Below are 72,089 nucleotides of genomic sequence, written 5' to 3' on the forward strand. Positions count from 1 at the left end.
TCCAAATATTTACTAGCGACTTAACATCCAAAGCGAGGGCGGTTTTATCAAACCAAAATATTCATACCATTATTGAGAGACATACCTGTAGATTAATATCATGGTGATGCCTTGATATTTATAATCCGGGGCCAGTATCAACCCGGAGTCATGAAATATCATCATTTTGATTGCTCAAGGCGAAATATCCCGGCGACTTAGAGTCTTCTATCAGGGTAGGTTATCAAACCCAAAGATGCTCAATGATGAGTCATATAATCAAGGCTACATGGCCAGTGAAATCGGTTCATACTGCCAGTTTAACATACCATATGCAGCAGATAATTAAGGGCAATAACCCAAAAAAACCACAGAGCCTAAACTCCAAGTGCCTAATCATATCATACTAGCGACTTATTGTTCAAAGCTAGACTGGGTTATTAAACTCCGGATATGCTCAAATATGAGCCATAATGATAAAGGCTACATGACCTAAATCTTTTCCAAACCATATGTTAATATGACATAAATATATGAGTCCAAAAAATGCTCAGACAAAAGATAACGAATCAAATCGAGAAAAACCAAGGCTTTCATAGGCCGCCAAGCCTAAATCTCAAGTGCTTTCATGGGTCACCAAGCCACTGAGTTAACCTTTTACACTTTGTAAGCCGGGCCTCACATGACAAATCGCCGTTTTAACTTTGACAAGTTCAGGGTCTGTATAAGATTGATTGTCAAAAGTACGGCGAGTCATTCCAGGATTACCTGGGCGGAGTGGCAGACTCTACAAAGCAGGATAACCCGAAAAGTTTTGGTGAATACACCTGGCATTCCACGCCAAAAGGTTATGTTTGAACAGGATAACCCGGAAGCTTTGGTGAATACACCTGGTGTTCCAAACCTGTCAAGAGGGTAGTAACGCTATGTTCTCTTTAGTGAATACACCTATGTTTGAACAGGAAGCCCCCAAGTGACCTTTACAGCCCAGCTTTTAAGCCGGATCAAAAGGTTGTCATAGCTATGCTCAGTGAGAAGGAAGCCCCCATGTATTTTGTAACAAGGCGTGTAAGCCAGATCAAGAGGATAGTCACAGCTTTGCTCAATGAGCAGGAAGCCCCCAAGTGATCAATAATATGATAAGCCAATAAAGCATGATACCCATGTCTGAACCGCGCATCATGGCAGCAAGTTCTCTCTGGCAACCTTTAATTTTTCCTGAGAACTCAAACTTGCGAGAGATAAATTCTTCTTGAATCGGGATTTTAAACCAGATAATGAGAGATTCAGAGCTTTGTGGGAGACATATTTCCCTTGAGCCGGATTTTGTACCGAAATCCTTCTTTTTTAAGCCGGAAACTTTCTGATGGCCTTTAAATTTTCACCAATAGGGCAGGAGCCTCCGGGGCTGGGTTATTTTTTCCCTCCAATGACCCGGAGTTCTTGAAATCACTGAGACCGGCCAATTCTGCCGAGTCATGCCATTGTAGCCCTCAAGTCTCAAGACGACTCGAGGAGTTGACTAGAGATTCTTCATATTTGACCATAACATAAGATGTATATCATTGGCGTTGATAACACAATGTGAATCCACAGAAGGTTGAGGTGACTGCGGTGGGTTATAAATGATCCCGTATGAGCTGTGTCAGCAACTTGGCCAATGGTTCATCCCAACTGGCTGTTTGAAGTTAACCAAACTATAGTGGCGGCGACTTGTGCGCCTGCCCATTGAGCCATCCAGTGCAGACGGCGGCTGACAATATATGATAATTTGCCTTCAAATTGTTGGAAGAAAACCCAGGCTACCCGAGCAGTGACTTGCTTGCACTCAATAAACAACTCATGCAGACAAGTGCGGCCTGATGCATTGATGTAGACTAGACCATGATAGACAGACGGTAAAGACGACCACAACATCAGAGGCAGTACGGACAGATGAGTCGGCCGCGGCGTTGTAAAATGGTGCGGATGGACGAATCAGCCGCATCATGTTGATGTAAATTGGGCCGCAGAAGCGGCGACTTCACATATATTCGTCAAGCATCATGGCATTGTCGGATACTGGGGCGCGATAGTGCTGGCGCGAACTATACATATCCATGACAACCTGATACCGCTTTTGCAGTAAACAATTATCCTGCATAAAAAAATATCACAAGCCCAGAGTAATTGCCTTTTAAAGAAATTAACATGTGCAATAAAATATGCTGGACGGATATCACCTGATTCGCGCGGACGATAAATGATCTATTTAACACGGCAATAGAAAAAACGGCAGCTCGGCCGGGCTAGCAGGTTGACAAAATTCATCTCCGCGGAGTGACGTTTCTTTCGACGGTCAACTGACCGACCTTGTTTGTAGTAGTCGATTGTATCGTCCTTGAATCGTCAGCTGGTTTACTTAGCAGCAGAGGATATATTGATGATTCCTTGGTTTTTCTCAAGACAAAGTAGTGCATGTTTTCTCAAAACGAAGTAATGCACGAGCTCCACCCCAGGTGACAGTTGGTTGGACTTTGGAGAGCTCGTACATACTAGTACCAATGTTTAATCCATTGTCTTATCCTGCTTTGGCGAAGTTGTACTTTGCTTTCTGTACTGTAATGTAATCTCTTGCATGGGATGTTTGAAAAACCAATTCGAGGAGGTTGAAGGCAAGGCCAGGGTGACCCGGAAGGCGGCTCATGGCATTGAAACGGAGGCAGCCCCGGATAGATGACAGCGGAAGCGGCCGAGGTAGCTCAGAGGCGCAGGGCCGCAGCAACGACGAGCCACGACAGAGGTAAAACGGTGGCCCAGCGATTTTACGGTTTTAATCCATGGAAGATGGCTGGTTGTTAACCTAGTGGAGGCTCAAGCACGCGATAAGGGAGGCCAGTGGCGAGCTGAGCCGCGACGGCCGAGGTGGCAGAGGTCGAAGCCGGCCGGAGCGGCGGCGGAAATTTCGGCGACTAGGTGATGCAGGCGCGGCCCAATTGCTGGACGAAGGCCGGTTTGCAGGTGCTCGGAGGCAGGTCGAATGGTGATTTGATGTAGTGGCTCAACGGCAGAACATGGCGGGCGACTTGTGGAGACCGGAGGAGGAGGCGGCTCGAGGTTTGGCCGCGGCGGTGAAGCGAGCACGGCGAGGCAAGCTACGACAACGGGCGGCTCAAGGTGGAGCGACGGCCGGGGCGGCTCAGAGGTGCAGACCGCAACAGAGGCGGATTCCTGGTGGCGGCTCAGACACGGCCTAAGTGGGACGCAGCTGGCTGATCGAGAGCGAAGACCGAGGCGGAGACCAAGTCCGCGGCCTGATCCCCTTCCCGTCGTGGCCGCCCCCGGAGTTGTAGATCGACTTGGCCATCACGAGTACTAATTGAAGTAGTACAATTGCTACTGTTGGCTCATATGAACAGAGGTGTCTTCTAATTGCTTTGCAGGCTTCGCGTGAGGATCCCTTGCACGCGCGTGTGCATCGCATAATCCGAAAAGGAAAACTGCAGCAGAAAGTTGATCTCGGTCTCGGCGGCAGTAGCGGAGCGGACCGCAACCCTAAAAATCTCCCGATCCCAATCTTGTACCTGACGGCTCCAAACCCTAGTCATGATACTGGTTTTAACACAGTGAATATGCCGGCTCAACCCAAGGTTGTCTGATCCCGAGTTACGTGGCGTGATCGTTTCACGCCGGCTCTTCCTTGTTCATCTATCCGCGAGCTTCTCGATCCTTAAAAAATTCCCTTTAAGAACTCAACACCACCGTGCGAAGGCCTCATTGTGGGCGCCAACTGTCGTGGAATTGTCACGACAGATGTCCTAGTGTGAGGACTTGTCGTGAGGCCAATGCAATTAGGTAGTAGCTTGAACGGGGTTGATCGGAATCTAGAGACACGAGGTGGGCGAACACACAAGATATGGGTTTAGACAGCTTCAGGCCCCGGGAAACATCATCCGGTAATAACCCTACATGCTGTTTGTGGCTAGGTCTCATAATGCTCATGAGGGAGCCGCCGCATAAACCGGCTCTCCTCTAGTTGTGTCTAGCCTTCAAGATTATTCAGCCTGTCCCTCTTGGGGCGCCCTGCCCCTCCTTATATAAGTTGAAGGGGCGGGTTACATGACTAGTCCTTGTAGGATTAGGATTACTCTATTACAAGTGGAGTCCTAGTCTTGCTTCCTTTGTAAGGGAATACTCCTTACACTTTCCTCTTAAGCCGGCCCACCATAACATGAGCCGGCCTTCTGGGCCTTGGGCCTAGTCCTCTATCTGACCCGCCGTCGGGGCCATCCGTGAGTCGCCAGGCTCGTGAGTCGTCAGACTTGTGAGCCGCCAGACTCGTAAGTCGCCAATCCTCCGGCGGGTTACCAATGAAACGCCAAGTCCCAGACGGGTCATACCGCGGGGTATATCCCCGACATGTTCCGTCTCGGAACCACGAGCCTTCTTGAGGGAAGCTCCGGTTTGCAAGAAGCTTACACCAAATCTTGTCCCAATTCGGCCAAAAAAATTACCGCATCATGTTGGTGCCATGTCATGACACCATGCCAAGTTTCATGATTTTGTGGCGTGTTTTAGATTTACAGGAATTAAAAAACCAAGTTTCTCAATCTTTCCGGCGGAGGCACGACACCTAGATGTTTGAATTTCATTCCCATTTCTTGCATGGGACCTAGAAATTCACCCAAGGACACACATGAGATTTTTGAACCAACTTTGGTGCACTGGAGCATGTGCTTGTAGTTCAAATTTGAATTATGCGCATTAAATGTGCAGAAACTCAGTTAATGTATAAAAAAGGCCAAACGAACCCGGAATAATTCCAAATTTTAGCACGATACTTCTACTTGGTCTAATCTGCCTGTGTAAAAAAATTAAGGCAGGAGAAGGCAGTGTACGTATCTCATTTCGCACACGGAGGTGACACGTTCCCTCTCGGAACCACGAGCCTTCTTGAGGGAAGCTCTCGTTTGCAAGAAGCTTACACCAAAGCTTGTCCCAATTCGGCCAAAAAAATTACCGCAGCATGTTGGTGCCATGTCATGACACCATGCCAAGTTTCATGATTTTCAGGCATGTTTTGGATTTACAGGAATTAAAAAACCAAGTTTCTCAATCTTTCCGGCCGAACCACGACGCCCAGATGTTTGAATTTCATTCCCATTTCTTGCATGGGACCTATAAATTCATCCAATGAGCAACATGTGATTTTTCAACAAACTTTGGTGCATTGGAGCATGTGATTGTTGTTCAAATTTGAATTATGCACATTAAATGCCCAGAAACTCAATTAATGCATAAAAATGCCAAACGAACCCGGAATAATTCCAAATTTAAACACGACACTCATGTACTAGTTCCATGTTCACTATACGTAAATGTTCTAGCATTTCAAACACCATCCTTTCCCTCCGTAACACTATTTTGTCTTTCAAAACATAATGAAAAATATAGGTATACCACAAACAGTTTACTAGAAAGAATCATGTGGGATGCGATATAAAATATCTTGGCGCACCGTCTTGTCTGGCTTACGCAGGAAGCTTCGTCGTCTATAGTCCACCACCCCCGCTTGCACCACACTTGCGTGCCAGTTTCTCGCGGCACCAAGTGAATCTTTTTGCCACCGGGGAAATATCTATCTCCCCGTGTAACATCCCAAGATTCTAAATTTTGGAATGTTATAATAAATAGATAGATTTGATTGTTTGTTAGATTGTTGTGTGATTGATTGACTGAAAGTGAGTGAATTCGAAATCTTTTGAAAGTTAAATGAGAGGGAATAAAAGGACTTTTCCAAACTTTCATTTTTCTTTTATGATCTCCATGAATTCAAATTCTTTTCATCACAAAACCCTCGAGAGAAGATGACATGACTTCTTCCATTTATTTAAATGAAAAGGGGTGTTGAAAATATTTGAATATCATTTGAAAATATTTCCAATTCAAAAACTTCAAGCAACTCAATGATTTTCATGAGAGAAGATAAAATGACTTCTTCAAAACATATGAAATATGAGTTGGAAGTTTAAAAGGATCTAATTTAAAGTCCTTTTGGAAATTATTTTCAATTTGGAGTATTTGGGTTTTATTCAAATTATTTTTCTCCGAAATAAAAATATATGGAAAATAGGGTAACATGATTCCCTACAAAAGAAAATTGGAGAAAAATAAATTTGAAATCATTTTGGTATTTTTAAAATGATTTTTATTGGATTTTATTCAGGCAGTAGCACTGTTCGATTTATTTAAATTTGTGTGGATTTTATTTGACTTTACAAAAATGTTCATGTTGTAGAAAATCTTTTTCTGAAAATTTCGATATATTATATGCCTATATAATATTTTATTTTATTTTCATTTTCTTTTCTTTTCCCTCTGTTAAAAAAAAAGAAACCGCCGAACTGGGCCGGCCCAGCCAACCGGGCCAAGCCAGCCCAGCCAGCGCGCTCGCGCCCGTCTCCGAGCTCGGGACGAAGTCCCGAGCATGGCCGACTCCACCGCCGAGTCCTGGTCGGGCACGCCTGCCCTTGCCCCTCCTCCACGCCTGGCACCCCCCTTAAATAGCGTTGCCTCGGGCCCCGCCTCTCTCTCCTCGCCGCCCGCAGCCGCTGCCGCACTTTGCATCTCGCCGGAGCTGTGCCGCCGCCTCGCCGCTGCACCACCACCGCTCGCCTGCGCCGCCGCCCGCGCCCGAAGCCGAGCCGCCGCGCCGGAGCCACCTCGCCACGCCCCGCCCGATTCGCCGTGCCACGCCGGAGCTCGCCGTCGCCACTGCCCTGCCTCGTCGGAATTTCCCCGCCGGCGCCGAACCGCTGCTGAACCGGTATAACCCGTCGGTCCAATCCAGTTTTTCTTTCAAGTTCGTTTAAAAAAAAACCTAGACTAGATCTGTTTTTTTGGTTTTATTAAACAGCGAACGTCCACTGTTTAGATCCTATAAACGAACGTTCATTATTTAGTTTTTCTTTTTTTTTCTGTTTATTTTTTGCCAGGGACCTATCAGTGATGATTTTATTTACAGTTTAGTCCATGTTCTTCAAACGGACGCCCACGCCTTCGTTATGATCCCCTCTATCCAGTAAATCCAACTCAAACATGTTTTTGAAAGTTAAAAAATTTGAATTAGACCACATTTGAATTCAAATTTCGTTTGATCGTAACTTGAGTTTCGTAGCTCCGATTTAGTTGATTCTTTTTGCAAATCGAAGCTCTTGACCTAAACTTTCTGATAAGGCCCAATTTCACATAATTTTGGTACTGTTAGAAATTGTTTTGTGTTGCAAGAGTTATTTGCTTTGTTTTGATGTTCTTCGAAGTGTCTTCTTCGTTCTTCTCGATCTTTTGAGTGATTGCTTATGTGTGGTTACTATTGTTTGCTCATGATAGATTGAACGGAGTGTGACGAGTAGAAATATCAAGAGTTATGAGTGTGAATCATCTTCATCAACATTGCAGGCAAGTAACACTTTAATCATATCCCTTTCATACCCAGTTTTTATGCATTAGTTTCAACCCTCAAACATTGCATGGTTAGGATCTAATTAAATTGTGGGTATTGGGAAGTAGATGAGGTAGTACCTATTACCTGTTTTATTATCAAACCCTTGGGAGTTACTTCTACGTTTGCTTATATCGCTATGCTATGCTCGTAGACGTGGATTGGGTTTGAGTGAATTTCCATGACAGATGTGAGATTGTTAATTAATGGTTGAACTTAAGGTGGCTACTAAAACACACATCTGGGTGGATTGAGGTACCTGGGTATTCCAGGATTGCCTGTTTTTCTTTTGGACCGCCACCCAGGCTCAAAGGGATCATGAGATTATTCATGCTAGAAACTTCCGTGTGCAGCTGCAAGCTATTATGGGCTCTAGAAAAGTTGATTAAGTTGTGTGAACTCTTACAGTGGTAGACTAGCAGATGTAGGGGATGTAGGTGGTACGGTCTATCACATCGTAAGGTGCAAACGCTTCTGAAAGACTATGTCTCGGTCATCTGTTTCTCAAACATCATGTAGTGCGAGAATCCAGCGGAGGCGATCGAGTCTTGTGGGAAAAGTGCACAAACCTCTGCAGAGTGTACAAACTAATGATGATTAGCCGTGTCCCCGGTTATGGACAATTTTGAGTCTCTGGTCTTTGGATATTCATATTGATCTCATCATGTTACTTTAATTGATATTGGTGGGTTAATGATGATTACTTAATTGGGATTGAGATGCTTTCAACCATCTCAATGTTTCACAACCACCATGATAGTTAAATAAAATTTATTCCTTTGCAGTATGGAAAAATTGGCTTTTCGCAAAAACATTATAACCATAGAGCTTTTCCACCAGCCATATATGCATGTAGTGATAGCCCTTGTTCATCATTTCTCTATGGTGTTAATTTGCCAGCATATTCCATGTGCTGACCCGTTTTCGGGCTGCAACGTTTCATGTTGCAGGATTCTTTCGACGAGTAAGTGATACGTTAGGGTTACGATTTCTACACTCAACTTTTCCGTTGGTGTTGATGGGAATCCACAACCTTGTTACTTCCGCTATTTGGATTGAGGTAATAGTATTTACGTTACTTTATACATGTGATTTACCTCTGTTATAAATCCTCGAGTACTGTGTGTGTCAGCATACCGATCCAGGGATGACACTTAAGCACAGAGACTTGATCCATTCGGGTCGGGTCGCTACAAGATGGTATCAGAGCACATGTTGACTGTAGGACTTGACCCTAGAAACTGGCAAGCCCATAGGAAAGATTTTTCCTCAACTTTCTTTTCAAAAAGATCTTTTACCTCTCCTCTCTTCTGAGCTTATTCAAATATTCCCTTTTAGTGAGACCATACTCCTTTTCCCTTTTGACCACTCAAAGATTCGATTGATGCGACCATTCCAAGAAGTACAAGATACCGGACAACTAAGACCATTCGGAATGAAGAGGATTTTACCGTGCATTATACTAATCGAAACTACATCGGTTGAAGACTCCGAAGACTAGGAGAATTTGAAGACTCTGAAGAATTTCTGGATTGGTATGGCCTAAGAAGGTTACCCTTATGGAACTTGGCAGACTATGGAAGTTGTGAATACCCGAGATCAAGGTGTATCGGAGAAAGACCGGAACATGGAGCATTAGAACTCAAAGTTTTGTCAAGAAAACCCTAAGACAGGAGATATCAGTTATGGAATGAAAGCTCATGGCAGTAACATGGGCATAAACACGGCTATCCATGATGTTATCGTCCGCTTATGCTATTGTCACCGTGCCGAGTTAAGCATGCATATGCATGGAAGGATTGGATGGTAGATGAAGTTTTAACTTTAGACCGGTGTATCACCAGGATCTGGAGTATTACATCAAGAAGTTTTTGACAAAGAAGTGTTTCGTGAAGAACTCAGAACCCAGAAACTGAAAGTAGCCAAGCTGGGAAAGCAAAACCTCGAGATAACGGAGACTCGTCAGGAACTGAAGGACAGTAGGATCATGGTTCATGTCAAGGATGTTGAGACCCAGAAGTTGGAACACAATTATTAAAGGACGCCACGAGAGACTTCGCGTCAACAGAGATGATCTGGCAAAAGAACTTGAGAAAGACAAGCATGATCGGAAGAAGCCATTAGATACATGAACAAGACTTCAAGAGTTTGGCGACTTTGAAGATTTTTGACTTCTAGAAGACCCAACCCCTGTTATATGCCTACGTTAGATGCGACGTTTGTGAGCTGTCATTTGTTTGATATTTTTCTGACAGCCACGATAAAATTTTTCTTTTCAAAACCATTGTTTGCATTGTGTGTATCCCTCTCTACCTCACTTATCTCACCCCAAACCCATGAACCCAATAGAGGATGAATGGAGATGAGCTTGTATTTTCTGGACCGATGAGTCAGTTGGAAACGGACCGATGGATTCAGAACATGGAGGATCACATGAAGAATAACCCTATAGTCGGAAAGGATATGACCCGGCATGCTCTTCAATGTTTTGAAAGAGGTGCTGCTACTTGGTGGAGGATGTACCAAACCATCAATGGATGGCAAGAAGTAACCACTTGGAAAGAATTTAAGTGGACTCTACAAAGATCTCGTCTTGTGACCCAGAAATTGAAGCCTTATGGGAAGAATATGAAGAAAACGTGTGCATGCGAACTTTGTGGAGAGATAGGACACAACCATAAAGAAAACAAGGACGAATACCCTCATAAGCGGAGGATTACCAAAGGAGTTAGCAGAGGATCTCAGGGAACTTCGGTTGGAGATTGTTCCCAAAGGTTTTGTTGCAGCAATGGAAGTTCAGTCTACATTGTTGGGAAAGATCCGTGAAGCTCAGAAGGATGACAAAGAGATTGCCGAGATAAAAGTGAGAATGTGCAAAGGAAAGGCCAAAGATTTTCGTAAGGATGAGCACGACAGCTTATGGTTTGAGGACAATGTACCTATACCCAATAATGCAGAGATCAGGAAGTTAATACTTCAGGAGGCTCATGACTCACCATACTCGATTCGCCCTGGAAACACCAAGATGTATTTGGAGTTGAAGGAGCATTTCTGGTGGACTGGTATGAAGAAGGATATTATGGAGTATGTAGTCGTAGGTGATGTATGCCAGAGAGTAAAGGCAGAGTATCAAAAGCCAGCCGGATTACTACAGCCTATGCCGATACCCAAATGGAAGTAGGATAAGCTTGGCATGGATTTCATTACCGGATTTCCCAGAACCCGATCGGGATATGATTCTATCTGGGTAGAAATTGATTCGCTTGACCAAAGTGGCTCACTTTATCCCAGTGAAAACCACCTATACAAGTGCGAAATTGGCCAAGATATATATGACCAGGATCGTATGTCTGCATGGAGTTCCGAGGACCATCGTATCAGATAGAGGAACACAGTTTACCTCAAAGTTTTGGAATCAGCTGCACCAGACTTTGGGTACTAGGCTAGAGTTCATTACAGCCTTTCATCCGCAGACAGATGGATAGACCGAGAGAGTCAATCAGATTCTGGAGGACATGTTGAGAGCGTGTGCGCTAGATTATGGATCTAGTAGGGATGATAATCTACCTTATGCGGAGTTCTCATACAACAACAGTTACCAAGCCAGTTTGAAGATGGCCCCTTTTGAAGCTTTGTATGGGAGAAGGAGCTAGACACCGTTGATGCAGGATGAAGTTGGAGACCGTCAGTTGTTTGGACCAAATGTGATCAAGGAGTCAGAAGAGAATGTTAAGTTGATTCAAGATAGACTGAAGGTAGCTCAGTCCAGGCAGAAGAGTTATGCAGACTAAAAAAACGCAAGGAGGTAGTCTATGAAATTGGAGACAGAGCATGTCTTCGTGTGTCCCCTCTGCGAGGAGTTAAACTATTTGGAGTTAAGGGAAAGTTAGCCCCGAGATTTGTAGGACCATACCGAGTTTTGGAGCGTATGGGAGAAGTGGCCAACAAGTTGGAGTCACCCGAAGGACTGTCAGGAGTTCATGATGTGTTTCATGTTTCCTAGTTGAAGAAGTGCCATGCAGAGATGGCCACTATTCCCCTGTAAGGACGCTTGACCCTAGAAAGGATAAAGATGTTCCATGAAGTGGAGTATGGACTTCATAAGTATAAGTTTTTTTTATCTCGGTATGTGGGATATCCCACAAGGATGAAGAGATGAATTACTATTGGATATAAAGGAGGTATGATGTTGGAAATATGGATCAATGGAAATTCCATGATGAGTCTGACTAATCATGTCCTAGTTTGGTGCCAATAGAAAAGGAAGATAGTACAATTGGATGGATTTAAGAATACTAGGAGGTTGGAAGTTGGAATTTGCTCGATGATAAGTTCAAGGACTACAAGTGATGAGATGGGCCATAACCCACAGGCCCCAGGACCTGCCAAGAAGCAAGCACATTCTTGCTGAAGGAAAAACCCCGGAAGAAGTTACGGTTTTATCAGCAGACGATCTTATAGGAGTTACGCAATACCTGAGGGTTGGGAAGGAACGATAGATGTTTGTTTGGCTTGCAGAATCCATGGATTTATCCGAACTTGGTTCGTCGACAAGAGAAATTCTGCAATGCTTGCGAGGATGACCGAGTGTTAGAATGCGAGATTCGCTAAACCATATACAAGGTAATGATTTGGGTGCGGATGGATTGATCACCATACCGACTTACTCTTATTGTTCGCTTTGCTATATGGGATGGTAAATCTGAGTGACCTACCTATAGTAGAGAGACGATGGTATTAAACCTTGCTTGAAACTTAGAATGGTATAAGAATGTTTCCCTTGTACACGGCAGTTGATGCCAATCGTAGTTTATACGGTGAGGATCAACCAGACCCATTTCCTGCAGGAGAAACCATAAATCGTTGACCACCATGAGATATCGATAGTTGTTTAGTTTTGGCGCCAGACCCGTCAGATATGAAGACCCAATCATGGAATAACCTTACCAAGATGGAATGGACACAGGAATTGAGGAAAAGGTTATGCCACCACCGGAAGAGCCGAGAGAAGGAATTTTCCGAGCATCTGAGGAGACTGACACTGTCAAGAATAAGGATGGAGTATATGAGTTTTGATGGAACCGTAACCATGCTTCTAAGGGTGGTAGCACCCCAGACCCCTGAGATGATCGATGGATTTTGAGAAGACCCCAAACCTAACTTATTTCTTTCAAGCCTCTCCGAATCTCGAGGACGAGATTCATTTTAAGGGTGGTAAGTTTGTAACATCCCAGAATTCTAAATTTTGGAATGTTATAATAAATAGATAGATTTGATTGTTTGTTGGATTGTTGTGTGATTGATTGACTGAAAGTGAGTGAATTCAAAATCGTTTGAAAGTTAAATGAGAGGGAATAAAAGGACTTTCCCAAACTTTCATTTTGCTTTTATGATCTCCATGAATTCAAATTCTTTTCATCACAAAGAAACCGCCGAACTGGGCCGCCGAACTGGGCCGGCCCCGCCAACCGGGCCAAGCCAGCCCAGCCCAGCGCGCTTGCGCCCGTCTCCGAGCTCGGGACGAAGTCCCGAGCGTGGCCGACTCCGCCGCCGCCGCCGAGTCCCGGTCGGGCACGCCTCCCCTTGCCCCTCCTCCACGCCTGGCACCTCCCCCCCTTAAATAGCGCTGCCTCGGGCCCCGCCTCTCTCTCCTCGCCACCCGCAGCCGCCGCCTCACTTTGCATCACGCCGGAGCTGCGCCGCCGCCTCGCCGCTGCACCACCACCGCTCGCCTGCGCCGCCGCCCGCGCCTTGCCCCGCGCCCGAAGCCGAGCCGCCGCGCCGGAGCCACCTCGCCACGCCCCGCCCGATTCGCCGCGCCATGCCGGAGCTCGCCGTCGCCACTGCCCCGCCTCGCCGGAATTTCCCCGCCGGCGCCGAACCGCTGCTGAACCGGTATAACCTGCCGGTCCAATCCGGTTTTTCTTTCAAGTTCTTTTAAAAAAAAAACCTAGACTAGATCTGTTTTTTTAGGTTTTATTAAACAGCGAACGTCCACTGTTTAGATCCTATAAACGAACGTTCATTATTTAGCTTTTCTTTTTTTCTGTTCATTTTTTGCCAGGGACCTATCTGTGATGATTTTATTTACAGTTTAGTCCCTGTTCTTTAAACGGTCACAACTTTTTGCTCGTTTGTTCAAATCCAACGAAACCAACGCCCACGTCTTCGTTATGATCCCCTCTATCCAGTAAATCCAACTCAAACATGTTTTTGAAAGTTTAAAAATTTGAATTAGACCAGATTTGAATTCAAACTTCGTTTGATCGTAACTTGAGTTTCGTAGCTCCGATTTAGTTGATTCTTTTTGCAAATCGAAGCTCTTGACCTAAACTCTCTGATAAGGCCCAATTTCACATAATTTTGGTACTGTTAGAAATTGTTTTGTGTTGCAAGAGTTATTTGCTTTGTTTTGATGTTCTCTGAAGTGTCTTCTTCGTTCTTCTCGATCTTTTGAGTGATTGCTTATGTGTGGTTACTATTGTTTGCTCACGATAGATTGAACGGAGTGTGACGAGTAGAACTATCAAGAGTTATGAGTGTGAATCATCTTCATCAACATTGCAGGCAAGTAACACTTTGATCATATCCCTTTCATACCCAGTTTTTATGCATTAGTTTCAACCCTCAAACATTGCATGGTTAGGAGCTAATTAAATTGTGGGTATTGGGAAGTACATGAGGTAGTACCTATTACCTTTTTTATTATCAAACCCTTGGGAGTTACTTCTACATTTGCTTATATCGCTATGCTATGCTCGTAGACGTGGACTGGGTTTGAGTGAATTTCCATGACAGATGTGAGATTGTTAATTAATGGTTCAACTTAAGGTGGCTACTAAAAAACACATCTGGGTGGATTGAGGTACCTGGGTATTCCAGGATTGCCTGTTTTTCTTTTGGACCGCCACCCAGGCTCAAAGGGATCATGAGATTATTCATGCTAGAAACTTCCGTGTGCAGCCGCAAGCTATTATGGGCTCTAGCATAGTTGATTAAGTTGTGTGAACTCTTACAGTGGTAGACTAGCAGATGTAGGGGATGTAGGTGGTACGGTCTATCACATCGTAAGGTGCAAACGCTTCTGAAAGACTATGTCTCGGTCATCCGTTGCTCAAACATCATGTAGTGCGAGAATCCAGCGGAGGCGATCGAGTCTTGTGGGAAAAGTGCACAAACCTCTGCAGAGTGTACAAACTAATCATGATTAGTCGTGTCCCCGGTTATGGACAATTTTGAATCTCTGGTCTTTGGATATTCATATTGATCTCATCATGTTACTTTAATTGATATTGTTGGGTTAATGATGATTACTTAATTGGGATTGAGATGCTGTCAACCATCTCAATGTTTCACAACCACCATGATAGTTAAATAAAATTTATTCCTTTGCAGTAGGGAAAAATTGGCTTTTCGCAAAAACATTATAACCATAGAGCTTTTCCACCAGCCATATATGCATGTAGTGATAGCCCTTGTTCATCATTTCTCTATGGTGTTAATTTGCCAGCATATTCCATGTGCTGACCCGTTTTCGGGCTGCAACGTTTCATGTTGCAGGATTCTTTCGACGAGTAAGTGATACGTTAGGGTTACGATTTCTACACTCAACTTTGTCGTTGGTGTTGATGGGAATCCACAACCTTGTTACTTCCGCTATTTGGATTGAGGTAATAGTATTTACGTCACTTTATACATGTGATTTACCTCTGTTATAAATCCTCGAGTATTGTGTGTGTCAGCATACCGATCCAGGGATGACACTTAAGCAAAGAGACTTGATCCATTCGGGTCGGGTCACTACACCCCGCCCCCTCCCTCCTACCAAAAGCCACATTTCCACTGTTGCTCCTTTCTTCCCAAGTTCAAACCTTCACTGCTGCTTACTGGCAGCTCAGCCTCCTCGCCGGCGACCCTTCTTCCTGCAGTGCCGCCTCCTCGCCGGCTACCCTTCTTCTTGGAGCGCCGCCTCCTCGCCAGCGACCCTTCTTCTTGCAGCGCCGCCTCCTCGCCGGTGACCCTTCTTCTTGCTGCGCGGCCTCCTCGCCGACCCTTCTTCTTACTGCGTGGCCTCGTCGATATGGTCAGGTAATCCACACCCCACCCACACCGTCCTCCTCCTTTCCCGTCCCACATGCCCCGACCGACGACGCGACACCTTCCACCGAAATCACTGCCTCTCCTCCAATTAAGCGCCGCCCACAGCCATTTTGCACGCAGTATAACGTGGAGCTCTGTAGCATACGGCCGCACGCGTGCACGAGGTCGCTTTGGCTGCCATGCGTGTCGACTGCCAGATCTTGGAGGAGCACTTCGTCTTCGAGGCCACCGTCGACACCGCCACGCGGTTGTCTACTTTAAAATACAGTTTGTGCTGTTTTCTCGAGGCCACCGCCAGTGCCTTCTAGTGATTTGTCCTCTGTAATGTTAATATGCAATCTGATGTTTAGTTAACAGTTTGGTCCTCTGAAATGTAATGTTCAGTTAACACTTTGGTCCAACAATTGCTACATTTCGTAGTACTGTTCTCAAGCATTCTTTGTTTTGTTAACCGTCTTATCTTCTAGCACATGTTTCTATTCTGCAATGTCGTGCTCAGTTAAGTATTTTGGTTCATTTGGTCTGCAGTCCATTTAACTGTTTGGTTAAGTTCTGCAATTTGATTTTCATTTGTTGTGGGTACAATTTTGTATTGTTATGCATGTGACACCAATCGAATTTGGCTGTACTCAATACATATTCTACTGACAGTATGGCAACTCTCAGTTAACCTGACCACGATCTTCCTTATGTGTGTTGCAGGGAAACAATGGGAGACACTGCGGTTTACCATCGAGGTTTGTTCAAGGAGGGTCCTTTGGCTAATAGGACATTATTGTGCAGTTGCAGGAATCATTCTAATATTTAGGTTTCTTACAATTTGGTCTTGCACATGTAGGTCCTGCTGTCAGAGGCTTAGACCCACTGTTCGACCCATTTTTCATATGGGGAAATGAGATGTCCATGAATATCAGTCAAGTCAAGACTCAGAAAGATTGTTAGGATGAAAAAACCTGCGACGAATAACAACAAGATCTTTGTTTGCACAATGAAGAAGACATCAGTCAACTATAGGATGGTACCAACTCTTTTACCTTGTTTTTACCCCTTGCGCCATTTCAAAATTTACAACAGCGATTTATGCATAGCTTTGTTTTTAGTACTTTTCAAAGCAGTTCACCGATGATTACCTCTCAAACCACCTGCATGGCCAAGAGGCGAGGAAGGTATTCATTCAACACCCACGGTACAATATTGAAGTCTTGCTGAAGAGGACGAAGGTTGGGCGGGCAATTATCCATAGCCACTGGCCTAAAGTTGCAAGGACATTCAACATCACCGAAGGCTCAATATTTGCCTTCCGCTTTTGCAGTTTCCCAGATGAGATTCATCTGTCTATTTACCGTGTATGATGCTACTTTCCAAAGGTTTTTGATGCTACATGTGAAACTTGGTGCTGTTGTGTAATGGCGTAACTGAGTGCCGAAGCTATCTGATGTAATCCGATTATGAAATCCTGGTTGCTTTTATACGGATATGAAATATATGGCATGTTTTATAAGAAATATCAGTTTGATTAGTACATGGATTATCAATAATAGGCTAATTACCCTGCTTATTGGGGTTTTCTATTGCAGATGGTTACTCAGACAGCACCGTGGGCGATGAACTCAAACAACCCGCACGGTTTCTAGAAAGTAGGCGTGTTCGATCAATTACCCTGCTTATTGGGGTTTTCTATTGCAGATGGTTACTCAGACAGCACCGTGGGCGATGAACTCAAACAACCCGCACGGTTTCTAAAAAGTAGGCGTGTTCGATCAACTAACAATCACACACGGCTTCCGGCAACGAACTGTTTGCGTTAGGCCACCTTGCACAAACGTTTCCACACAAAGAACTGTGTGTGATATACATACCTACGGAAATGTTTTTCTAGGATTCACTGTGTGGGATGTACATACCTACGGAAATGATTTTCTGGGATTCACCGTGTGGGATGTACATACCTATGGAAATGATTTTCTGGGATTCACCGTGTGGGATGTACATAGCTACGGAAATGTTTTTCTCGGATTACTGTGTGGGGTGTACATACCTACGGAAATGATTGGGTTTCAATGCCTCGCCCAATCGCACATGGCCCCAGCCCGTGTCCCAGGAGGGCCTATCCCCGACGATTTCTGGGTCATGTGGGAAGGACCCCCCTATCGCCCACACTCACTTGGCGACGGTTCCAAATGTCGTCGCGGAAAGAGGTTAAAAACTGTTTGTATAGCACGTCGCTGTACCAGTGCAAGATGAATAGATCAAATTGGCCAAACAAAACCCAAATATCGGAGAGGAAATACGAGGCTATAAGAAATCATGCATAAAAGAGATCAAAGAAACTCAAATACTTTCATGGATATAAAAAGATAGATCTGATCATAAACTCAAAGTTCATCAATCCCAACAAACACACCGCAAAAAGAGACCATTGTATTGAGAATCAAGAGAGAGAGAGAGAGAGAGAGGAAGCCATCTGGCTACTAACTACGGACCCGAAGGTCTACAAAGAACTACTCACGCATCATCGGAGAGGCACCAATGGAGGTGGTGAACCCCATCCGAGATGGTGTCTAGATTGGATCTGGTGGTTCTGGACTCTGCGGCGGCTGGATCAACATTTCGTCTACTCCCCCAGGGTTTTGGGAATATTGGGGTATCTATAGAGCAAAGAGGCGGTCTGGGGGGCACTCGAGGTGGGCACAACCCACCAGGGCATGCCTTGGCCTCCTGGCGCGCCCTGGTGGGTTGTTATCCCCCCGAGGCACCCCCAGGCGCAGCCAGGGCCCGTTGTGTTCCTTCTGGCCCATAAAAATTCTCCGTAAAGTTTCATGGCATTTGGACTCCGTTTGATATTGATTTTCTGCGATGTAAAAAAACATGGGAAAAACAACAACGGGCACTTGGCACTATGTCAATAGGTTAGTACCAAAAATGATATAAAGTGACTATAAAATGATTATAAAACATCCAAGATTGATAATATAACAACATGGAACAATAAAAAATTATAGATACGTTGGAGATGTATCAGCATCCCCAAGCTTAAGTCCTACTCGTCCTCGAGTAGGGAAGTGATAAAAACAGAATTTTTGATGTGGAATGCTGCCTAACATGTCATATCATATTTCTTTTCTTATAACATGGACATTTGGACTTTTATATTGTTCAAAGCAATAGTCCAGTTTTGACATGATAATTTAATTACTCAAGCATATCAACAAGCAACCATGTCTTTCAAAATATCAACACTAAAATAAGCTATCCCTAGCCATTCATCCTCAACCATTGATCCATTCATGAAACACACTGGCCTATTAGCTACACCCAATACTCAAGTACGATCATATTGCCTCCTAGTTGGTGCTTTTATAAGAGAAGATGGAGACTCAAATTCAAAGTAAAAATTGCATAAAGTAAAAGAAAGGCCCTTCGGAGAGGGAAGTAGGGATTTGTAGAGGTGCCAGAGCTCAAAGCGAAAAACTTAGAGATAAAAACATTTTGGGAGGTGTATCCATCCCACCAACGAAAACGACTTAGAGTTCCCAACAATTTCCATGCTAGATATATCATAGGCGGTTCCCAAACAGAAAATAAAGTTTATTCCATTTTCCACCATACTTTCACTTTCCATGGCTAACCGTATCCACGGGTGCCCTCCATACCAACACTTTCCAAGGAATTTACTATTTGACAACATAAAATAAATTCATTTTTTTCATTTCAGGACTGGGCATCCCTAACACCATTGCCTTACTCTCGTGCAATGACAAGTGAATAAATACTCATCTTGAGAATAACACATCTAGCATGGAAAATATTAGCCACCCCTCACCACTCCGCGAGCGAAACGAACACACAAAAGAGAAGTTTATTTTTGAAAATTAGAGATGGCACATGGAAATCTGCTTAGAACGGCAAAAGAATACCACATATAGGCAGATATACTGGACTCATGTGGCAAAACTAGTTTAAAGGTTTTTGGATGCACAAGTAGTGATCACACTTAGTGCAAAATGAAGGCTAGCAAAAGATTGAGAAGCGACCAACCAAGAAACGGATAATCTCATAAGCGAGCATTAAGCATAACTAACACCAGATAATGCACCACAATTAGCATATAATTTCATTGCATGACTATTAACTTTCATGCTTGCATAGGGAATCACAAACCTTAACACCAATATTCTTACTATAGCATAATTACTCATCAAGATGACTCACATATCACACCATCATATCTCAAAACTATTACTAGACAGTAGCCCCTAAGACACTGTCCGGTGTTCGGAAAGAAAAAGCCGGACAGAGGATCAATCCCTTATTGCAGGAAACTAACTCAATTTGTCTGAAATGAATACGCAAGCATCGCTGTTGGCCGCAGCCTCGCATAATGCCGAAGTGTCCGGACTGAAGCAGAGACTGGAGCATGCCGAGGAGGAGCTCCGCCAGGCGAGGAGGCAGCTCCAAGAAAAACAAGGTATGTAATAACCCGTTATATATTCGAAAAGAGTAAAATGATGTATAATGACCGACGTGTCATGGTATGTATAGAAGCGACGACCGAGGTCGAGGCCCTGAAAAAGGCCCTGGCCAAAGACGAGGGGAAGGCTGTCAAGGAGCAGGCCGCCCGTAAGAAGCTCAAGGCCCGGGTCAACGAGGTCCAACAAGAGCTCCAGGACGCGGTGAGGAAGTGCGAGACCTTGGAGCGCGATGCTTCGACTCAAGAGACCGAACTCGCCAAGGCTCATCAGAGTGCGGAGATGGCCCGGAGTGAGGCCCAGGGCGCCCTCCAAGAGATCTAGGAGGCCAGGACGATCGCAGCGGGTAAGGCATTTAGTATGCGAAGCAAGTATGTGAAGAGGAAGTATCTTTTACTAACCCAGATTCGAAGTTCTCCAGGGGCTTTTGCTGATCTGCCACGTAGTGTGTCCGACGCCGCGGAGTTCTTCGGAGCCGAAGAAGGGAGCTCCACGGAGAAACTGTTCTGGTCATAATATCTTGCGCCAGAACATCCGGTGCCCTTTAGCGATCAGCTAAAACAACTGGTCGAGCTGGACAGGGTGGCCGAACTGGCCATGAAGGATTTAATAATCTAGCTGTGGCCAGCTGAAGCTATACCCAGCAGTTAATACGGTCTCGTGAAGCGGCTGGTGGATGCCTGTCCTAGGCTGGACGCAGTCAAGCGGTCTGTCTGCATCGAGGGAGCGTGTATGGCCTTTGCCCGCGTCAAGGTCTGGTGGGCGAAGATGGACGCCATCAAGGTTGTGACCGAGGGGCCGCCCGAGGGCAAGGAGCACCGTACACCCGAGAGGTATTTTGGCGACGTCCTCGAGGGGTCTCGTATTGTAGCGACGCAGTGTTCGCAGGACATTATCTTTGAATGAATGTATTTAAGTTCCTTCTACCTTGTATGATAAAACAAAGTGGGTTTGTAATATAATGTTTGTTATGTTTTAAATTTTACCTCGTGTGCGGCCGTGTTGTATGAAATCTGAGGGTTGGCCAGTCGTCGGCTTCTGCCCCCATGTAGGTAGTACGGAGGTGTTCAGGATGGAATCTAAACAATCTTGATCCAATTATATGGTCCTTGAAGGAGTTGTTTAGCGCAGCGAACCAGGCACTCAGACTATGCGACTTTAACGCCCTCACTTAGCCATAGGAGTTTGACAATAAAAACATGGGCGCAGCCCCTAGTACCGAACTAGAGTGCTATAAGCGTCTGATAGGGAAGTACCGATCCTTCGCGTAATGCGGAAGAAATCTCCAATGATTTGCAACCTCCGAAGAGCTGGCCGGCTCTCGCCGCATCATGACAGTCAGTTTACGGCTTTCTCTACGGAGGTGCTCCTTTGGACAAACCAAGGCACAATCGCAGTAGTTCTCCCTTTACTACCCTAGCCGATGTAGCGGAACGTAGGGTAGCAAGCACAGGAGCCGGGCAACCCAACTATTGACCAAAGACATGATTCGGAGCCAATGCATATAATGCTAAATTCAGGGTGCCGAACTTATCTATAAGAAGTGTTCGGACTTTGTTGCCGTATTATGGGGCGATGGGGAGCCCCTGGCGAATATGAAACGTACCAAAGTGCACAGGTGCAAGAATATAAGTAATTAATGGCAAAGGAAAACAGAAAGAGAGCAGAGGTAGTATCTGGGGCCCCTTGACTTGGGCCGTGAACTGTTTCCATTATAGTTGGGTTAATGCGTCAAAGCGCATTTATACAAATAGTGCGAGAAGCAACCAGCTATTTAACATGCCATAACCAAAGGAGAGCTACATTTGGGTACTGAAAACAGGTAGAGTGATTATTGGATTGTCCTCTAGGGCTTCCCCTGTATGCCTATGCTCTGTGCCAATCTGGTGTATTTGTCCTTTGACAGGATCAGTAATCAGGCCATCGAAGGAGGCCTGTATAAAAGAGACCTAAAAAGGAAATACTAAAGATAAAAGTGAGTCCGGGGTCGGTGTAGCCGAACTGTGGACTACAAGCTAGCTGTGCCTCCGTGTATGCCCATGGGATTTTGAGTGCGTAATTATGTACGCGTGGTGCGAATGCCACTACCTCATCGGGACTGGGACGGAGGCCGTATTGCTAATCGAGCTCTTGACGAGCCAAGCTTTCCTGTTGCAGTGTGGTCCAGACCCTCTTGGTGGTGTCCAGGGGCTCGACAGCCGGATTATAGTTCTGCTTGAGAAGGCCGCTCTGTACCTCTGCTGCTAGAGCGGCTGTGTACTCCTCTGTACGGAGGGAGCGTTCGGTGTTTCCATTGACTGTTATGACGCCGTGTGGACCGGGCATCTTGAGATTGAGATAAGAGTAGTGCGACACCACGTTGAATCTAGCAAACGCGGTACGTCCGAGCAGTGCGTGGTAGCCACTGCGGAAGGGGAGGATATCGAAGATTAGCTCTTCGCTTTGGAAGTTGTCCAGGGAATCGAAGACCACTTCCAGCGTGATTGAGACCGTACAACGGGCCTCTACGCCTGGGATGACTCCTTTAAAGGTAGTCTTTGTGGGTTTGATTCGTGAGGGATTAATACCCATCCTACGCATTGTGTCCTGATAGAGCAGGTTTAGGCTGCTACCACCGTCCATTAGGACTCTTGTTAGGTGAAATCCGTCGATGATTTGGTCGAGGACCAGTGCGGCCGAACCGCCATGGCGGATACTAGTTGGATGATCTCGACGATCAAAGGTGATCGGGAATGACGACCATATATTGAATTTTGGGGTGACTGGCTCTACCGCATAGACGTCCCTGAGTGCGCGCTTGCGCTCCCTTTTGGGGATGTGTGTAGCATATATCATGTTCACCGTTTTGACTTGAGGGGGAAATTTCTTCTGCCCCCCAGTGTTCGGCTGCCGGGGCTCTTCGTCATCATCCTCACTTTGCGATCCCTTTTCCTTGTTCTCGGCGTTTAGCTTGCCGGCCTGTTTGAAAACCCAACAATCTCTGTTGGTATGATTGGCTTGTTTGTCTAGGGTGCCATGTATCTGGTACGGACGATCGAGAATGCGGTCCAAGCTGGATGGTCCCTCGCTGTTCCTTTTATATGGCTTCTTCCGCTGGCCAGACTTGGAGGCGCCGAATCCGGCGTTAACTGTAGTGTCATCGGTGTTATCACCGTTGCTTCGGCGTTTGTGTCTATTGCGCGGGAGCTTGCCGATGCTATTTTTGGCCTCGGAGGGGCCTGCCTCATTGGCTGTGTTTTTACTACGAGCCAGCCAACTATCCTCACCCGCGCAAAAGCGGGTCATGAGTGCCGTGAGGGCTGCCATAGACTTCGGTTTTTCTTGGCCGAGGTGGCGGGCGAGCCATTCGTCACGGATGCTATGTTTAAAGGCCGCTAGGGCTTCGGCATCCGGACAGTCAACTATTTGGTTCTTCTTGGTTAGGAACCTAGTCCAGAATTTCTGGCTGATTCTCTAGGCTGTTGGACTATGGGACTTAGGTCATCTGCGTCTGGTGGCCGGACATAAGTACCTTGGAAGTTGTCAAGAAAAGCTTCTTCCAAGTCCTCCCAGTTGCCGATGGAATTTTCAGGTAGGCTGTTTAACCAGTGTCGAGCTGGCCCTTTGAGCTTTAGTGGGAGGTATTTGATGGCGTGGAGGTCGTCTCCACGAGCCATATGGATGTGGAGAATAAAATCCTCAATCCATACTGCGGGATCGGTTGTTCCGTCGTATGATTCAATGTTGACGGGTTTGAACCCCTCGGGGAATTCATGATCCATTACTTCTTCTGTGAAGCAAAGATGGTGTGCGGCGCCTCTATATCGGGCCGTGTCGCGGCGCACCTCCGATGGAGTCCGCCGGCGGTTATCGGCCCGGGCGTGACTAGGTTTGTCACGTCCGAATAGGTATGCGTCGTTGCGAGTCGAAAAACGTCCTCGTGATCCATAGATTGATCTGGTGTGTCCTGCTCTACTGTCCAGGTCCTGCCGAAGGTTGTATGTATAATCCCGAGCTGTTTTGTCTCTGTTTTTACGTGGCGGTGGGGCGGGCTGCTGTTCGGCTTGATTTGCCGTTTTATCCCGACCGCGGGGTGATCGGTCCGCTGCACTGTCCCGACCACGTGGTGGTCATTCCGCATATGGGCGGCGCCTCCTCATCGAACTGAGGTAGCAATCTGCGCTTCGGGTAACTCTTGGTTGGACGGTAGAGGTCGTATTCTTCGGCTGCTAGGACATCCGTCCATCTGTCAATGAGTAGGTCTTGATCAGCTTGAAGCTGCTGCTGCTTCTTTTTCAGGCTTCTTGCAGTAGCTATTAGCTGGCGCTTGAAGCGCTCCTGCTCGAGGGGTGCCTCAGGCATGATGAAATCCTCGTTGCCGAGGCTCTCGTCATCCGAGTCGTTGGGCATGGCCTGTTTGTCAGGGCTAACTTGCCCGTTTTCTTGTTCCTCCTGTTCGGATGTTGCTCCGACAGGGTCTTCATTTTTTTCGGCGTTGTCCGGAGTACTATTTTCTCCGGTGCCAGTGTTGCTGTCTTTTAAGCGACGTGACTTAGAACGGCGTTTAGGGCGCCGGCGCTTGGACTGTGTCTCAGGAGGTTTATTCGCAACTGGATCTTCTTTGTCATCGTCGCTAGCTTTTTTAGGTGTGTCAACCATGTACACATCGTACGAAGAGGTGGCCGTCCAGCGTCCAGTGAATGGCGGGTCTTGGCCTTGCTCCTTGTCGGCATCGTCGTCCATACTGTCGATGTCTTCGGACCCATAATCAAGCATGTCGGTTAAGTCCTCGACAGTGGCTATGAAGTGGGTGGCGGGTGGGAAGCGAAATTCTCCACTATCAGCCTCTAGCTCGAACTGGACATAGTTCGGCTGTGAGTCCCCCTCCAAGGATAGGTTTTCGAATGAATTTAGCACATCGGCGAAGGGCGAGTGCTGGAAGATATCTGCGGTGCTGAACTCGAAGATTGGTAACTGATCCAGCTCTAGGTCCGCAGGCGTGCGTGGTTCGGAACTTATAGCCGGAGACGAGTCCAGAATTCCGTTGACGTGGACATTGCGAGGTGTTGAGTCCGTGTGCGGCTCCAACGCCGGATTCTGCGGTTTCGGATGGCGCAATCTGCTCCGGATCTAAGGCCGTAGCAGTTACAGGAACCATCTCCTGAATATGGTCCAACGACAGATTTAAGTCATGTTCATTGGAGCGAGGGGGAGCAATCACCGTGGTCTCAAATCCGTTGAAGATCAGGTCTCCACAGATATCCGTGATGTAGTTCAAGCTTCCAAATCTGACCTGATGGCCAGGGGCGTAGCTATCGATCTGCTCCAGATGGCCAAGCGAGTTGGCCCACAGTACGAAGCCGCCGAATACGAAAATCTGTCCGGGGAGGAAGGTTTCTCCTTGGACAGCGTCACTATAGACGATCGAAGGGGCCATCGAACCTTTTGTCGATGGCACAGTGGAACTCTCAATGAAAGCACCAATGTCAGTGTCAAAACCGGCGGATCTCGGGTAGGGGGTCCCGAACTGTGCGTCTAAGGTTGATGGTAACAGGAGACAGGGGACACGATGTTTACCCAGGTTTGGGCCCTCTTTATGGAGGTAATACCCTACTTCCTGCTTGATTGATCTTGATGAATATGAGTATTACGAGAGATGATCTACCACGAGATCGTAATGGCTAAACCTTAGAAGCCTAGCCTGTATAACTATGGTAATGAGTATATCCTTTCCGGACTAACCCCTCCGGTTTATATAGACACCGGGGGGGATCTAGGGTTACATAGAGTCGGTTACATAAGAAGGAATCTTAATAGTTGGCCGCCAAGCTTGCCTTCGACGCCAAGGAGAGTTCAATCCGGACACAGGTACAGTCTTCGGCCTTCATGTATTCATAGCCCACCAGTCCAGCCCATTGATAATAGGCCGGACGCCCGAGGACCCCTTAGTCCAGGACTCCCTCACTGGGCCCTAAAGCTACAGCCGCCAACTGTTTTCATTGTAATTTGATTAATACGTCGAGGCATATTGATACAAGTAGTGCGATAAGCAACAGGCTATTTAACATGCCAAAAACCAAGGGAGAGCTGCATGTGGGTCCTGAAAAACAGGTAGAGTGATTGTTAATCAAACCACCTTGAAAATCCCCCATACGTCTGCGTTTCTCGCCGTTTTGGTCTCTTTATCCTTTAAGAGGACTGGTGGTCAGGCCATCTGTTGGGGCCTGCGGGATTGAAACCTGAAAAGGAAACGAATAAAAGTGAAAGTATGTGTGTATCCGGTGTCGGCTGAGCCGTACTGTGGATCACAAAATAGCTATGCCTCCGTCGATGCCCATGGAATTTTGAGTGCGTAGTTATGTACGCGTGGTGCGAATGCCACCACTTGACCAGGACTGAGACAGAGGCCGAATTGCTAGTCTAGCTCCTGACGAGCCGAGCTGTCCTGCTGCAGGGTAGTTCGGACCCTCTTGACAGTGTCCATGGGCTCGGCAGCCGAATTAAGGTTCTGCTTTAGAAGGCCGCTCTGTACTTCTGCTGCTAAGGCAGCTGTGCGCTCTTCTGTACGGTGCGAGCGTTTCGTATTTCTATTGACCGTTATGATGCCACGTGGACCGGGCATCTTGAGCTTGAGATAAGCATAGTGTGGCACTGCGTTGAATCGAGCGGATGCGGTCCGTCCGAGCAGTGCGTGATAGCCGCTGCGAAAGGGGTGTATGTCCAAGATTAACTCCTCGCTTCGGAAATTGTCCGGAGATCCGAAGACAACCTCAAGCGTGATTGAGCCCGTATAGCGAGCCTCTACGCCCGGTATGACTCCTTTGAAGGTAGTATTTGTGGGTTTGATCCGTCATGGATTAATGCCCATTTTGCGCACTGTGTCCTGATAGAGCAGATTGAGGCTGCTACCCCCGTCCATAAGGATGCGTGTCAAGTGAAATCCGTCAATGATAGGGTCGAGGACTAGCGCGACTGAACCGCCATGGCGGATACTAGTCGGATGATCCCGACGATCGAAGGTGATCGGGAATGACGACCATGGGTTGAATTTTGGGGCGACTGGCTCTATCGCGTAGACGTCCCGTAATGCGCGCTTGCGCTCCCTTTTGGAGATGTATGTAGCATATATCATGTTCACTGTTTTGACTTGAGGGGGAAACTTCTTCTGTCCCCCTATGTTCGGTTGCCGGGGCTCCTCCTCGTCGTCGTCGCTTTGTGATCCCTTTTCCCTGTTCTCGGCGTTTAATTTGCCGGCCTGTTTGAAAACCCAACAATCTCTGTTGGTATGTGATACGTCTCCAACATATCTATAATTTATGAAGTATTCATGCTGTTATATTATCTATCTTGGATGTTTAATGGGCTTTATGACACACTTTCATATGATTTTTGGGACTAACCTATTAACCTAGAGCCCAGTGCCAGTTTCTGTTTTCTCCTTGTTTTAGAGTATCGCAGAAAAGGAAAACCAAACAGAGTCCAATTGACGTGCAACTTGACGGAGATCATTTTTGGACCAGAAGAAGCCCACGGAGTACCGGAAGTAGGCCAGAAGTGTCCCGGGCTGCCCACGAGGGTGGGGGCGCGCCCCCTGCCTCGTGCACAGCCCGGAAACCCCCCTGACGTGAAATCAACTCCAACACCTCTCATATACACCCAAACTTCCAGAAAGAAACCTAGATCGGAAGTTCCGCCGCCGCAAGCCTCTGTAGCCACGAGAAATCAATCTAGGCCCTCTCCGGCACCCTGCCGGAGGGGGCCATCATCACTGGTGGCCATGGAGGAGTATCCCGGAGAGGCCATCATCGCCATGAAGGCCAAGGACCAGAGGGAGAACCTTTCCCCATCTAGGGGGAGGCCATGGAGGAGGAAGCACAAGGGGGAGAACCTCTCCTCCTCTCTTCCGGTGGCGCCGGAGTGCCATCAGGAGGGGAGTCATCGCCACGGTGATTGTCTTCATCAACATCACCATCATCATCACCATCCTCATCTATTTTACGCGGTCCACTCTCCCGCACCCCGCTATAATCCCTACTTGAACATGGTGCTTTATGCCACATATTATGATCCAATGATGTGTTGCCATCCTATGATGTTTTGAGTAGATATCCTTTGTCTTTGGGTTGACTGATGATCTAGATTGGTACGAGTTGTATGTTTTATTTGGTGCTGTCCTATGGTGCCCTCCGTGTCGCGCAAGAGTGAGGGATTTCCGCTGTAGGGTGTTGCAATATGTTCATGATTCGCTTATAGTGGGTTGGTGAGTGACTGAAACAAACACAAACCCGAGTAAGGGGGTTGTTGCGTATGGGAATAACGAGGACTTGATGCTTTAATGCTATGGTTGGGTTTTTACCTTAATGATCTTTAGTAGTTGCGGATGCTTGCTAGAGTTCCAATCATAAGTGCATATGATCCAAGTAGAGAAAGTATGTTAGCTTATGCCTTTCCCTCATATGAAATTGCAATGAAGACTATCGGTCTTGTTAACAATTGCCTAGGACAATTTCGCACACCGATCCACCATTATTCCACACTCGCTATTTATAATATTTAGTAATATATTCTAAATTTATGATAACAGAACCTACTTTTATATTTTAGCTCTCCGAGATAATACAAAGTTATCCTCTTCATACCCACAACATAGTTTTATTTCTCGTTGCTAGTTGGAAGCAAACGTTCGGTGTACGTAGAGTCGTATTAGTGGCAGATAGGGCTTGAGAGAATATTGATCTTACCTTTAGCTCCTTGTGGGTTCGACACTCCATATTTATCACTTCCACCTTTGGAAATTGCTACGATGATTCCTTGCACTTGGGTATTATCAAGTTCTTTTCTGGCGCCGTTGCCGGGGAGCAATAGCATGGGGTTGATATTCTCGTGTGTGCTTGTTTGCTTTCTTCACTAAGTAGATTTTGTTTTTCCTTTTTGTTTCTGTTTAGTTGTGGGTGAAACATACAATTTTTTTTAAAAGAATGAAAATACAAAAAATTTACTTGCCTCTCATGCCTAAAAAGTTTTTCAAAAAGAGAAGTGATTGGAAAGTTATGCATTGAAGAAGTGAGGGTCGACCTTGAGCACTTGTGTTCATGCTCACGGAAACAATGTAGAATTTTCATGGAAGTTTCGCTGTAAATAATTATCCCCTTGTATATATCCATTGTATTATAAAAATAATGTGCCAAGCTTTGGTTTTAGGATGATTAGATTGCTTGTTTACTATGTGCAGAACAAAAACAGAAACTTTGGCTGTAGTGCGTGAATTTACATTTTTTACTGGAAAGTCAAATGGGTCTGAAACGTTTTGCACATTACTTCTGTACAAATTTTTTAAATTGTCAAATTTATTTCATAATTTTAGGAGTTACAGAAGTTTGCTAAACTTCCAGATTACTACAGACTGTCCTGTTTAAGACAGATTCTGTTTTTGATGCATTGCTTGCTTGTTTTGATGAAACTATCGATTTCTATCAGTGGATTAAGCCATGAAAAAGTTATATTACAGTAGCTATAATGCAAAAACAAAATACGAATTGGTTTGCAACAGTACTTATAGTAGTGATTTGCTTTATTACACTAACGGATCTCACAAGTTTTTGTTAAATTTGTGTGTGGATGAAGTGTCCGAAGGTCGAGGAGCTATCAATATGAGAAGAATAAAGAGAGGCAAGAGTTCAAGCTTGGGGATGCCCAAGGCACCCCAAGTAAATATTTCAAAGGATACTCAAGCATCTAAGCTTGGGGATGCCCCGGTTGGCATCCCATCTTTCTTCTTCAACAAATATCAGTATACCTCGGTTTTTGTTTTGTTCACATGATTTGTGTCCTTTGTGTATTTCTTTTTCTTTAAGAACCATGCTAGTATGAGATGTCCCTTCATCAATTTATTGAATGCTTCGTGTGCTTCACTTATATATTTTGAGCTTGGATATTGGTTAGTCTATGTTAATTGTAGAATGCTCCATGAACTTCACTTATATCTTTTGGAGTATGAATAATACTATCATTTAAAGTGGTTTGGAAGAGTGTCAACTTTAGGAATTAGTGATCCCACTATTTTGGAGGGTGTTGAATCTTAGTGTGATATTTATGAAAGTGGATTTGGAAGAGTGTCAACTTTAGCTAGTAATGATTCCACTATTTCGGAAGAGTTTCCAATTGAGTATGAGAACAAAGTTGCTATCCATGATGCTACTGAAAATTATTATGAGGGAGGAATACATGCTTGTAGGAGTTGCAATAATATCAAGTTTCCTCTCTATGTGCTTAAAGTTTTGAAGTTATACTCGTTTTGCCTTCCTATGCTAGTTGATTGTTGTTCTTATAAATTGTGTGCTCACAAGATCCCTAGGCATAGGAAGTAGGTTATATTTAAACGTGCTAGTCATATTCTTCAAGATGCTCTCTTTGTGCTTCAATTCCTATCTTTTATGTGAGCATCATTGAAATCATCATGCCTAGCTAAAAGGCATTAAAGAAAAGCGCGTGTTGGGAGACAACCCAGTATTTACCCTTACTGTTTTTGTGTGTTTACATGATTAAGATACTGTAGTAATCATGTTTTATATCTTTTGTTTCAATAAAGTGCCAAGTAAGACCTTTGGGAAGACTTGGGTGAAAGTTAATGTGATCTTACTGTAAAAAACAGAAACTTTGCGCTCACGAGATTAGCTCTCATTTTTTACAGAAGAGTACTTTTGAGTTGATTCTTTTTGCAGAAGATTAATAGACAAATTCCTCACCTCCACCAATTTATTTCATAATTTTTGGAGTGGCAGAAGTATGGTTTATGTTCAGATCATTACAGACTTTTCTGTTTCTAACAGATTCTGTTTTCATTGCATAGTTTGCTTGTTTTCTAATTTCTATGACTTATATTTCTAAATATAAATTGTAGAAATGATATGGTAAAGTAGACATTGTGTGGGAACAATTATGAACCTTGTCTTAGACAGTACCAAAGTGGATGGTTTACTCTTTATCATACTAACCTATCTCACGAAGTTTTGTTAAGTTTTTTGTGATTGAAGTTTTCAAGCTTTGGGTGAGATATCGACATGAGGAGAATAAGTAGTGGAAAGACCCTAAGCTTGGGGATGCCCAAGGAACCCCAAGGTAATATTCAAGGAAGACTCAAGTACCTAAGCTTGGGGATGCCCCAGAAGGCATCCCCTCTTTCGTCTTCAAAACTATCGGTATACCTTACTCGGAGCTATATTTTTATTCGTCACATGATATGTGTTTTGCTTGGAGCGTATTTTCAATTTTACTTGCTGTTTGAATAAAATCATTGGATCTGAAATATTGAATGAAAGAGAATCCTCCCATGGCTAGTTAATTATTTGACTACTCAGTGTTCTTCACTCATATCTTTTGGAGTAGTTTGTCATTTACTCATGTGCTTCACGTATATCCTATGAGTAAATGGTTGAATAAATTGAATGTCATAAATCTGAATCTATATATGTTTCATATGCTTATAATATGGGGAGTAATGACTTCACACATAATAAGTATAGGTAGTAAACTTGTTGAAAGTTAGCAAACGTAGAATTGGTCACTTGAACAATTCATGAAAGAATATTGAAGGGAGAGGAATTTAACATATAAATATACTATCTTGGACATCTTTTGTAATTATGAGCACTCATTAAAATATGACATGCTAAAAGGTTGATGTTGGACAAGGAAGACAACGTAATGGGTTATGTTTTCTTATATCTGAAAGAAAGTATATTGTCATGGATCGCCCAACACGTTGAGCTTGCCTTTCACCCTCATGCTAGCCAAATTCTTTGCACCAAGTAGAGATACTACTTGTGCTTCCAAAGATCCTTAAACCAAGTTTTGCCATGAGAGTCCACCATACCTACTTATGGATTGAGTAAGATCCTTCAAGTAAGTTTTCATCGGTGCAAGCAATAAAAAATTGCCCTCTAAATATGTATGATTGACTAGTGCAGAGGAAATAAGCTTTATACGATCTTGTGATGTGGAAGAAATAAAAGCGACGGACTGCATAATAAAGGTCCATATCACAAGTGGCAATATAACGTGACGTTCTTTCACATTAAGATTTTGTGCATCCAACCCTGAAAGCGCATGGCAACCTCTGCTTCCCTCTGTGAAGGGCCTATCTTTTACTTTTATCTCTTAACCTTATGCAAGAGTCATGGTGATTTTCACCTTTCCTTTTTACATTTTATCTTTTGGCAAGCACCTTGTGTTGGAAAGATTCTGATATATATATCCAATTAGGATGTAAGGCATCATGAACTATTATTGTTGACATTACCCTTGAGGTAAAAGGTTGGGAGGCGAATCTATAAGCCCCTATCTTTCTATGTGTCTGATTAAAACTTTGAACCCATAAATATCGCGTGAGTGTTAGCAATTGTGAAAGACTAAATGATAGTTGAGTATGTGGAGTTTGCTAAATCAAAGATCTGACATGGACTCTTCCTGAAAATAAGATGAATTGTAGTTGTTTGATGACTGATAACACGGTTTGTTAGTTTCCAAGAATGTTTATGATCCATACCTTAACACGTGAATTGCTTGTTACTTGATCATGAATTTTTTTATGAGATGAGCTATTGTTATGACATATAATGATGCTAGAAAAAGTGATTAGAATTATCATTGATCAAACTTAAGCACTTGCTAGCATTCACACTTCATAAATTATTTCTTTTATCATTTACCTACTCGAGGACGAGCAGGAATTGAGCTTGGGGATGCTGATACGTCTCCAACGTATCTATAATTTATGAAGTATTCATGCTGTTATATTATCTATCTTGGATGTTTAATGGGCTTTATTATACACTTTTATATGATTTTTGGGACAAACCTATTAACCTAGAGCCCAGTGCCAGTTTCTGTTTTCTCCTTGTTTTAGAGTATCGCAGAAAAGGAAAACCAAACGGAGTCCAATTGACGTGCAACTTGACGGAGATCATTTTTGGACCAGAAGAAGACCACGGAGTACCGGAAGTAGGCCAGAAGAGTCCCGGGCTGCCCACGAGGGTGGGGGGCTCCCCCCTGCCTCGTGGACAGCCCGGAAACCCCCCTGACGTGAAATCAACGCCAACACCTCTCATATATACCCAAACTTCCAAAAAGAAACCTAGATCAGAAGTTCCGCCGCCGCAAGCCTCTGTAGCCACGAGAAATCAATCTAGGCCCTCTCCGGCACCCTGCCGGAGGGGGCCATCATCACCGGTGGCCATGGAGGAGTATCCCGGAGAGGCCATCATCGCCATGAAGGCCAAGGACCAGAGGGAGAACCTTTCCCCATCTAGGGGGGAGGCCATGGAGGAGGAAGCACAAGGGGGAGAACCTCTGCTCCTCTCTTCCGGTGGCTCCGGAGTGCCATCGGGAGGGGAATCATCGCCACGGTGATCGTCTTCATCAACATCACCATCATCATCACCATCCTCATCTATTTTACGCGGTCCACTCTCCCGCACCCCGCTGTAATCCCTACTTGAACATGGTGCTTTATGCCACATATTATGATCCAATGATGTGTTGCCATCCTATGATGTTTTGAGTAGATATCCTTTGTCTTTGGGTTGATTGATGATCTAGATTGGTACGAGTTGTATGTTTTATTTGGTGCTGTCCTATGGTGCCCTCTGTGTCGCGCAAGCGTGAGGGATTCCCGCTGTAGGGTGTTGCAATACGTTCATGATTCGCTTATAGTGGGTTGGTGAGTAACTGAAACACAAACCCGAGTAAGGGGGTTGTTGCGTATGGGAATAAAGAGGACTTGATGCTTTAATGCTATGGTTGGTTTTTTATCTTAATGATCTTTAGTAGTTGCGGATGCTTGCTAGAATTCCAATCATAAGTGCATATGATCCAAGTAGAGAAAGTATGTTAGCTTATGCCTTTCCCTCATATGAAGTTGCAATGAAGACTACTGGTCTTGTTAACAATTGCCTAGGACAATTCCGCACACCGATCCACAATTATTCCACACTCGCTATTTATAATATTTAGTAATATATTCTAACTTTATGATAACAGCACCTACTTTTATATTTTAGCTCTCTGATATCATACAAAGCTATCCTCTTCATACCCACAACATAGTTTTATTTCTCGTTGCTAGTTGGAAGCAAACGTTCGGTGTACGTAGAGTCGTATCAGTGGCAGATAGGGCTTGAGAGAATATTGATCTTACCTTTAGCTCCTTGTAGGTTCAACACTCCATATTTATCACTTTCACCTTTGGAAATTGCTACGATGATTCCTTGCACTTGGGGATTATCAGTATGATTGGCTGGTTTGTCTGGGGTTCCATGCATCTGGCACGGGCGATCGAGTATGCGGTCCAGGCTGGATGGTCCCTGATTGTTTCTTTTGTATGGTTTCTTCCGCTAGCTGGACTTGGAGCCGCTGAATCCGGCATTGACTGTAGTGTCGTCGGTATTATCACCATTGTTTCGACGTTTGTGTCTGTTACGTCGGATCTTGCCGTTGCTGTTTTTGACCACGGAGGGGCCTGCCTCGCTGGCTGTGTTTTTACTACCAGCCAACCAACTATCCTCATGCGCGCAAAAGCGGGTCATTAGTGTCGTAAGGGCTGCCATAGATTTTGGCTTTTCCTGGCCAAGGTGGCGGGCGAGCCATTCGTCGTGGATGCTATGTTTAAAGGCCGCCAGGTCTTCGGCATCCAGACAGTCGACGATCTGGTTCTTTTTAGTTAAGAATCTAGTCCAGAATTTCCTGGCTGACTCTCCAGGCTGTTGGACTATGTGACTTAGGTCATCGGCATCAGGTGGCCGGACATATGTGCCTTGGAAGTTGTCGAGGAAAGCTTCTTCCATGTCCTCCCAGCTGCCAATAGAATTTTCAGGCAGGCTATTTAGCCAGTGCCGAGCTGGCCCTTTGAGTTTTAGTGGGAGGTATTTGATGGCATGAAGATCGTCCACGCGAGCCATGTGGATGTGGAGAATAAAGTCCTCAATCCATACCGCGGGATCGGTTGTTCCATCGTATGATTCGATGTTCACGGGTTTGAACCCTTCGGGGAATTCATGATCCATTACTTCATTAGTGAAGCAAAGAGGGTGTGCGGCGCCTCTATATCTGGCCGCATCGCGACGTAGCTCTGATGGAGTCCGTCTGCGGTTGTCGGCCCAGGCATGACTAGGTTTGTCACGTCCAAATAGGTAGCCATCATCGCGTGTCGAGGGACGTCCTCGCGATCCGTAAATTGATCTGGTATATGCTGCTCTATTATCCACGTCCTGCCGAAGGTCGTATGTATGACCCCGAACTGCTTTGTCTCTATTTTTACGTGGCGGTGGGGCGGGCTGTTGTTCGGCCTGAATTGCCGCTCTATCCCGACCGCGTGGTGGTCGGTCTGCCGCACCATCCCGACCGCGTAGTGGTCGATCGGCCGCATTACATGGGGGAGGTATGGGCTCCGGCGCCTCTTCGTCGAACTGAGGTAGCAATCTGCGCTTCGGGTAAATCTTGGCTGGGCGTCTGAGGCCATATTCCTCGGCTGCCAGAACATCAGTCCATGTGTTGACGAGCAGATCTTGGTCAGCTTGAAGCTGCTGCTGCTTCTTTTTCAGGCTCCTTGCGGTGGCTATTAGATGGCGCTTGAAGCGCTCATGCTCGAGAGGTTCCTCGGGCACGATGTCAAGGCTTTCCTCATCCTCGGAGGGCGGACGATAACTACCGTCCTCCGAGTCGTTGGGCCTGGCCTGTTCGTCGGGGCTGGCGTGCCCGTTTTCTTTCTCCTCCTGTTCGGATGTAACCTCAGCAGGGTCTTCATTGTTTTCGACATCGTCCGGGGTTTTATTTTCTCCGGTGCCAATATTGCTATCTTTTGAACGACATGACTTAGAGCGGCGCCGAGGACGCCAGCGTTTTTGTGTGTCTTAGGAGGTTTATTCTCAACTGGATTTTCTTTGTCATCGTCGTTGGTTGTTTTGGGTGTATCCACCATGTACCCATCGTACGAAGAATTGGCCGTCCAGCGTCCAGTAAATGGAGGATTTTGGTTTTGCTCCTCATCGGCATCGTCGTCCATACCGTCGATATCTTCGGAGCCGTAATCAAGCGTGTCGGTTAAATCCTCGACAGTGGCTATGAAGTGGGTGGCGGGTGGGAAGCGAAATTCTCCATCGTCAGCCCCTAGTTCGAACCGGACATAATTCGGCTGTGAGTCCCCCGCCAAGGACAGGTTCTTTAATGAGTTTAGCACATCGCCTAAGGGCGAGTGCTGAAAGATGTCCGCGGCGCTGAATTTGAAGATTGATAAACAATCAAGCCCGGCGTCCGTGGATTCACATGGCTCGGAACTTATAAACAGAGACGAGTCCGGAGTTCCGGTGACACAGATATCGTGCGAGGTTAAGTCTGTGTGCGGCTCCAACGCTAGGGAATCTGCGGCCTCCGTGGTGGGGTCGAGCCTCCGGTCGTTGGATGGCGCAGTATGCTCCGGATCTAAGGCCAGAGCAGTTGCAGGGGCTATCTCCTGGATGCGGTCCGATGACAGATTTAGGTTATGTTCCTCGAGGTGACCAAGAGCGGTCGCCGCGGTCTCGAATCCGGCGAAGATCAAATCTCCACGGATGTCCGCGATGTAGTTCATGCTCCCAAATCTGACCTGATGGCCAGGGGCGTAGTTATCGATCTGCTCCAGATGGCCAAACGAGTTTGCCCGCAGTGCGAAGCCGCCAAACACGAAGATCTGTCCGGGGAGGAATGTTTCTCCTTGCATAGCTTCATTGTTGACGATTGAAGGGCCATCGAACCTTTTTGGGGACGGCACAGTGGAACTCTCAATGAAAGCACCAATGTCGGTGTCAAAACCGGCGGATCTCGGGTAGGGGGTCCCGAGCTGTGCGTCTAAGGTCGATGGTAATAGGAGACAGGGGACACGATCTTTACCCAGGTTCGGTTCCTCTCTATGGAGATAATACCCTACTTCCTGCTTGATTGATCTTGATGAATATGAGTATTGCAAGAGTTGATCTACCACAAGATCGTAATGGCTAAACCCTAAAAGCCTAGCCTATATGACTATGGTCATGAACCTCCCTCCTCCGGACTAAGTCCCCCAGTTTATATAGACACCGGGAGGATCTAGGGTTACCCAAGGTCGGTTACAAAGAAAGGAATCTACATATTTGGTCGCCAAGCTTGCCTTCCACGCCAAGGAGAGTCCCATCCGGACACGGGTGCAGTCTTCGGTCTTCGTATCTTCACAGCCCATCAGTTCGGCCCATGGCTAACAGGTCGGACGCCCGAGGACCCCTTAGTCCAGGACTCCCTCAGCAGTGGTTACCTTGCGCGGCAGTTCAGCATCAGGCTCTTACACTCGTATCTCTAAGAGTGGTTTCGCTTCCACCGCCGCTCAGGCTATCCAGTTTGCTGCGTTTGAGACACTCATTGAGCAACGCTATAACGAGATCCAGATGCAGACCCACCCAAGTTTTTACTACTATCCCTACAGGACGACGGTCGTGTCCGCTTTCCTATCATTGATCTGGCGGCCGATAGTGCTACTAGCCACCTTTCTCGCTATATCACTGCCAGTTATCATCTGATTCATGATCTGGCTCGTGCTCGCACTGCTTTAGTAGACGCTAGGTCATATCCCACTCCACCTTCCATGGGATTTACTCCTTATATTGCACCCAATTCTAGCTCGCCCGTTATCCCGGTTACTCCACTACTGCAGGATGCTTCTAACACGACACTACGATCAGAGACGCTTCGACGAAACTATGTGCGATGCAATAATCGCAAACGGTGGTGTAAAAACCGTCAAAAAAGGTGCAAAACGTTTGCAATGGAGGATGCATCAAACACGGTTCAGATTTTAGTTGCGTGTGTGATGTAGGGCATATGGTTCAGTTCGATGAACTATTTGCGATGAGGAGGAACAAAAGAAATGGGCAGCCAGATGAAGGTGTGTGCGATATACAACATACGGTTCACTCGGATGAACTGTTTGTGATTAGGCAACACAAAAGAAACGGTCAGCCAGATCAAGGTGTGTGCGATATACGGCATACGGTTCACTCGGATGAACTGTTTTCAATTAGGCAATGCGACAGAAACGGTTCAACCAGATCAAGGTGTGTGCAATGGAGGGCATACAGTTCATTCCGATAAACTGTTTGTGTTGAGCCAAGAGAACAGAAACGTTTCACATAAACAAGATGTGTGTAATACGCGGCAAACATCCAATTACATAGGTGGCTAATACACACATGCCATTTCCACACACCAAAGTAAACTATTACATGCATAATTAACTAGGATAAACGGTCATCTGATTATCATCTACTTCTTGTGCTAGCTCGATGTTCCTTCTATGCTAAGTTTCCATTAATTGATGGCATTTTATGAAAACGCCACCGTTTCCCGCCATTTCCTCACTGGTTTCCCGCCACACAGCGATATTGCGCATAAACCTAGACGGCGCGCGACGCACGGAGGCAACAAGCGCAGCCTGTAGCACATCCACCTTTTCCAAGCATGCCAACCCACCAAAGCGCCGCCTCTACCATCAACCTCGTCGACGAGGAAAACGAGCAGGCGCCACGACCCGTCGAGGCCGAGGCGCTCCCCGGCAACGCGATGGACGACGCCGTGATGCGCGTCATCGCCAGGGTTGAGCAGACCCTTGGCGCATGGTGCTTCAGCGCCGCGAATCAAGATAGGCATGTCAGCGCCGATAGGCTGCAGCTCGCTACACAACATGATCGATGGCGCGCCGCAGAGCAAGCTAGGCACGTCCGCGCCGATAGGCTGCGGCCCGCTGCACGGCGAGACCGTTGGAGCTCCGTAGAGCGAGAGGCACGGCGCGCCGCACAGCAAGAGCAGATCCATCGGCGCTTGCCTGCTGTCGACAGGGCTTCGTAGTTGGGTACACATCCCGTTAGTACCCCCATTCCTCGCCAGGAGTGAGCAGAGGCCCCCTGCGCTGTACTTGCACCAGAGGCTGATACGTCCCCAACGTATCTACTTTTCCTAACGCTTTTCCTCTTTTTTGGACTCTAATTTGCATGGTTTGAATGGAACTAACCCCGGACTGACGATGTTTTCAGCAGAACTACCATGGTGTTGTTTTTGTGCAGAAATAAAAGTTCTCGGAATGGAACAAAACTTTGTGAGGATTTTTTATATCAATAATAAGAATTTTTGGAGCCAAGACCTACCAGAGAGGGGCACCTGGATGGGCACAACCAACTAGGGCATACCCCCTCTCCTGGCGCGCCCAGGTGGGTTGTGGTGGCCCCGCTGACCCTGACCAACGCTATAAAATCCTATTTTCGGAGAGAAAAATTAGGGAGAAAGAATTATCACGATCCACGAGACGGAGCCGCCGCCAAGCCCTGTTCTTCCTCGGGAGGGCAGATCTGGAGTCCGTTCGGGGCTCCGGAGAGGGGGATCTTCATTCTTCGTCATCACCAACCCTTCTCCATCGCCAATTCCATGATGCTCCGCACCGGGAGTGAGTAATTCCTTCGTAGGCTCGCTGGTCAGTGAGGAGTTGGATGAGATACATCATGTAATCGAGTTAGTTTTGTTAGGGCTTGATCCCTAGTATCCACTATGTTCTTAGATTGATGTTGCTATGACTTTTCCATGCTTAATGCTTGTCACTTTGGGCCCGGGTGCCATGATTTCAGATCTGAACCATTTATGTTATCATCATTATATCCATGTTCTAGATCCGATCTTGCAAGTTATAGTAACCTACTACGTGTTATGATCCGGTAACCCCGGAGTGACAATAATCGGGACTTCTTCCGGTGATTACCGTAGTTTGAGGAGTTCATGTATTCACTATGTGTTAATGCTTTGTTCTGGTTCTCTTTTGAAAGGAGGCCTTAATATCCCTTAGTTTCCAATATGGACCCCGCTGCCATGGGAGGGTAGGACAAAAGATGTCATGCAAGTTCTTTTAATAAAGCACGTATGACTATTTATGGAATACATGCCTACATTATATCGATGAACTGGAGCTAGTGCCGAATAGCCCTAGGTTATAAATGTCACATGATGAATATCATTCAACAAGTCACCGATCCAATGCCTACAAATTTTTCCATATTGTGTCTGCTAAGTAACTACCGCTATCATCACTGTTACACTTGCTACAAAATTACTGCTATCACTGTTACTGTTACTATTGCTGCTGTCACTACTATCAAAACTATCATATTACTATGCTACTAATTACTTGCTGTAGATAATTAATCTCCAGGTGTGGTTGAATTGACAACTCAACTTCTAATACCTTCAAATATTCTTTGGCTCCCCTTGTGTCGAATCTATAAATTTTGGTTGAATACTCTACCCTCGAAAACTGTTGCGATCCCCTATACTTGTGGGTTATCAAGACCTTTTTCTGGCGCCGTTGCCGGGGAGCATAGCTATATTTGTTGAGTCACTTGGGATTATTATCATATTATCACTATGAAGAATATGAAGGATCCTAAGACTAATATATTTCCCTCAAGGACGAGGGGAGGTAAGGAACTGCCATCCAGTTCTGCTTTAGATTCACCTTCTGTTATGAATAAACTTGCAACACCACCACATGCTATTAATTATGATATGTCGCAAGTTATTGATGATGCTACTTCTACTATGAATGATACTTATGATGATGCTAGTACCTTGCTTGATAATGATGATGTGCCACTTGGTGAATTTTTTGATAAACAAATTGCTAGAGTCATACAACATGATGTTGTTGAATCTGATGATGAGCTTGAAACTAAATCTCCTGAAACACTTGCTAGAATAAGCCTTCCTAGATATGAATTGCCTAAGGTACCGGAAGGTTATGTTATGAGTGAAGAAACAACTAGAGATATTCTTGCTTGTAATGATAGAGATGATCTAGAGAAATTACTACACAAGTATAAAGAAAAATCTCTGAATGCTAGAATGAAATGTGATCCTAAGTTTGCTACTTCACCTATCTTTATTGATGATAAGGATTATGAATTCCCTGTTGACCCAGAGTTAATTACATTGGTTGAATCTGATCCTTTCCATGGTTATGAAACTGAAACTGTTGTGTCACATCTTACTAAGTTGAATGACATAGCCACCCTTTTTACTCATGATGAGAAAACTCACTATTAATTTATTCTCAAATTAATTCCATTCTCATTAAAGGGTGATGCTAAAGCTTGGTACAATACTCTTGCTCCTGGTTGTGTGCGTAGTCCCCAGGATATGATTTGCTACTTCTCTAAAAAATATTTTCCTGCTCATAACAAACAAGCTGCCTTACAGGAAATATTTAACTTTGTGCAAACTAAATAAGAGAGTCTCCCACAAGCTTGGGGGAGGCTTTGCCAGTTACTTAATGATTTTCCTGATCATCCTCTTAAGAAAAATGAAATACTTGATATCTTCTATAATGGATTAACCGATGCTTCTAGGGAATTTCTAGATAGTTGTGCTGGTTGTGTTTTCAGGGAACGAACTGTTGGACAAGCTGAAGAATTATTGAATAACATATTGAAAAACTATGATGATTGGACTATTCCTGAACCACCTGCTAAACCCACTCCGAAGAAGAGGGGTATATTATATCTCAGTCCTGAAGATATGCAAGAGGCAAAGAAATCTATGAAAGAAAAAGGTATTAAAGCCGAGGATGTTAAAAATTTACCTCCTATTGAAGAAATACATGGGCTTAATACACCACCACTGCCTAAGGTGGTAGAGGTAAATTCTCTTATGAAGTTCAATGATAATGATAATCCTCACAATATGCATCCTAGCCAATGCCTTTATGAGTTTCAAAACTACATTAGAAAACAAGATCACTTCAATGCAAATGTTATGAAACAATTGAAATATAATTCTGATATGATTGCTCGCTTGAGTGACTTGTTATTTAGAATATCAAATGATGTTAGAGGTGTTGGAAAACATGCTTCTATGGTTCAAACTCAATTAGAACAAGTTGCTAAATCTCAAAGAGAATTGCTTGATGAAATGAATAATAATATGCATGACTTTGTTGTTAGAGTCGCAACTAGAGGAGGTACAATGACTCAGGAACCACTTTATCCTGAGGGACACCCGAAAAGAATTGAACAAGATTCACAAAGAGCTAACACTAGTGCACCTAGTTCTTCTAGAAATAAAAAGGAAAAGAAAAATGATAGGACTTTGCATGCTCCTAGTGAACCTGAAATAGAAAAACCTCCTGACAATGATAATGAAGTTTCTATCTCAGATGCTGAAACTCAATCTGGTAATGAACACTCACCTAGTGATAATGAAAAAGATAATGATGAGGTTCATGAAGACTCTCAACCAACCAATGATAAAGAACCAGACAATGATGTTGAGATAGAACCACCTGTTGATCATGATAACCCACAACCTGAAAATAAAAGATATGCCAAAAGAGACATTGGTGTGAGAAAACACGGTAAATAAAGAGAATCGTGGGCCCAAAAACCTATGCCTTTTCCATCCAAGTCAACTAAAAGGACAGATGATGAAGAATTTGAACGCTTTGCTGAGATGCTGAGGCCAGTCTTTTTGCGTACTCGCTTGACTGATATCTTGAAAATGCCTCCATATGCAAAGTATATGAAAGACATCATCAAAAATAAGAGAAAAATAGCGGAAGATGAAATCTCCACTATGCTTGGTAATTACACTTTTAAAGATGGAGTACCTAAAAAACTTGGAGATCCGGGAATACGAACTATACCTTGCTCTATCAAAAAGAATTATGTGAAAACTGCTTTGTGTGACTTAGGAGCTGGTGTTAGTGTTATACCTTCCTATTTATATAAAAGACTTGACTTGAATAAACTCACACCTGCTGAAGTTTCTATGCAAATGGCTGACAAATCAACTGCCATACCTATCGGTATCTGTGAGGATGTGCCCGTTGTTGTTGCTAATGTTACTATTTTGATTGACGTTGTTATACTTCAGATGCCCGAGGACGACAACATGTCGATTATCCTTGGTAGACCATTCTTGAATACCGTAGGGCTGTTATTCATTGCAATAAAAGCAATTCACTTTTCATATTAATGGGAATGAGCATACGGTGCACTTTCCGAAGAAACAATTCCAAGTGAATGGTATTAATGTTATTGAAAAATCTCTGACAATCACTATTGGAAGTTTTCAAATACCTTTATCTACTGTCAAAAAGAAATATGAAATACTTCTTGTTGGGGAAATGCATATCCCCATTGAGGTAACTTAGTGATTTATGAAAGTTCTGTAACATCCCAAATTTTCAATTTGGAATGCTATACATAGACCATCATTGCATATCATGTTTTATTGCATTTTGACAAATCCTCGATGAATCCTAAGAAACTCAAGGACCCTCGGAGAGAGTTGGGGATTTTCTCGAATTTTCATATTTGATTTTCATCACATAATAAGACGAGGATTTTGGTTTTAATTATTTTCCCTCCGGAAAAATATTTCATTAAACAAAATAAACGAGAGGAGAAAATATGACTTCTCCAAAAAAATTGAAATACTGGAGGAAAAATGTTAAAATCATTTATTGGAATTTATTTGGAATTTATTTGCAATTTTTATTGCATTAAAAATATTGCATGTTTTCTAAATATTTATTTTGATTTAAAAAAATGTTCACCCTATTCTAGATTTTCTAACTAGATGGTGAAAATTTATTTTATATTTTTCTAATTTTCATTTATTTTTCTGTGAATTATTTTCCGCGGAACTTATTTAAAAAAAAAGGAGACGAGCGACGCCCGCTGGGCCGCAGCCCAGCCGAGCGCCGGCCCGCCCGCGCCCTCTCCTTCCTCCGCACGGGAGCGCCGCCGCCCTTGCCGAGTCCGGCCGCCGCACGCCTCCCGCTCGCCCGCCCCCTCCCCCAAGCCACCCCGGACCCCCCCTCCTATATATACCCCCCCTCTCTCTTTTCCTCTCAAGCCGCCGCCGCCGCCCTCATCGCCGAGCGCCGCCGCCGCCCGCACTTGCCCGCCGCCGCCGCCGCCGGGAGCCGCCGCACCTCGCCTCGCTCGCACCCCCCCGAGCCCCGCACCCCGCCGCCCGAGCCTGGAGCCCCGCCGGAGCCCTCGCCGGAGCCCCGACGAGGTACTACCGCTGCCCCGTTTCGTCGTTGCCGGTTTTTGTTAAAAAAACCCTTCGTTTAAAAAAAACCCTAGATCGTTTTTTTTCGGTTTTATTATTTTGCGAGCGTTTACCGAACCGTTCGTTTTAGCGAACGCATTCGTCGGTTTTTCTCTGTTAACGAACGTCCGTTCTTTAACCGTTCGTTCGTTTTTTCTTTTTCGTCGGATTTTTCTGTGATTATCTCAGATTCGATTTATGATCGAATCTTCGATTCTGTTTAACTTCTCGCTCGTTTATCGGAATCAGGCGATTCAAGCGCCTATAGTTTCGTCTCGAAATTCTCTTTCCGTTTAACCTACTCAAACAAGTTTTTGCTATAGTAAAACTTGACCTAGATCCAGATTAGTAAACGAAGTTTCTTTCTTTCGCCGTTTGACTTTCGTTGCTTCTTTCGAGTTGATTCTTTTGCAAACCGGAGTTCTTAAGTTAAACTCTCTGGTTAGATCTTTCATTCGAGTTTTACCTGTGCATTAGATGAGTACTGATTGTATGCTTGTTTGTTTGCGATAGAGTACCCGGAGTGTGCCGCTTGTTACTTCGAATCGCTAGGTTTCGCGGATCATCAGCAAGGCAAGTAACACTTTGATCATATACCTTCCATACCCAGTTTTTATTGCATTAGATCTGTTTTCCTCAAACACTTGCATGATTAGGATCTAATTAAATTGTGGGTATTGGGAAGTAGTTGAGGTAGAACCTATTACCTGTTTTCTATTATCAAACCCTTGGGAGTTACTTCTACGTTTGCTATTATTATTGCCATGCTATGCTCGTAGACGTGGATTGGGTTTGAGAGATTTTCATGACAGATGTGAGATTGTTAATTAATGGTTTACTTAAGGTGGCAACTAAAACTCACATCTGGGTGGATTGAGGTACCTGGGTATTCCAGGATTGCCTGTTTTTCTTTTGGACCGCCACCCAGGCTCAAAGGGATCATGAGATTATTCATGCTAGAAACTTCCGTGTGCAGCCGCAAGCTATTATGGGCTCTAGCATAGTTGACTAAGTTGTGTGAACTCTTATAGTGGTAGACTAGCAGATGTAGGGGAAAGTAGGTGTAACTGTCTACCCATACGTAAGGTGCAAACACTTCTGAAAGACTGTGTCTCGGTCATCCGTTTCTCAAACATCATGTAGTGCGAGAATCAAGCGGAGGCGATCGAGTGTTGTGGGGAAAAGTGCACAAACCTCTGCAGAGTGTACAAACTAATCATGGTTAGCCGTGTCCCCGGTTATGGACAACTTGAGTATCTAGTACTTGGATTATCATGTGAATCTCATCACTATGTTACTACTAATTAATTTGTTGGGTTATTGATGACATTTAATTGGGATTGAGATGCTGTCAACCATCTCAATGTTTCACAACCACCATGATAGTTAAATAAAATTTATTCCTTTGAGGTAGGATAAAATTGGCTTTTCGCAAAATTGTAACCATAGAGCTTTCCACCAGCCATATATGCATGTAGTATAGCATTGTTGTTGTTCATTATTCTCTATGTGTTACATTGCCAGCATATTCTATGTGCTGACCCGTTTTCGGGCTGCAACGTTTCATGTTGCAGACTTTTCAGACGACGAGTAAGGTGCCTTAGGTCGTGGTCTTATACTCAGTGATGCCACTGGAGTTGATGGACTCACTTGTCTTCCAAGTCTTCCGCTGTTATCGTCGTTAGATGGCCTTAAGCCATGTTTATCATACTTATTCTCTTTGGAGATATTCGATGTAATAAGTGTGTGATTGCTACTCTGTTATAAATCCTCCATTTGTACTGTGCGTGTCAGCATTACTGATCCAGGGATGACACTGGTGCACACCAACACAGACCATTTGAGGTCTGGTCGCTACAAAGTTTCTCTCTTCTCATTTCTGACCCCTCTTCTCTTTCTACTCTTTTAGGAATGGCGAATGCAAGGAGCAAGTTCATGCAACCAGATGAAGACATGCTGTTTGGTCGACACTTGAAGGAAGTCACCAAGTACTTGAACATAGGAATACCAAGCATCACCGGAACCTACAACGCCACATTACCTGAAGAGGAGAGCTGGAAGATTCAAGTTCTTATTCCAGGAAGGACGTTTGTGCCAGTTACTGAACCCATAAGATTGGTTTTCGAAGCACCAACCTGGAGTTTAGGGAAGAGCATGGCCGCACACATCGCCATGGGACGCATTGGAGAAGTCTATCACCAGGAGCTTAAGGATACAATTTACCAAATTTGTGGACGCCGAGACGCGCAATGGGAGATGATCAGAACCAAGAAGGATGGATCAATTGCAGCTTACATCCAGGAGCAAAACCAACATATTCGTCGCCAGGAGAATCAGATGTGCACGGACAAGGAAGAACTAAAGAAGGCATTAACGAAGATCAAGGAGCTCCAAGAAGAACTCAAGGCTACACGCGAAGATTATTTGGAGGAAATCAACGCACTAGTAGGGAAGAATGACGGCCTGGAGAAGAAGATTGGAGTATTCGTGGGAAATCCAGTGCCAAAAGCAGAAGTCGACGAATGCACTTGTCCGGATAACTACATCATCATCGACGACACCGACTCAGAACCAAGTGAAGACGACTGGGTTGATGAAGCTGGAGCAGACATCATGGAGTCTTCAACGGATCAGAATTTCTAGTAGACCACCATTTAATAGTATAGTTCAAGCACTTTGTAACGCTAGTTAGATCGATTGTTTTGCCTTGTTTGAATTGATTGAGTGATATTGATTGAATTTGTCTCATGAGCATATGGGTAGTGTTTTCTCTCTAGACCTCATTCTATTCTTAACTCTCATCTTTTCTAAACCTATCAGATGCCTCCGAGACGCGACACCGGATTTGTTTTCCCGCCAGAGATCACCCCGTTGATTCAGCAACTGAATGCCCTGATGCAAGTGTTAGTGCAGAACCAAGGCAACAACAACAACAACCCACCGCCACCACCACCTGTTGATCACCTAGCCCGTTTCCTGAGGCTAAACCCGCCGGTGTTTTCCAGTAGCACCGAGCCGATTGTTGCAGATGATTGGCTCCACAAAGTTGGAAGGGAGTTGACCACTGCAGGATGCACAGATGCGGAAAGAGTGCATTTTGCCGCACATCAGCTTGATGGACCCGCAGCATCATGGTGGGAGAATTATACAGCCACGCACCCTATTGACACTGTCACATGGGACCAGTTTCAGCAAGCCTTCCGTACAGCTCATGTTTCAGCAGGAGCTATGGCTATGAAGAAGCGTGAGTTTCGCAACCTACGCCAAGGAGGACGCACCGTAGGCCAGTATGTGGAGGAATTCAGTAAGTTAGCACGTTATGCACCAGATGACATTGCTACAGATGCAGCCAAGCAGGAGAAGTTTTTGGAAGGACTGAATGATGAACTAAGTATGCAGTTGATGGTAGCAACCTTCAACAACTACCAGGAGCTGGTAGATAGAGCTCTCATGATTGAAGGGAAGCAACAGCAGATTGAAAACCGTAAGAGGAAGTATGGACAAGGGAAGTATAACTCAGGAGCTCAGCAGAAGCCCCGATTTACCCCGAAGCTGGGAGGACAGTTTCAGCATACCCATGGAGGAGGTAGTTCACACAACCATAATGGCTCCAAGAGTGGTAATGGGAATGGAGGAAGCAATGGACAGAACCGCACCAACCCATCTACCCCAGCCAAGAGGGACCTGAGCCAAGTCACTTGTTTTAAGTGTCAGAAGAATGGACATTATGCCAATGAATGTTCAGAAGCCCAAAATGGAAATGGCAATGGAAGCTCTAGGAAGAAGCCGAACCCGTTCAACAAAGGACACGTGAACCACGTGAGCGTGGAGGAGGGTGAAGCTCAGCCTGATGCAGTAATAGGTAAGTTTTTGGTTATGTCATTTACTGCAACCGTTCTTTTCGATACTGGTGCATCGCATTCATACATATCAAGGGGATTCGTGAATAAGTTTAAGATGTCCACCAAAGTTCTCAGAAACCCTATGTTAGTAACCTCGCCAGGAGCAGAGTATATGGCCACCCAAGGATGTTTTCAGATACCATTGGCCATTGGTAGGCATGTTTTCCCCTCAGACCTCATTGTTTTGGAATCGCAAGGTTTGGATGTGATTTTGGGAATGGATTGGCTATCGTTGTATGGAGGAAACATCGATTGTGCCAGCAAGACGATTTTGCTTACCACCCCAGAAGGAAAAAGGATCAAGTATGTATCCCGGCATATGCCGAAGAGGACTCAAGTAAATTCCTTATCAGGAGTTGTACAGGAGGAAGTACCAGTGGTGAAAGATTATCCGGATGTATTTCCAGAAGAGTTGCCAGGCATGCCACCAGATAGAGACATTGAGTTCTTGATTGAACTTTTGCCAGGCACAGGGCCTATATCTAAGAGACCATACAGGATGCCCGCAAAAGATTTGGAAGAAATTAAGAAGCAGATCAAGGAGTTACTGGATAAAGGCTATATTCGCCCAAGTTCGTCACCTTGGGGATCACCAGTACTTCTAGTGGAGAAGAAAGATGGATCATTGAGGATGGTTGTTGATTACCGTGGATTGAATGAAGTGACCATCAAAAACAAGTACCCGCTGCCAATGATAAATGATTTGTTTGACCGCCTACAAGGAGCTAAAGTATTTTCCAAGATCGATCTACGATCAGGATACCATCAGTTAAAGATTCGAGAGCAGGATATACCCAAGACGGCATTTACCACCAGATATGGATTATATGAGTATACCGTTATGTCATTTGGTCTGACTAACACACCTGCCTATTTCATGAACCTGATGAACAAAGTGTTTATGGAATTTTTGGATAAGTTCGTCGTGGTGTTCATTGATGATATTTTAATCTTTTCCAAGGATGAAGAAGAGCATGAGGAGCATTTACGATTGGTACTTGAGAAGCTCAGAGAACACCAATTATACGCCAAGTTCAGCAAATGTGAGTTTTGGCTGAAAGAAGTTGGATTCCTTGGACATGTTATTTCTGGTGAAGGAATAGCAGTAGACCCTGCCAAGGTTGACACAGTGACGAGTTGGGAATCACCCACGACAGTTGGAGAAATCCGGAGTTTTCTTGGACTTGCAGGATACTACCGGAGATTCATCGAGAATTTCTCGAAGATTGCTAAGCCCATGACTGAGCTATTGAAGAAGGACACCAAATTCAATTGGACTGAGGAATGTGAAGCTAGTTTCCAAGAGTTGAAGGATCGATTGGTTACATCACCAGTGTTGATTCTGCCAGATCAACGCAAGGATTATGAAGTTTATTGCGACGCTTCTCGTCGAGGACTTGGAGTAGTGCTTATGCAGGAAGGAAGAGTTGTGTCATATGCTTCACGACAACTTAAACCCCATAAGAAGAATTATGCTACGCATGATTTGGAATTAGCAGCCGTGGTGCATGCATTGAAGACATGGAGACATTTTCTCATCGGAAACCATTGTGAGGTGTACACGGATCACAAGAGTATGAAGTACATTTTCACGCAGAAGGAGTTAAATCTTAGACAGCGGAGATGGCTGGAGCTCATTAAAGATTACGATATGAGATTGCATTATCACCCTGGAAAGGCTAACGTAGTAGCAGACGCGTTGAGCCGCAAGAGTCATATCAACACCCTCATGACAGGAGAGTTACCTCAGGAGTTAGCCGAGGACCTTCGCGAGCTATGTTTGGAGATATTCCCAAGAGGCTATTTAGCGACATTGGAGATTCAGTCTACCTTGATGGAAAGGATCAGAGAAGCTCAGAAGACAGACAAGGAGATTGAAGAGATAAAGGAGAAGATGAGCAAAGGAAAAGCCAAGGGATTTCGTGAGGATGAGCACGATACCTTATGGTTTGAGGACCGCGTATATGTGCCAAATGATCCGGAGATCAAGAAGTTGATTTTGCAAGAAGCCCATGATTCACCGTACTCGATTCACCCAGGGAATACCAAGATGTATTTGGATTTGAAGAATACTTTCTGGTGGACCGGAATGAAGAAGGATATTGCAGAGTATGTAGCAGTTTGTGATGTATGTCAGAGAGTGAAGGCAGAGCATCAGAAGCCAGCAGGATTGCTACAACCATTGCCGATACCCGAATGGAAGTGGGATAAAATAGGCATGGATTTTATCACAGGATTACCCATGACTCGTTCAGGCTATGACTCAATATGGGTTGTAGTCGACCGTTTGACGAAAGTGGCTCATTTCATTCCAGTAAAGACCACTTACACTAGTGCTAAGTTGGCAAAGATATACATGACCAGAATCGTATGTTTGCATGGAGTTCCGAGGACCATTGTATCAGACAGAGGAACCCAGTTTACCTCGAAGTTTTGGAAGCAGTTACATGAAACATTGGGAACCAGGCTGGAATTTAGTACAGCATTTTACCCACAGACAGATGGACAGACCGAGAGAGTCAACCAGATTTTGGAGGACATGTTGAGAGCATGTGCACTAGATTATGGATCCAGTTGGGACGACAATTTGCCATATGCGGAGTTTTCTTATAACAACAGTTATCAAACCAGTTTGAAGATGGCCCCTTTCGAAGCCTTGTACGGAAGGAGGTGTAGAACACCGTTGTTATGGGACGAAGTTGGAGACGGTCAGTTGTTTGGACCAGATTTGATTAAGGAGTCTGAACAGAAAGTGAGGTTGATTCGCGATAGGCTCAAGGTAGCCCAGTCCAGGCAGAAGAGTTATGCTGATTCTAAACGAAAGGAGACAGTTCACGAAGTCGGAGACAGAGTGTATCTTCGAGTATCACCACTTCGAGGAGTGAAGCACTTTGGAGTTAAGGGAAAGTTAGCGCCCCGTTTTATCGGACCATACAGAGTGTTGGAACGTATGGGAGAAGTTGCCTACAAGCTGGAATTGCCCGAAGGATTGTCTGGAGTACATGATGTATTTCACGTTTCGCAGTTGAAGAAGTGCCACGCAGAGATGGCTGAGATACCACTGAAAGATACTGTGCCACTGGAAGCGATTCAGTTGGAAAGTGATTTGACTTATGAGGAGAAGCCAGTTAAGATTCTTGAGTATGCCAGCCGAGTTACCCGCAGCAAGGTTATCAAGTTTTGCAAAGTCCAGTGGAGTCACCACACGGAGGATGAAGCCACCTGGGAGCGAGAGGAAGATCTACGGAAAGACCACTCCCACCTGTTTTCTAGCCAACCCGAATCTCGAGGGCGAGATTCATCTTAAGGGGGGTAGGTTTGTAACATCCCAAATTTTCAATTTGGAATGTTATACATAGACCATCATTGCATATCATGTTTTATTGCATTTTGACAAATCCTCGATAAATCCTAAGCAACTCAAGGACCCTCGGAGAGAGTTGGGGATTTTCTCGAATTTTCATATTTTATTTTCATCACATAATAAGACGAGGATTTTGGTTTTAATTATTTTCCCTCCGGAAAAATATTTCATTAAACAAAATAAACGAGAGGAGAAAATATGACTTCTCCAAAACAATTGAAATACTGGAGGAAAAATGTTAAAATCATTTATTGGAATTTATTTGGATTTTATTTGCAATTTTTATTGCATTAAAAATATTGCATGTTTTCAAAATATTTATTTTCATTTAAAAAATGTTCACCCTATTCTAGATTTTCTAACTAGACGGCGAAAATTTATTTTATATTTTTCTGATTTTTATTTATTTTTCTATGAATTATTTTCCGCGGAACTTATTTAAAAAAAAAGAGACGAGCGACGCCCGCTGGGCCGCAGCCCAGCCGAGCGCCGGCTCGCCCGCGCCCTCTCCTTCCTCTGCACGGGAGCGCCGCCGCCCTTGCCGAGTCCAGCCGCCGCACGCCTCCCGCTCGCCCGCCCCCTCCCCCAAGCCACCCCGGACCCCCCTCCTATATATACCCCCCATCTCTCTTTTCCTCTCAAGCCGCCGCCGCCGCCCTCATCGCCGAGCGCCGCCGCCGCCCGCACTTGCCCGCCGCCGCCGCCGCACGGGAGCCGCCGCCGGGAGCCGCCGCCCCTCGCCTCGCTCGCACCCCCCGAGCCCCGCACCCCGCCGCCCGAGCCCGGAGCCCCGCCGGAGCCCTCGCCGGAGCCCCGACGAGGTACTGCCGCTGCCCCGTTTCGTCGTTGCCGATTTTAGTTAAAAAAAACCCTTCGTTTAAAAAAAACCCTAGATCGGTTTTTTTTCGGTTTTATTATTTTGCGAGCGTTTACCGAACCGTTCGTTTTAGCGAACGCGTTCGTCGGTTTTTCTCTGTTAACGAACGTCCATTCTTTAACCGTTCGTCCATTTTTTCTTTTTCGTCGGATTTTTCTGCGATTATCTCAGATTCGATTTCTGATCGAATCTTCGATTCTGTTTAACTTCTCGCTCGTTTATCGGAATCAGGCGATTCAAGCGCCTAGAGTTTCGTCTCGAAATTATCTTTCCGTTTAACCTACTCAAACAAGTTTTTGCTACAGTAAAACTTGACCTAGATCCAGATTAGTAAACGAAGTTTCTTTCTTTCGCCGTTTGACTTTCGTTGCTTCTTTCGAGTTGATTCTTTTGCAAACCGGAGTTCTTAAGTTGAACTCTCTGGTTGGATCTTTCATTCGAGTTTTACCTGTGCATTAGATGAGTATTGATTGTATGCTTGTTTGTTTGCGATAGAGTACCCGGAGTGTGCCGCTTGTTACTTCGAATCGCTAGGTTTCGCGGATCATCGGCAAGGCAAGTAACACTTTGATCATATACCTTCCATACCCAGTTTTTATTGCATTAGATCTGTTTTCCTCAAACACTTGCATGATTAGGATCTAATTAAATTGTGGGCATTGGGAAGTAATTGAGGTAGAACCTATTACCTGTTTTCTATTATCAAACCCTTGGGAGTTACTTCTACGTTTGCTATTATTATTGCCATGCTATGCTCGTAGACGTGGATTGGGTTTGAGAGATTTTCATGACAGATGTGAGATTGTTAATTAATGGTTTACTTAAGGTGGCAACTAAAACTCACATCTGGGTGGATTGTACCTGGGTATTCCAGGATTGCCTGTTTTTCTTTTGGACCGCCACCCAGGCTCAAAGGGATCATGAGATTATTCATGCTAGAAACTTCCGTGTGCAGCCGCAAGCTATTATGGGCTCTAGCATAGTTGACTAAGTTGTGTGAACTCTGACAGTGGTAGACTAGCAGATGTAGGGGAAAGTAGGTGTAACTGTCTACCCATACGTAAGGTGCAAACACTTCTGAAAGACTGTGTCTCGGTCATCCGTTTCTCAAACATCATGTAGTGCGAGAATCAAGCGGAGGCGATCGAGTCTTGTGGGAAAAAGTGCACAAACCTCTGCAGAGTGTACAAACTAATCATGGTTAGCCGTGTCCCCGGTTATGGATAACTTGAGTATCTAGTAGTTGGATTATCATGTGAATCTCATCACTATGTTACTACTAATTAATTCGTTGGGTTATTGATGACATTTAATTGGGATTGAGATGCTGTCAACCATCTCAATGTTTCACAACCACCATGATAGTTAAATAAAATTTATTCCTTTGAGGTAGGATAAAATTGGCTTTTCGCAAAATTGTAACCATAGAGCTTTCCACCAGCCATATATGCATGTAGTATAGCATTGTTGTTGTTCATTATTCTCTATGTGTTACATTGCCAGCATATTCTATGTGCTGACCCGTTTTCGGGCTGCAACGTTTCATGTTGCAGACTTTTCAGACGACGAGTAAGGTGCCTTAGGTCATGGTCTTATACTCAGTGATGCCGCTGGAGTTGATGGACTCACTTGTCTTCCAAGTCTTCCGCTGTTATCGTCGTTAGATGGCCTTCAGCCATGTTTATCATACTTATTCTCTTTGGAGATATTCGATGTAATAAGTGTGTGATTGCTACTCTGTTATAAATCCTCCATTTGTACTGTGCGTGTCAGCATTACTGATCCAGGGATGACACTGGTGCACAGCAGCACAGACCATTTGAGGTCTGGGGGCTACAAGTTCTTTGGTTTCATGCTAATCGAAAGTGGTTGTTAATAAGACCTGATCAACCTTATTAATGGATCATTTTTGAACGCTACGAAGTTGATGAATTTAGTAAGCACTACCTTCTGTCCTTACCTTTCGTTTTCTGTTTTTATTAGTTAAATAAAATAAAATGCCATGTTTTATCTGTTTTCTGAATTTCCAGTGCAATAAAAATGACCCAAAAATGAAAGTTCTCGTAATGCCCTAAAAATTTTACACGATTTTTTTTTCTGAATATTTCTGAATTTCTGGTGCAAATAATACCAGAGGGAGGTGCACCAGGTGGGCACAACCCACCTGGGCGCGCCAGGACCCCCAGGCGTGCCCTGGTGGGTTATGGTCCCCACGTGGGCCCCTCACTTACCTCTTCATCCCACATCATCACTTACCTCCCGAAAAAAATCTCCATTGCTCTCTCTCCCATGTTCTTGAGCTCAAACCCGTGGATTTCGATCTCTTTGCTCGAAGCTCTGTTTCCGAAACTGTTTCGGGGGGTTATTGCTTGGTATGTGACTCCACCGTTTGTCCAATTAGTTTTTCCATTAGTGGTTTATATTTTGAAAAAATAGCTACTCTTGGTGCTGCTATAGATGCGCTTGCGTGTTAAATTCTTAGTGTTCTAAGTAGTTTAAGTGCTATCAATTTTATAAAGTTTTGTTGACAATTTTTTGTCACCCCAAAATTTTTATTTTCAGAAAATTGTACGCGGACATGAATATCTTCAGGAAGTTTGGCTCTAAGAAGAACTCCAAGGGTGTTATTGGGGAGTCTTCTAACAATGATCTCCACCCTCGGAGGTTGGCGGAGGTACGGCCGTGCGAATGGCCGCACACCCCTTTCCTGGAAGAGGCTGGAATTCTTCAGGAGTTCATGCAATACGTTGCAAACGCCGGCCTCACCGACTTCATCGCAGATGAGTGTGACCAGCACCAAATCCTCACAAATATCTTTGTTCAGACTTTTACATTCCTGCCTAGGAATAATCCTCCTGAAGTGAGCTTCGATTTATATGCTGAAAATCATCAGATACCACTTACTGAATTTTGTGATATATGCTTGATCCCTTCTGATGGGAGCTTAGCCGAGCCTAGGCCGGCTGGGTTTGAGGACTTTTATCGCACTTTGACAGTGGGAGATGAGAGAGGGGTGTCAGCCACCACGGCTGCTAGCATACACTTTCCTGCCATACATTATTTTGCTTTATTTGTTGCTAAGTGCTTGCTTGCTAGAAAGAAAGTAGGTGCGCTCAGTGCACCAAACTTTGCTGTTTTACGCCGAGCACTAGAAGGCGACAACACCCATAGCTTGGGAGCTATTGTGGCTCGTCGCCTCCATCTTTATAAATCACAGGGTGAAATACATGGTGGGATTTTTGCTACTCGTTTGGCGGCTCACTTCAAGGTTGAGATACGCCATCATGATTACCCTCTGACCAAGGTTTACCTAGACCGAGCAGCCATGGAACACCATCATTTTCTTGCACAAGATTATCCTAATATCCCCATTCCTTATAACCTGGTTTTTAGCGTTAAAACTCGTGATATTATTCACTGCCTGCACCTGCTTTGTTTGATTCTGCTGCCAGGGGAGGATATAGGATTATGCCTAAGGACATCATCGCCTACCGGAACGCTCAGGCTGCTGCAGAAGCGGCACTGGAGGAGCCCCAGCAGTGGGATGAGTGGATGCCCGCTCCTCAGCACCCCTACTACCCTCTAGGCTACTGATCGACTACCAAGTTAGGCCAAAAGCCTAAGCTTGGGGGAGTACGTGTTCCCACCGACTTCATATTCATGTCTATTTATTCCATTTGTCCGTGTCCACACTTTTTCATTGTATCATCCATGCTTAGATTTATTTTCTTGCTTTCTTCTTGTCTGTTTGATAAACTTTCGAAAAACCAAAAAATTAGTTATAGTTAATTTACTTTCTATGCATGCTTAGTAGTATTATTAAAAAGAAAACCCAAAAAGATTTCCTTGTTCTTCTTTTGCTTGTTGGGAGCTTTCCCGTGTAAATAGTTTTTCTCGTTTTGCTTTTCTCTTTTATTTGCTTGTTCAAGAAAACCAAAAACTCCAAAAATATTTCAGTGTGTTTCTCTGAATTTCATTTCTTTTATTTGAGTTGTACCAAGGAGAAGACCACGATGAAAATGTTGGGTGGCTCTCATATGAATAATTGTTGAACTAATAAAGATCCCATTTTACCTTGTCTTCTCCTATTGAACAAAATGTTTGCAGATTCCAGCTTAGTCCATGGCATTCTTGCATTACTATTATTTTCATATCATTCGGTCGTGCAAGTGAAAGGCAATAATGACGACATTCGATGAACTGGCCGTGGCAGAGAGAAACTTGTATGAACTCGACTTGTTCTGTCTGTGTAAATATGTTTAACCTAGTATCCATGATTCAGCCCATTATGCTTAAACATGTTTGCAATGACAATTAGAGATTATAGTTTCTCATGCCATTCATAAGTAGCTGGGAGTTGATAATGATCTATCTTGGATATCAACATAGCATTAAAATGATTGTGATGTAGTATGATGAAATGGTATCCTCCTCTGAATGTTCGAGTGGCTTGACTCGACACATGTTTATGCATGTAGTTGAATCAAAATCAACATAGCCTCTATGATATTTATGTTCATGGTGTTCATATCCTACTCATGATAGTGTCCAATGTTACTTATGCATAATGCATGGTTATGATCGTTGTTGCTCTCTAGCTGGCCGCTTCTCAATCTAATTGCTAGCCTTCGCCTGTACTAAGTGGGGATTCTGCTTGTTCATCAAAAACCTTGAACCCAAAGTTGTTCCAGATGAGTCCACCATACCTACCTATATACGGTATTACCCTACAGTCCTAAGTAAATTTGCATGTGCCACCTCTAAAAACTTCTAAATTTTTTATCCGTTTTGTGTGCCTGGATCTTTCATGGAATGACAGGAGGTAGTCGGTATCTTCCATGCTAAGCGGATTATTCTCAGGTCGAGTGTTTATTCACTCGCCATCGCACGAGAAAAGGGCGGTATTAGGGATGCCCAGTCCCAAACTGGAAAATACAAAAAGTGTTAATCACTCGAATAATCAAACAAAAACTCCCAATGGAGTCAAAAGCTTTACTTTTATCGCTTGGGAACCGCGACTAGCTTGTTTAGCATGGGAGATATTGATAACTGATAGTCGTGAAGTAAATGAGAAGGGTGCATGTCCCAAAATAATCATTTACCTCTGTTTTAAAAATCGAGCTCTGGCACCTCTACAAATCACTGCTTCCCTCTGCGAAGGGACTATCTATTTACTTTTATGTTGTGTCATCACCTTCTAAAACAAGCGCCAGAAACTGAGAAGAGCACAGTTCTCATGATTTATGCATTGTGTGTAGCTAATGTTGGGTGCATCATGACTGGATCTTTTCTACCATGAATTACAATGTTTAGTCGCTGCTTGAACTTTGGAGGTGCTCTGCATTTATGTTTTGCGGTCTCAGAAAGGGCTAGCGAGATACCACTATTGTCATATTATCTCATGGTTGTTTTGACAACGTGTTGCCGTTTGAGATACCTTATTATTGATCGCTAGCTGATTATGTCATTGATATGAGTCATTATAATCTTTAAGAGTTATTGTCGACATGGTTAGTTATAATGCAAACAAGAGCAAAAGAGTTCGTAAAAGTTTTCCTTTTTCACGTTCAGTTTATCAACTGAATTGCTTGAGGACAAGCAAAGGTTCAAGCTTGGGGGAGTTGATACGTCTCCAATGTATCTACTTTTCCTAACGCTTTTCCTCTAGTTTTGGACTCTAATTTGCATGATTTGAATGAAACTAACCCCGGACTGACGTTGTTTTCAGCAGAACTACCATGGTGTTGTTTTTGTGCAGAAATAAAAGTTCTCGGAATGGAACGAAACTTTGCGAGGATTTTTTATATCAATAATAAGAATTTCTGGAGCCAAGACCTGCCGGAGAGGGGCACCTGGGTGGGCACAACCCACCAGGGCGCCCCCCCTCTCCTGGCGCGCCCAGGTGGGTTGTCCCCACCTCGTGGCCCCGCTGACCCTGAAACCAACGCTATGAAATCCTATTTTTGGAGAGAAAAATCAGGGAGAAAGAATTATCGCGATCCACGAGACGGAGCCGCCGCCAAGTCCTGTTCTTCCTCGGGAGGGTAGATCTGGAGTCCGTTTAGGGCTCCGGAGAGGTGGATCTTCGTTCTTCATCATCACCAACCCTTCTCCATCGCCAATTCCATGATGCTCCGCACCGGGAGTGAGTAATTCCTTCGTAGGCTCGCTGGCCGGTGAGGAGTTAGATGAGATTCATCATGTAATCGAGTTAGTTTTGTTAGGGCTTGATCCCTAGTATCCACTATGTTCATAGATTGATGTTGCTATGACTTTGCCATGCCTAATGCTTGTCACTTTGGGCCTGGATGCTATGATTTCAGATCTGAACCGTTTATGGTATCATCATTATATCCATGTTCTAGATCCGATCTTGCAAGTTATAGTCACCTACTACATGTTATGATCCGGTAATCCCGGAGTGACAATAACCGGGACTTCTTTCGGTGATTACCGTAGTTTGAGGAGTTCATGTATTCACTACGTGTTAATGCTTTGTTCTGGTTCTCTTTTGAAAGGAGGCCTTAATATCCCTTAGTTTCCAATATGGACCCCGCTACCACGGGAGGGTAGGACAAAAGATGTCATGCAAGTTCTTTCAATAAAGCACGTATGACTATTTACGGAATACATGCCTACATTATATCGATGAACTGGAGCTAGTGCCGAATAGACCTAGGTTATAACTGTCACATGATGAATATCATCCAACAAGTCACTGATCCAATGCCTACAAATTTTTCCATATTGTTTTTCCTAAGTTACTACTGCTATCATCACTGTTACACTTGCTACAGAATTACTGCTATCACTGTTACTGTTACTATTGCTGCTGTCACTACTATCAAAACTATCATATTACTGTGCTACTGATTACTTGCTGTAGATAATTAATCTCCAGGTGTGGTTGAATTGACAACTCAGCTCCTAATACCTTGAAATATTCTTTGGCTCCCCTTGTGTTGAATCTATAAATTTGGGTTGAATACTCTACCCTCGAAAACTGTTGCGATCCCCTATACTTGTGGGTTATCAGAGGCCGGCTGCACCATACATGCACTGGACGCCCGCCGCGCCATTCGTATGGGTCGCGCCATTCGCCTTGTCCGCCGCCCGCTCGATGCCAACGCGCTGGTCGGTAGGCTTGACCGCCTCCTTGGCCCAGGTGTCCACCTGGGTGCAGTAGAGGAACATGGCCGTCGCATCCTTGAGCTGGTGATTTCCGATGAAATAGCCAACTTGGAGCTCGAGATCACGCTCTAGATGTACCACGAGCGTGTCGACCGCTTGGACGAATGCATGCACGAGTTCAGGCAAAGCCAACAGCTACCGTAGGCAAGGGATGCTGGTCATGGTCTCATGGACGTGTTTTATTTTGTTGTGTTGTTTTGATGTGGAGAGCTATGTATTCTCAGCAATCATAGTATTGCTCTATTTATTGCTCTGTTTCAATGTGTGTACTCTGTTTTCCGTTCTTATATGTTTTGTTTCAATGTGTGTATATACGCTTTCCATTCTATATATGTGGATGATAATAGCTAGATTCAAATTAGTATACAAAAGTAGACAGAAAATAGAATTCATAATATATATATATATTAATTGTTCATTAGTTCATCACAAAATATATATATATATATATGTTATGTCATCACATATAAGTGATGATGCTTAACTACTAGGTACAATGCATAAAATTGAAAACGAACAATACTAAAACTAATAATCCCTCCTGGGGCCAGTATCCTGGCAGCACCTCGCTAGCAGCTCCCTGGTGCGCGGCGTCTTCCCAGTGCGGACGCAGTACTCCGCCTCCTCCGCCTCGCAGCGCTTGACGTACCGATCTGCCTCTTGCTGGCGGACGAGCGCGAACGATCTTGCCATTTCATTGGGCGCCCACAGGAGCTCCTCTTCGGTGGCATGCTGGAGCTTATCGGCCCACCTCCACGCAGCGACGAGGCGCCCAGCGCCTTTGACCTTCCTCGTGAAGTACCCATCTTTGTACACCTCCTCCGCACGACGACGCGCCCGCCCGCAAAGCTCCGCCACCTCCTTTTTCCAAGCGGCTTCACGAGCTTCACAAGCCGCGTGGTACCTAGCTTCCTCCTCCGCCATCTCCTTCTTAAATGCCACTTGCCTGGCTTTCTCAGCCGACGACACTGACTTCCATAGACAAAGATTGTACTGGCCCCAAAACCAATCCAAAGTTGGGGGTCCGGCGCAACCTTGTCTAGCGGCACGTAGGGGTCCTCGTCGCTGCTATTCGAGTGAGCGTCCTCGAGGGGCGGCGACTCCTCGTCGGCGCGTGGGCAGACCGGCGGCGCCATGGCAGAGATTTGAGAGAGAGAGAGGGCGAGCGAGGGGAGGATGTAGATGAGAATGTAGGCGAGACGACATGAGCAGGTAGTATTTATTGGCGGTCGGAATCTAGATCGACGGGAACAGTACACACGCCGGTCGCCGGAATTTACGAGTACTATAGTTGGAATTACACACGATTCCCGTAGCAAAATCTGTGTGTGAACATAATAGCTGATAGTTTCCAATACAGAACCGTGTCTAATTGATGACCCCCGCCACTCACCTACCAAACCTCGAGCCGCGAGATAGAGTGCCAATCATGTGGGGGCCGGTTGTCTTGCCAGATCTTTACATTTTCTTTTTTGAACACCAAATATTTACATCGTCTGATGATTTTTTATCTCGCACACAAGTACACAAACATATGATTTTTCAAACCGTTATGGTTAGCCGTTGCATGTAGATGTAGTTCAAATTTGAATTACGGTCATTAAATGGCTAGAAAATCACTTGAATGTCTTTAAAATGTCAAATGACCCCTAGAATTTTCCAAATTTTCACAGGACAGTTGTAGTAGTGCACGCTAAATGTAGAAAAAATTTGAAGGCCGTAAGAGGAAGCTATCTCCTATTCGTCATCGAACACGCATTGTTCCCTCTCGGAACCACGAGCCTTCTAGCGAGTTTCTCCGGTTCGTGAGGGGTGTGTGTCCAAACTTTCGTCAAACAGGCGAATTTTTTTACCACATCATCTTGGTGGCATGTCATTACAACAAGCAAGGTTTCATGTTTTTCTGATCATTTTTTAATTTTTTCAAATTAAAATGCCATGCCACTCCATGCATGTGTCCATGCCGTGAGACCAATATGTTTGAAAATTCCTTCTAATTTACTGCACATGGAATTAACTCGCACACAAGTACACAAATATGATTTTTCAAGCCGTTATGGTTAACCGTTGCATGTAGATGTAGTTCAAATTTCAATTACGGTCATTAAATGGCTAGAAAATCACTTAAATGTCTTTAAAAGGTGAAATGACCCCTGAATTTTTCCAAATTTTCACATGACATTTGTATTAGTGCACGTTAAATGTTGAAAAAAATTGAAGGCCATAAGAGGAAGCTATCTCCCGTTCGTCATCAAACATGCATTGTTCCCTCTCAGAACCACGAGCTTTCTAGTGAGTTGCTCCGGTTTGTGAGGGGGTGTGTCCAAACTTTCATCAAACAGGCCAATTTTTTTACCACATCATCTTGGTGGCATGACATTACATCAAGCAAGGTTTCATGTTTTTCTGATCATTTTTTATTTTTTGGAATTAAAACGCCATGGAACTCCATGCATGTGTCCATGCCGTGAGACCAATATGTTTGAAAATTCCTTATAATTTACTGCACATGGAATTAACTCACACACAAGTACACAAATATGATTTTTCAAACCGTTATGGTTAGCCATTGTATGTAGATGTATTTCAAATTTGAATTACGGTCATTAAATGGCTAGAAAATCACTTAAATGTCTTTGAAAGGTCAAATGACCCCTAGAATTTTTCAAATTTTCACATGACAGTTGTAGTAGTGCACGTTAAACGTAGAAAAAAAGTGAAGGCCGTAAGAGGAAGCTATCTCCTGTTCGTTATCAAACATGCATTGTTCCCTCTCGGAACCATGAGCCTTCTAGTGAGTTGCTCCGGTTTGTGAGGGGTGTGTGTACAAACTTTCGTCAAACATGCCAATTTTTTTACCCCATCATCTTGATGGCATGACATTACCTCAAGCAAGGTTTCATGTTTTTCTGATCATTTTTTAATTTTTTGGAATTAATATGCCATGGCACTCCATGCATACATATGCTTGTGTCCATGTCGTGAGACCAATATGTTTGAAAATTCCTTGTAATTTACTGCACATGGAATTAACTCGCACACAAGTACACTAATATGATTTTTCAAACCGTTATGGTTAGCCGTTGCATGTAGATGTAGTTCAAATTTGAATTATACGGTCATTAAATGGCTAGAGAATCACTTAAATGTCTTCAAAAGATCAAATGACCATTGAAATTTTCTAAATTTTCACATGACAGTTGTATTAGTGCATGTTACATGTAGAAAAAATTGAAGGAAGCTATCTCGCATTCGTCATCAAACATACATTGTTCCCTCTTGGAACCACGAGCCTTCTAGTGAGTTGCTCCGGTTTGTGAGGGGTGTGTGTCCAAATTTTCGTCACACATGCCAAATTTTTTACCACATCATCTTGGTGGCATGACATTACATCAATCAAGGTTTCATGTGTTTCTGTTTTTTTTATTTTTTTGGAATTTAAATGCCATGGCACTCCATGCTTAATTGTGTCATAGCCGTTAGACCAATATGTTTGAAAATTCCTTCCAATTTACTGCACATGGAATTAAATCGCAGACAAGTACACAAAATATGACTTTTCAAACCGTTATGGTTAGCTGTTGCATGTACATGTAGTTCAACTTTCAATTACAGTCATTAATGGCTAGAAAATCACTTAAATGTCTTAAAAGGTCAAATGACCCCTGAAATTTTCCAAAATTTGACATGACAGTTGTATTAGTACTACAAATTTTCTCGTACATTTAAAACATCATCCGTTGCCACTTTACTCCAAATTCGTCTTTCACAGCTAATAAAAAATATCTACAACATCACACATAGTTGTTTTGTAGGAACCGTTTCCGATGAAAATATCTGGGTCTATTTAAGTCTTCCTCCTTAAGCTTCGCCAGCTCGTCTGCTCCAGTGCCGGCAACCCCCGAATCCATGAATCCCGATCTCCGTTCCCACACCCCCTTCTTGCAAAGATGACGGCATGGAAACACTTCAGGAAGGCCCGTATGATGGCCGCGTACCCCCCGAGCGTCGTCGCATCCGCATTAAGCGCTGGCGCCTTCGCCGAGAGGGCGTCTGCGGCAGCCGACAGGGCAGCTACGGCAGCCTACAAGGCAACTGCAGCAGCCGAGATGGCTGCAGCTGCTTCTGTTATGGTGGTTGCAAACTCCGAGAGCGCTCGAGCTGCCGTCTGTGCTGCTGATGTCGCCCTGGCCTGGGTCGAGGCCATCCACGCCAAGATCGAGGATGCACACGCCAAGATATTCCAGACCACCTCAGAATCCAGCATGCAACCCACATCCAAAAAGTCGGCGGTGGCCATGGAGCACCTGCTTCCTCATGAGGTCACCGAGCGGGACTTGGAGATGCAGGAGGCGGCGGAGATCGAGGAGCGCCGGGAGGAGTTGCGCGTGGCCGAGTTCGAGGTAGAGAAGAGTCTATCCGTCGAGGAATCGGCGGTGGAGTACCAACGCGAGCTCTAGTGCAACCACTACTACGAGTACTACAACCTTGAGGGTAGCGCCGAGGATGAGGACGCGGTCGACTTCAGCAGGGGGACACAGAGTTCACCAATGGCGGCATGTCGCCAGGACAAGTCATTGACGTCTCATCTCACACCGGCGATGCATAGGCCGGCGCGGCGGCGGATTTGTTAAAATTATGCGTACTTAGGCTTTGTTTTTAATGCTGGTCTTTTGTTAGAGCAATGTTTAGGTCAACTTGCTTTGTTTAATTACTAAAATTGCTTGATTCAGTAAGTGTGGTCTATCTGCTGTATGCTCTTTTGTGTGCCCAAATTAGTAAGCGATGTTAAATTATGCAATGACGTACCCGGGGAAATTTCCACCAAAATTTAAATTATCAAACTCATCCCATGCGCGTAAAGCAGAAGAATCGTTTGCGATGCACACAATCGTTCAAAGTGAATGGTCCAGCGGCACCGCGCGCAAAGTTTCCCTCCACATTTCCAAAATTTTGGCCTACTACGAAAATATCTACCCCCGCCCCCTCCCCCTTCCCCACCCCCTTTTCTCCCCGACCACAAGTCACATTTCCCCATGTTTCCTCCTTCCTTCCTTCCTTCCTAAGCTATAGCCGCTTCCTCGCTTGCTTCCTCGCTCTCGCCGTCTCGCATCCTACCGCCGGGGTCACCATGGTCTTGTTCAAAGACCTCTCAAGTGGTTCCTCCTCCGACGATGACTCCTTCACCACCCGGGTATACCTCTCTTCGCTCTCTCAGGCTATGACTTGGAATGAAGGATTTTTACCCGGCGGTTGATTTGAGTCATTTCTTCCTCTTGTAGCTCCCTAGGACCATCAGTGGCAACGAATGGAGCGGGGTGGCTGAAGATCTATCTGCTCATTGTCACCATCAATCTCCATGCGTGAAGCTAGTTGCGTTTGAATCTGTGGACAGTGGGAGGAAGTTTCTGGCATGTGCAGAGAAGGTTAGACGCTCTTTCATGGTTACAAATCATTTGTTAGATGTGATGCAGACACTGTCACGGTCCCAACCCATTCATACCACACTGTAGGATTTTGGGTTCCGTAGACCCTTGAGAGGTTCGAACTCTGGGGTGCGTGCAAAGAACTCGTCCTCCCTAGTCTGTCTGCTCGCTAATCTTACGGCCTAGCTCGACGAACTGAATGGACAAGGGACACAACAGTTTACCCTGGTTCGGGCCACTTTGCGATGTAAAACTCTACTGCTGCTTTGTGTGGATTGGCCTCGAGGGGCTGAGGATGAACTAGTACAGTGCAGAACAACCTCAGGAGGAGAGGTGTTCTTGTGCTCGATGAGCTGGTGGGTGTGAGGATGATCTGAATGATCCGTCCTCTCCCTCCCCCCTCTATGGTGGTGGCTAGGTCCTATTTATAGTGGCGGGAAGGGATCCCACAACGTCCAAATTTGAAGGGAGACAACTAGTACATTCTATCCTGACAAAGGTGGTCTTCGCCTGCAAAAGTCTCTAGTGGTGACGCTGCGGTGGGCTCGGTGATGACCTCCATCCTGTCGTTCTGGCGGTTTTGGTCTTGTTGCACCAGAATGGAAACCTTTTCTTGATTCCTCGGGACTCCGCGCCTGCGCTTGCCTCCTTAGCACCAAGTAGGAAACTAGTACACTGCACCCGCTGGTGCCTGCCTGGCCTTGGTCGTCATGGCTCACGTCATCTGAACCTTGCGAGGTGAACCTTGCATAGATATCTCCGCTCCTCGGGAGCCAATCTGGCGAGGCCGCCCCATGTGGATGTCTTGGTGTCGTCCGCCTCGCGAGGCTTGGCCCCTCACGAGGGTCTTGAGTTTTTGATGCCAAAGCTGGGCCGTACTAGGCCGTCGATGGAGCCACGTCGTGGGCCACAGGCAGGAAAGTCTAGGTACCCCCATTCCCAGAACGCCGATGGTAGCCCCCGGGCCCAAGGCGCGCTCGAACTTGGCTTCGAGGCGAAGCCAAAGGGCAAGTGGGGAGCACCGCGGGCCCTAACCGCCTGCGGCCTTGGTCGACGCATGGCGATTGATGGGGCGTGGGCGTCTCCGCTTCCCCATGCCGCCTCGGCAACCGTTTGACTTGACGAGATCCTGCTGCATGCAGAGAAAATCATCATTGCATGCGATCGTGGAGACCGGCGGTTGGCCTCCCTCCGGCTATAAATGAGGAGAGGGGCGGAGCCCCCCTTGCCCATCTCCATCTTCTCGCCACCCGCTCCTTCTTCTTCCTCTCTGCCTTGCCGTCTTGCTGTAGCTCTCATGGCGCCGACGAGGAAGTTCTCCGCTGCCGAGAAGGGGAAGGCCCCCAAGGAGGGACCCATCTCACCGCCTCCTAAGAGAGGGCGAGGCCGCCGCCGCAAGTATGCTGCGACCCCTGCGGTGGCTCCTTGGGGGCGCGGGTGCACTCCTTCGGGGGCTGGCGTCACCTTGGGTGGCCGTGGTGGCGCTTCTTCTCGTGGTGGAAGCCGCCAAGGACGAGGCAGCCCCTATGACGAGGGGGGTCCGCCATGGTTGCCCGGCCTGCTCGGCCATGCTTCCACTCGATGGAGGTGCTCCTAGAGTTCGTCGTGTGGCCGACCGGCACCTAGCTCCTGCTCCCTCGCTTCTTCGTGGGTGAGCTGCCAGCCGCGAGGCTTGACGGCCTCTGATTGCAGGTTGACGGCTGCTGCAGCAAGGCTTCGTGGGTTGGGGTCGAAGTTACCGCCGCCGGTAATGTATCCTTGGCCTGCGGTTGGCAGGCGTTTTCTCGCGCTCGTGGCTTGAGCGGGAGGTGCACCCTCCACTTCAAGTACGATGGCATTGCGACCCTTTACGTGAGGGTGTTCAGGGCAGACGGCCATTACGCGGGGCACTGCCCCAAGGATGGCAGCAGCGATGATGAGCTTGGCCTTGACGACGACCACGACGACGACGAGGGCGAGCTCGGCCTTGGTGACGGCCACGCCTCCCCCAATGGTGACGGCTCCTCCTCCGATGAGAGCACCAGCAGCGGCGGCTATGATCAGCCGCCGGGCTCGGATCGGCGAAGGCGATGGGTCATCCCGCCGCCGTGCTCCGGTGAAGAGGGAGGAGGACTCCGGCTGAGCACGCGGCTGACGAAGCCTGGCTCGGAGCTGCTGCGGCCGCGCGGGCCACTTTTGTTTAACCTTTCCTTTTTCCTACATTTTGAAAAAAGTAGATGGCCTCGCTGGGGTGTGTAATGAACTGCAGCTCTTACGCCACTATGTTATTCTTGTTATTTTGATGTTATGTCGTGCTATCTGTGTTTCGAATAGACGTGGTTTGGGTAACTTAGCTTGGCATGCTCGCGGTAGTTTAGTTTCCGATCTCGCGAGGGCGCGCCCTTTGGCATCTGGTGAAGCTCCCTTCCCGACGCCTCAGGAGCCATCGGCATCAGGACATGTTCTAGAGTTGCATAGATGTTAGAAAGTCCGACAGGATGCCTTTCTCTTTCTTGCGTGAGCCCCCAGGCATGAGTTACTTGTGGCTTAGTGCACCGCGTCGCGCTGCCCGAGGGGCACGGACTTAGAGTGTGCTCACGCCCACGAGCTCATTCGAGAGCGCCTTGCAAGGATCAAGGAAGCAAAAGCACTAGAAGCCGATGCTCTGGGCAACAGGGCTTTGGCCAAGTGTGTTTGCGATGCAGGCAAACCCAAAACACGCACACACCTGCCCAGCCCCCGCGCGCGAGACGTGCGAAGAGGAGCGACGGGCAACTGCCGCTCCCCTGAGCCAAGACTAAAAGGTAGGAGAAATAAAAGGGGAGAATCCAACTTGCCAAAAAAACACGAAAACTCCAAATTCCATTAAGAAGTTAGAAACCAGCTACAGAAAGCAAGCAAATGAACAGCCGCGTCGGCACCTAGTCTAGTCTTCTCACCAGCACGAAGCTATGTGCTGCCACTAGGACATGGCATGGAGCCCCCGAGGCCCGAGGGCGGCACTCTAGAGACTCCGAGGCGTGTACAGCCCCACTCATTATTACGTGAGAGTGTCATGAGCGGAGACCTTCAGAGGCACGGGGCCTTGCTTCATGGGTAGAACTTCCGGAGGTGCTGGATGTTCCAGGCGTTCTGGATGGGGATCACGTCCTGCGTCTCTGGGCGCGCGGCGCCAGGCCTAGAGACACGGGCGATCCTGAGCAAGCCCTCCCACATGGTTGAAAGCTTATGCAGCCCCTCCTTGGAGAGCACTAGCCTCAGGACAAGATCACGCACCTCGAGCGTCCTGGAGCAGACGTTGTGGCAGTGGTACTGCCGCAGCGCCTGCTGGTACCTTGCTGCTCGGAGCGCGGCTTGACGGCGGCGTTCCTCCCCCAGCACGAGGTCCATCCCCCGCGAGGCGTCCTGGCGTGCGTCGTCAAACGCCAAGACCCGCGTGGAGCGATGCCTAACCTCGTGAGGGAGAACTGCTTCGGCTCCATAGACGAGGAAGAATGGAGTCTCGCCTGTTGGCTTGGTCGCGGTGGTGCGGATGGACCATAGCACGGACTGTAGCTCGTCCAGCCAGCCCCTGCCATAGGCCTCGAGCTTCTTCTTGAAGGTTCTTGCCTTGATGCCTCTCAGGACCTCCGCGTTGGCACGTTCGGCCTGGCCGTTGCTCCTGGGGTGTGTTGGGGAACGTAGTAATTTCAAAAAAATTCTATGCACACGCAAGATCATGGTGATGCATAGCAACGAGAGGGGAGAGTGTTGTCCACGTACCCTCGTAGACCGAAAGTGGAAGCGTTAACACAACGCGGTTGATGTAGTCGTACGTCTAGACGATCCGACCGATCAAGTACCGAACGCACGGCACCTCCGAGTTCAGCACACGTTCAGCTCGATGACGTCCCTCAAACTTCGATCCAGCCGAGTGTTGAGGGAGAGTTTCGTCAGCACGACAGCGTGGTGACAATGATGATGTTCTACCGACGCAGGGCTTCGCCTAAGCACCGCTACGTTATTATCGAGGTGTAATATGGTGGAGGGGGGCACCGCACACGGCTAAGTGATCAATGATCAATTGTGTGTCTAGAGGTGCCCCCCAGCCCCCGTATATAAAGGAGCAAGGGGGGTTCGGCCGGCAAAGGGGAGAGGCGCGCCAGGAGGAGTCCTACTCCTACCGGGAGTAGGACTCCCCCCTTTTCCATGTTTGACTAGGAGAGAGAGGGGAAAGAGGTGGAGGGGAGGATGGAAAGGGGGGCGCCGCCCCCCTCTCCTTGTCCTATTCGGACTGGGGGGAGGGGCGTGCGGCCATGCCCTGGCCTCCTCTCCTCTCTCCCACCTAGGCCCACTAAGGCCCATTAAGTTACCGGGGGGTTCTGGTAACCTCCCGGTACTCCGAAAAAATCCCGATTTCACCAGGAACACTTCCGATGTCCAAACATAGGCTTCCAATATATCAATCTTTATGTCTCGACCATTTCGAGACTCCTCGTCATGTCCGTGATCACATCCGGGACTCCGAAGAACCTTCAGTACATCAAAACATATAAACTCATAATATAACTATCATCGTAACGTTAAGCGTGCGGACCCTACGGGTTCGAGAACTATGTAGACATGACCGAGACACCTCTCCGGTCAATAACCAATAGCGGAACCTGGATGCTCATGTTGGTTCCGACATATTCTATGAAGATCTTTATCAGTCAGACCGCATAACAACATACGTTGTTCCCTTTGTCATCGGTATGTTACTTGCCCGAGATTCGATCGTCGGTATCTCGATACCTAGTTCAATCTCGTTACCGGCAAGTCTCTTTACTCGTTCCATAATACATCATCCCGCAACTAACTAATTAGTCACAATTCTTGCAAGGCTTATAGTGATGTGTATTACTGAGTGGGCCCAGAGATACCTCTCCGACAATCGGAGTGACAAATCCTAATCTCGAAATATGCCAACCCAACAAGTACCTTTGGAGACACCTGTAGAGCACCTTTATAATCACCCAGTTACGTTGTGACGTTTGGTAGCACACAAAGTGTTCCTCCGATAAACGGGAGTTGCATAATCTCATAGTCATAGGAACATGTATAAGTCATGAAGAAAGCAATAGCAACATACTAAACGACCGAGCGCTAAGCTAACGGAATGGGTCAAGTCAATCACATCATTCTCTAATGATGTGATCCCGTTTAATCAAATGACAACTCATGTCTATGGCTAGGAAACATAACCATCTTTGATCAACGAGCTAGTCAAGTAGAGGCATACTAGTGACACTCTGTTTGTCTATGTATTTACACATGTATTTATGTTTCCGGTTAATACAATTCTAGCATGAATAATAAACATTTATCATGATATAAGGAAGTAAATAATAACTTTATTATTGCCTCTAGGGCATATTTCCTTCAGTCTCCCACTTTCACTAGAGTCAATAATCTAGATTACATAGTAATGATTCTTACACCCATGGAGTCTTGGTGCTGATCATGTTTTGCTCGTGGAAGAGGCTTAGTCAACGGGTCTGCAACATTCAGATCCGTATGTATCTTGCAAATTTCTATGTCTCCCACCTGGACTAAATCCCGGATGGAATTGAAGCGTCTTTTGATGTGCTTGGTTCTCTTGTGAAATCTGGATTCCTTTGCTAAGGCAATTGCACCAGTATTGTCACAAAAGATTTTCATTGGTCCCGATGCACTAGGTATGACACCTAGATCGGATATGAACTCCTTCATCCAGACTCCTTCATTTGCTGCTTCCGAAGCAGCTATGTACTCCGCTTCACACGTAGATCCCGCCACGACACTTCGCTTAGAACTGCACCAACTGACAGCTCCACCGTTCAACGTAAACACGTATCCGGTTTGCAATTTAGAATCGTCCGGATCAGTGTCAAAGCTTGCATCAACGTAATCATTTACGATGAGCTCTTTGTCACCTCCATAAATGAGAAACATATCCTTAGTCCTTTTCAGGTATTTCAGGATGTTCTTGACCGCTGTCCAGTGATCCACTCCTGGATTACTTTGGTACCTCCCTGCTAAACTTATAGCAAGGCACACATCAGGTCTGGTACACAGCATTGCATACATGATAGAGCCTATGGCTGAAGCATAGGGAACATCTTTCATCTTCTCTATATCTTCTGCAGTGGTCGGGCATTGAGTCTTACTCAATCTCACACCTTGTAGTACAGGCAAGAACCCTTTCTTTGCTTGATCCATTTTGAACTTCTTCAAAACTTTGTCAAGGTATGTGGTTTGTGAAAGTCGAATTAAGCGTCTTGATCTATCTCTATAGATCTTGATGCCTAATATATATGCAGCTTCACCGAGGTCTTCCATTGAAAAACTCTTATTCAAGTATCCCTTTATGGTATCGAGAAATTCTATATCATTTCCAATTAGCAATATGTCATCCACATATAATATCAGAAATGCTACTCAGCTTCCACTCACTTTCTTGTAAATACAGGCTTCTCCAAAAGTCTGTATAAAACCAAATGCTTTGATCACACTATCAAAGCGTTTATTCCAACTCCGAGAGGCTTGCACCAGTCCATAAATGGATCGCTGGAGCTTGCACATTTTGTTAGCTCCCTTTGGATCAACTAAACCTTTCGGTTGCATCATATACAACTCTTCTTCCAGAAATCCATTGAGGAATGCAGTTTTGACATCCATTTGCCAAATTTCATAATCATAAAATGCAGCAATTGCTAACATGATTCGGACAGACTTGAGCATCGCTACGGGTGAGAAGGTCTTATCGTAGTCAATCCCTTGAACTTGTCGAAAACCTTTCGCAACAAGTCAAGCTTTATAGACAGTAACATTACCGTCAGCGTCAGTCTTCTTCTTGAAGATCCATTTATTTTCAATGGCTTGCCAATCATCGGGCAAGTCAACCAACGTCCATACTTTGTTCTCATACATGGATCCCATCTCGGATTTCGTGGCCTCAAGCCATTTTGCGGAATCTGGGCTCACCGTCGCTTCTTCATAGTTCGTAGGTTCGTCATGGTCTAATAACATAACCTCCAGAACAGGATTACCGTACCACTCTGGTGCGGATCTTAATCTGGTTGACCTACGAGGTTTAGTAATAACTTGATCTAAAGTTTCATGATCATTATCATTAACTTCCTCACTAATTGGTGTAGGTTTCGCAAAAACTGGTGTCTGTGATGATCTAA

This window comes from Aegilops tauschii, chromosome 3, assembly GCF_002575655.3.
Source record: "Aegilops tauschii subsp. strangulata cultivar AL8/78 chromosome 3, Aet v6.0, whole genome shotgun sequence".
Lineage (NCBI taxonomy): Eukaryota > Viridiplantae > Streptophyta > Magnoliopsida > Poales > Poaceae > Aegilops > Aegilops tauschii.